The following is a 71,524-nucleotide window of genomic DNA, read 5'->3' on the forward strand; positions in this document are numbered from 1 at the left end:
TTTACTCTAAGGAGTTAGGTAAGTTGGTGTTGGAAGTTGGAAAACAGATAAAGGGAGCGTGGGGACGGTAACTGCTGGAGGCAGCCAGGACCCCCAGGAAGGGAGAGGGAGAGAGAGAAACATCCATGATGAGAGAGAATCATTGATCGGCTGCCCCCTACTGGGGATCAAGCCCTCAACCCAGGCATGTGCCCTTGACCGGAATCAAACTGGGGACCCTTCAGTCTGCAGGTCGATGCTCTATCCACTGAGCCACACCATCTAGGGCAGCAGTGAGCATCCTTTCCATACGGAGACCAGCGCATACCCTCTGGCCTGCTTCAAACACTGCGCTGCTCCTGCTTCTGTGCTTTTGGACAAAAGCCTCTGCCCAAATGCCCTTGCCCACTTGGAAAATTCTTTTTTGTTTTTTAATATATTTTATTGATATTTTACAGAGAGGAAGGGAGAGGGATAGAGAGCTAGAAACATCGATGAGAGAGAAACATCGATCAGCTGCCTCCTGCACACCTCCCAATGGGGATGTGCCCGCAGCCAAGGTACATGCCCTTGACCGGAATCGAACCTGGGACCCTTCAGTCCGCAGGCCGACGCTCTATCCACTGAGCCAAACCGGTTTTGGCTTGGCAAATTCTTACTCAGCTTTCAGGTCCATCGCCCATGCCACCTCCTCCAGGAAGTCTCCTTGGGAAAGTCCAGGCTAAACCTGGGCTCTGTGATCACGCTATTGTGAGAGTCTTTATCCCAGTCTATTACAATATTTGAGTCTTTTCTGGTATTTTCTCCACTGGACGGTGAACAACTTGAAGGCAGACATTTGGTTTCCTTTCTTTCTGTATTCCCAGCTCCCAGCTTAGGGCCTGGCATATAGTAACCACTAATCCATGCTCTTTAATCATGGTAGCCATAGATACATCACTGTTGTCTTTCATGCACATTGGATCTAGTTTTTAGTTGCTACTATCTGATTTGGGGGTTGGGAGGGTCACGACTTTAAAATGTGGTCACAGCCCAATCGGCATGGCTGAGTGGTTGAGCATTGACCTATGAACCAGGAGGTCACAGTTCGACTCCTGGTCAGGGCACATGCCCGGGTTGCGGGCTCAATCCCCAGTGTGGGGTGTGCAGGAGGCAGCTGATCCATGATTCCCTCTTATCATTGATGTTTCTCTCCCTCTCCCTCTTCCTTCCTCTCTGAAATCAATAAAATTATATTTTAAAAATAAAATAAAATGTGGTCACTATGGTTTACCACCGCTTGTGCTCTGGGCCAAGTTCCTAATTGGGCTTAAGCCCACCAGAGTTGCCACTGTCGGGCATTAAAGTGACTTAGTGAGCAAACCCAAATTTAGGATCTCATATTGGTTTTCAGCTGTCACATAGCCTGGCTCCAGTGCACCTAGAAATCGTTGTTGGCCAGCTCAGAATTCGTTCTGGCTCTCGCCTTGCCCTTGACCTACATTCCTCATCTGTAAGTAATTTACATTCACCTGGCGTTTTGTTTGGGGAAGGGAGCTGAGTCGTCAAGGCAGCAAGGCGGCGGCCCCAGCCCTCAGCTGGAGAGGTCTGTCTCAACAAATCTTCCCCGAGGGACCGGCCCTCACTGTCCTGAGTTCGGCTGGGGGTGAGTGCTGGCAGGCAGCCCCATCTCTGTGCTAGAAACAGGCTGGGAGAAAGCAAACACGTTTACTTGCAAAGGGGGAGCCTATAGCAAGAATGACAGGGATGGACAAGCTGGAGCACAGACACAGAGTTTGAGTGATGCAGATCCGTAGGGACCGCCTTAGGGACATAGGAAGTAGCTACAGATGGGCTCAGATGGGTGGCTTCCAGCATTGTGAAGGCAGCTTTGAATACATCTGCCTATGTTATAGGCTGAGGAATAAGCTGGCTCTAGGTGGATTGGTTTTCAGCCGTCATCTGTGCACCTTTTCTCTCTGGCCTGACAACCAAAAATTACATGAGAAATGGGTGTCATACAACCATCTGAGTTAGACCTCATCTCAGGGCTCCAGAGGGTAGATTCTCTGGAATAACAAAGCTGAGAGGTCCTAAGCACTGGGACTAAACAGAGGCACAGCCAGCCCTTGAGCAGAGGAGGGTGCAGATGTTCTGGAATAACACTCCTAGACCTTGGAATATACGAGGCAGTGTTTATGAGGTTGCCTGGGGCCTCATTTCATAGTATATTATAACGGATCGCACAAGGGTAGAGAAGAAAATAAGTCTAGCTTCAAAGCAGATATTCATAGAATGTCATTCTCTTCTTCTCAAAGGCAATGCATGTGCCATATAAAATATATATCACAGTAGTCGGGGAAAAGTCAGGAATAAAGAGAGGGAATAAAACCAATAAGTAGATGTAGGGAGCGGTTATAGGGTTAAGCCTCGGACTGACCTGCTGGCAAAGCCGCAAACAAGTCCCAGCTTAGAGGGCACAGTCCTCTTAGCATAATTAAGCTTGATCTTGTGACTGCTCCCTAGATCTTTCCTGGGTAGCTAATGGGCTGTGGGAGGTGCAGCAAGTGCTGCCAAAACAAGTGAAACTTATAAGAACATTGTAAATTACCTTGTTTATCTCTGACTATAAAATAAAGCATCAGCTTGCAGTCTGGATCTGTTCTATGGCCTCAGTCAGGCACAGAAGATCCGCCTACACGTAGCTTATTCTTTTTGTCTGTCTTTTCTTCATCCTTCACCACCCTCCCACAGGCTCGCTGAACCCTTGGCTGTGCTGGCGCGGCACAAGTAGAAACAAGGGTCGAGTCTTTATGGGCTCTTTATTCAGATGGCCGGCGATCTGAGAAGACGGTGCGTTATGTGCTCTAAAAAGGCGGTCTTACATTTGATCTCAGGCTGACTCTGTTTAGAAGGAGAAGAAAAGTGTAGGCAAAGGGTTTGGAATTCAGGAGACAGTAGGTAAGGGGTTTGGAATGTGGGGAAAAAGGTTAATCAGATAAAAGCTACAGTCCGTGATTTTCCGAGCATCTCTTCATCTGCTGACCTGTGATTGTGTGTGTCTGTGTGTGTGGGCACGCGCGCGTGTCCCATGATTCTTTATCTGCGTCCTGGGTGGTGGATGTTCTCTCCCTGAAGCACGATGGCTCAGATACCATCGTGGTCATTTGCAGTCCTCCTGGGGCACAGAGGTCGAAATGCTAGTGCATCTCCTGAAGTCAGGGCAGATCCAGTCGTACATCCCAGTCCTTGGGGCAATAGCGTTCTATGTGCATCAGTGATCAACCCTAGTAACTACAGATATAAAGCTAGAAATTTTAACTTCCTGAATTCCCCATCACATGCAAGGCTAGGAAGAACCAGTGTGAGGAAGTGGGGTGACCGGGAGGGGCACCAGGGGGCAGTCTCTCAGTGTATCCAAGGGAGACATTGTCTGCTGGCTCAGACTGAGCGTTGGCCAGAGTTCCAGGATCTGTGGGGAGGAGAGGAGCTTAACCAAATATTGGTTATCAAGCATTTTCTTCCGATTGATCAGTGGGCACAAAACAGCTCAATGAATAATTTTTAAGGCAAAGAATGGGAATTTGGAGAGTCGGGTCTGGCCTTACACTAGGTAAACAAGGGGATTATCTGTAAATCTTATCAGAGTCATTTGGGGAAAGGTGGTTCTATACCATTTCCAGGAACACAAAAAGCATGGGGCCCGGCCAGTGTGGCTCAGTGGTTGCTCAGTGGTTGAGCATTGACCTGTGAACCATGAGATCACAGTTCGATTCCTGGTCAGGGCACATGCTAGGGTTGCAGGCTCGATCCCCAGTAGGACGCGTGCAGGAGGCAGCCAGTCCATAATTCTCTCTCATCATTGATGTTTCTACCTCTCTCCCTTCCTCTCTGAAATCAATAAAATGTATTTAAAAAATAAAATAATTGGGATTAACTTTTTATAAAGCATGGGGAGATTTCTTTGTTTTTTACTTGAGGTGTAATTGACATGTAACATTCTATTAGTTCCAGGTGGAGGACATGATTCAATATTTCTATATATTGTGAAACGATCACTACAATATCAGGTTAATTTCTCTCATCTTATAGTTACAAAATTTTTTTTTCTCGTGGTGAGAACTTCTAAGACTTCCTGTCTCAGCAACTTTCACATACAGAATATACACTGAGTGGCCAGATTATTATGATCTCTGAATGCATAATAATCTGGCCACTCTGTGTATATCCTATATAATAAAAGGCTAATATGCAAATTGTCCCCTCGACCAGGAGTTCGACCAGCAGGCAGGCCGGCCAACCGCCCATGTCCCCTTCCCCTGGCCAGGCTGGCTGGACCCCACCCATGCATGAATTCATGCACCGGGCCTCTAATATATAACACACACTGAGTGGCCAGATTATTATGCCTTCAGAGATCATAATCTGGCCGCTCAGTGTAGTCATCTGTAGTGAGCACACCGTGGGGTTTCTGCCCTTCCTGCAGTTTCCCAGGCGCACGGCTCTGGTGGAGTTCAGTGTTGTCATTGCTGAGACAAGGAACAGGGCGTGTGTTTTCATGGCATATTCTTTTGAATTCTATCCAAAACTAAACTAAAGATTTAAACAGATCCTAACTTTTCAAATAAATGTTAAATGAAGAAATAGGAAAGCACCAATACCAGGAACTCTTGGCCACAGTTTCGGGTTCTTCCCAAATGACTGGCTGTAGAAAGAAGTCGTGGGCAGTGCTCAGGGCAACTCGGCTGAAAGCGCAGAGAGATTAGAAAGGTTTCCCGTGTTTTGATAACGAGGTTCCGAGTTTCGCTTCTAAGATACGAGGGGCGCTGTGTGGTCAAGCCGGCACCCCCATGCTGCAGAAACCTCCCCCCTCTCTGCGTGGCTTTAGTTTCACAGGCAGGCATTGTGTTGCATCGCAGGGAATGCGCTGTTTTCTAATCTCCACTTCTCACACAAACCTGAACAAATCCTGAAACAGGAGACAAACCCCAGCCCAAACATATGCAAATGGAGCCTTGCTATTCCATTGCTCTGCCCAAAGGGATCTTACTTCTGTCATAGGGAACCCTTGGTTGGTAGGGGCCGCTGGGGCCAGTGTGGCAGGGTTGGGGACTTGCTCTCACCCCTGGATCTGCTCTTTTTCTGCTCCACATTTTCAGCTTCAGCCAGGATCTGCTTCCTTCATCCGCCCGTCACTGCCCAGTCATATTCTGGCCCTGGCCTTTTGCCCTCCAGGGCCGTAGGCAAGGCTCACATGCCAAGAGATGTGGGCCTTCTGAGGACCCTGGCTGCACAGAGCATTTGCTAACTTGACCTGCCCCTTCTGAGCCCCAGAAGCTTGATTTCAATCGCAGAAGTTCCCCAGTCCATTTCTAATAATAACAATGGAAAGGGTTGTTTTACTAAAGATATCATAATGACAGCAGGAAAGTTAGTCGAAATTTTCTTTTTTGTAAATATATTTTTATTGATTTCAGAGGGGAAGGGAGAGGGAGAGAGAGAGAGATAGAAACATCAATGGTGGGAGAGAATCATGGATCAGCTGCCTCCTGCACGCCCCACACTGGGAATCAAGCCCACAACCCGGGCATGTGCCCTGAACAGGAATCGAACAGTGACCTCCTGGTTCATAGGTCGACGCTCAACCACTGAGCCACACCAGCGGGGCTAGAAGTTTTTTTAACAACAAGAAAAAATAAATTAACTCATAATAAGCAACCAAACACTGAAAATGTGATTCTCCTTGGATTGTTTAGCCATTTAGCTTTACCCCATTGATTGAATCCTATGCTTGGTCCGTTGCCATAGAAGCTGGATGGTGACATTCCTGATTGTCACCTCTAACTTGACTAACTACCATTCCTCTCTTCCAATGTCTTTCTTTTTGCAATAATGTAGAATCTCAAAGAGAAAGTAACCATCTATAGCATTACAATGCTCTTCCCACTTAAAAAAACATAAATATCCCTAATGGCTTTAAAAGATGATGGCTTTTTAAGGGGGAAAAGGCTGATATCAGAGAGGTACAACATTTCTTATACCAACATATGGAAAGTATTACACGCCAAGAAGGGAAAGAATCCTGAATTACATCCAGGAGAGCTCCCTGGTTATAATTATAAACACTTATGAAATCACTGATATATAAGTGCAGCAATACGAAGGCATCGACTCTTGGCCAGAGGTGAGCAAAGATATTTTTTTTCATTCCAAAGCTAATGATTTCTATTTGTAACACTCACAAACTGAAACCAGCATTCTCATTGCATTTCTTTTTTTAAAAAATATATTTTATTGATTTTTTACAGAGAAGAAGAGAAAGGGATAGAGAGTTAGAAACATCGATGAGAGAGAAACATCGATCAGCTGCCTCCTGCACACCTCCCACTGGGGATGTGCCCACAACCAAGGTACATGCCCTTGACCGGAATCGAACCTGGGACCTTTCAGTCTGCAGGCCAACGCTCTATCCACTGAGCCAAACTGGTTAGGGCTTATTGCATTTAGTAATGAAAATAATAAATGGGCCATTTGTTGATGAATGAGCAGATTTCGTAGTATTCATTGGCAAGTAAAGTACAAAATAGGGAAAATGTCCCTCAGCAAAGCATCTCTGCACCTTTACTCTCTGGCCTGACAACCAAAAATTACATGAGAAATGGGTGTCATACAACCATCTGAGTTAGACCTCATCTCAGGGCTCCGGAGGGTAGATTCTTCGGAATAACAATGCTGAGAGGTCCTAACCACTGTGACTAAACCAGCCGTGGGCAAACTACGGCCCGCGGGCCGGTTCGGCTGTTCTATCTGGCCCGCGGAGCCGAAAGAGCGGAGGGTTCTCTTGCTCTCCCCTCCGCTCCTTTACTTTGAATTTATATTAGTTCACACAAACACTCCATCCATGCTTTTGTTCCGGCCCTCCGGTCCAGTTTAAGAACCCATTGTGGCCCTCCAGTCAAAAAGTTTGCCCACCCCTGGACTAAACGGAGGCACAGCAAGCCCTGTGAGCAGAGGAGGGTGCAGATGTTCTGGAATAACACTCCTAGACCTTGGAATATACGAGGCAGTGTTTATAAGGTTGCCAGTCCATGGTATGTAATAGGTACTGCTGCTGTTGGAGGGTTTAGTAGAGTTAAAATCAGCAGCTCGCCCTAGCTGGTTTGGCTCAGTGGGTAGAGTGTTGGCCTGCGGACTGAAGGGTCCTGGGTTCGATTTCAGTCAAGGGCACATGCCCGAGTTGCAGGCCCGATCCCCAAAAGAGGGCATGTAGAAGGCAGCTGATCAATGATTCTCTCTCATCATTCTCCTCCCTTCCTCTCTGAAATCAATAAAAATATATATTAAAAAAATAATTTTAAAAAATCAGCAGCTCTCTGCGTTGCACACTGAATTTACTATTGGTCCTGGCAAAATGAATCACCTTTCCAAACCTACAGTCATTTTATCAGTGTTGCTTGTGTATTCTTCCCAGCTTCCACACTCTGTCTCTCTCAGAATTCTTCATTCTTTCCTACAATTTTCTGTTATCTTCCATAATTTGAATCCTTTCCCACATTTCTCAGTCTCTCCTAAATTCTCTCGTCCCCCTTACAATTCTCCCTTCTCTCCCACAACCCTCCATTCTCTTCCACAATTCCCTGTATCTTCCAAAGTTCCCAATCCATCCCACAATACCACGTCTCTCTCACAATGCTGTGCTCTCCCACAATTCCTGGTCTCTTCTACAGTTCTCCATGTTTTTCTACAATTTCTTGTTTTCCTTTATTTTTCTCCGTTCTTCCACACAATTCTATGATTTGATTTCATTTTCTTTCACAATAATTCTATATTCTCTCACAATTCTCCATTCTCTCCCAGATTTCTTTCCACAATTCCCATCCCCGCCCCCCCCCCCCGCCCCCCAATTCCGGTTACTCTCAAAATGTTGTCTCTCCTACAATTCTGTTTTTCAGGAGAAGCTTCCCACAATTCTCCCTTCTCTTGGATAATTCTCCATCCTCTCCCACAATTCTCTGCTTCTCCCACAATTTTCCATTCTCTCCCACAGCTCCCAGTTTCATCGTTGCCTGCCTCTCCCACAATGCTTGTGTGTGTTTTTCTCCTTTGATACTTTCCCCTTAATTCCTACTGCCAGAACCCTAAAGACTTCATTTTTCATTTTTCTTTTTTAAAATATATTTGTATTGATTTCAGAGAGGAAGGGAGAGGGAGAGAGAGATAGAAACATCAATGATGAGAGAGAATCATTGATTGGCTGCCTCCTCCATGCCCCCCACTGCGGAAGGAGCCCGAAACCCGGGCCTGTGCCCTGACCGGTAATCGAGCCATGACCTCCTGGTTCATAGGTCCACGCTCAACCACTGAGCCACACTGGCTGGCAAGACTTCATTTTTGAAACAAGGTCTAAGCTCTCCATACCTATGGATTATAGTCCCTGGACTCCAATTCTAGAAACACGACACCTTGATGTGGTGTTCTTAGAACTATTACTGCCTGTTAGACTTCAGGGTGAAATAATCTGTTCTGTGTTTCTCTAGAAGTAAAATGCAGAAAAAAATCCTTAACTCTACAGCTCTAAACTCAAAACAGCATTTTTACAATATATAACGTATAGGCCACTGTCAAAACCCATATTTTACTTAAAATACCAGTCCTGTCTGCCTTGGCCAACTCTAAGCTCCATTAAAAAAACTTTTAAAAGTCCCCAAAGTCTAGGACTATAACCTTTCTGCCACTATGATTCTCTCCAAATGTATATTTCTGGCGATTTAAACTCCAGAGGCTCCCCTGAGCTGCTTTTGGCTGCTTAAATAATTGATTTTATTTTTTTTTTTATTTTTTTTTTTAATATATTTTATTGATATTTCACAGAAAGGAAGGGAGAGGGATAGAAAGCTAGAAACATCGATGAGAGAGAAACATCGATCAGCTGCCTCCTGCACACCTCCCACTGAGGATGTGCCCGCAGCCAAGGTACATGCCCTTGACCGGAATCGAACCTGGGACCCTTCAGTCCGCAGGCCGACGCTCTATCCATTGAGCCAAACCGGTTTCGGCTAAATAATTGATTTTAAATGTCAACATTTATAATGCCCAGGGGCCAACATTTGCAAAACCTTTACCTGTATTTTTTGTATCATATACAACCCACACTAACACTTAAAAGTCATTTTATTTTATTTTTCTTTTAATTTTTTTAATTGTTTGAAGTATTACAAATAGTAGTACATATGTCTCTTTTTTTTCCCCCCATTGACCTCCCCTCAGCCTCCCCTTCCCCCTGGTACATGCCTTTACCTGCCCCCCCCCCCAGTGTCTTTTATCCATTGGTTATGCTTATATGCATGCGTACAAGTCCTTCAGTTGATCTCTTACAGCCCGCCCCCCCAAAACCTCCTCTGCCTTCCCGCTGTAGTTTGACAGTCTATTCAATGCTTCTTTGCTTCTGTATCTATTTTTTCCCCTTTTCTTTCCTTTAAAAAATCTTGCCTCTGCAGACTAGAAATAAACATATAATAACAAAAAATTTTAATATGACTTTCCTTTGTCTTATGCCTCAGTCAAAAGTAGCAGAGCTGTGGGTCAGAACATTGTGGTTTGGGGCGAGTTGTTATCTGCTCATATACAATTTGCAAGATTTTCTACTTTCTAAAGATTGTTTTATAAAACGATTCATAAAAGGAGGGATAAAACAGGGACAAACACTTATCTGTATAGAACACAAAGAATTTATCTTCCTCCTTCCTTGTTTCCACAGCACCCTGAGTACTTCCGTTACCACTTATGCCACTAATTCTAATAATATATTTACATTTCTGTCGCCCAGGGCAAGGGATTATACCTTATTCATCTTTATATCCCAATCAAACACAGTGTTTAGCACATGATTGGCGTGGGTACAGCGAATGTTTGTTAAAGGAATAAGTGTAAACCATGTATAAGAACTTTTTGAAAATAAGTGTATATGTAAAAAAGAAAGAAAAGAAAAAAGTTTTGTTTTAGAAAGTTTTTCTATCTTTATTCTTTAAAAAGAGGGCTCAAAATTGTAGTTCCAATTTTATAGTCCACAGAACATCCCTCAACCAAACTTTCCTAAATTAAGTTGGAGTGACTTCGAGTAAGAGTCTTTATGTTTAAGGCCCGTCTAAACTGAGTTGCCTGGGTTTAGTTCTCACAAGTCATTGTGTAGGCTTTATGTAGGAAAAAAGAAATAGACAAGCCTTGCAGGGTATGCTAAGTAATTATTACATTCAATTGTGAACAGGAAAACAGCAAAGGATATTTACACATGGAGCAGGAAGGAAGTGTACAGGATGGACTCAAGCCATACCTACTCCCAACAGAGACAAAAAGAAAAGCCCCTGATGATTGAGTGCCTTAGGTTGGAAACTTAAGAATTTGGTAAAAGTCAAGGGAGCTAACATTCAGACAATGAGAGTTCATTCACGGCCACGGGACTTTTCTATATAATATTGACATTTAAAGGGTCATAGCCTCCCTTAAAAATCAGATGAAAGCCATATTATTTCTCACCAGAACATATTTCCTTTCATATAAAACGTTATTTGCTCTTTCTGAACTGACTCCAGCCCACCACCACCAGGCTATGAATCTGCTATGAAGAATGAAATCTGGACCTAGCTGGTTTTGCTCAGTGGATAGAGCATCAGCCCGCAGACTGAAGGGCCCCAGGTTCGATTCTGGTCAAGGGCACGTACCTTGGTTGCAGGTTTCCCAGCCCTCGTCAGGGTGCATGCAGGAGGCAACCAGTCGATGTGTCTCTCTCACATCGATGTTTTTCTCTGTCTCTCCCTCTCCCTTCCACTCTCTAAAAATCAATGGAAAAATATCCTCGGGTGAGGATTGTCCCACCCCCCCCCCCCAAAAAAAGAAATCTGGTGGCAAAATTAATCTCTGACTTAAAAATCCATGTTCTTTCTATTAGATTGATAGATGATCTTAGATTAGATAGTTAACTGCGCTATACCTCACATTCCTCATCTGTAAAATGGTGTGATAATACCTATCCTACAGGTGTTGTCGAGTAAATCACTACTGTCTATAAAAAGTGTCTAGCCCTTAGTAATCATCCACAAATATCAATTTATTTTTCTTCCTCAAGGAGAAAGTAGAGAGTTCTAAGAGCTGGCAAAGTCCAAGGGGGAAATGAATCAAGGTGTCATTTTTTTCTCTTTTAATTTCACCTTAGTGATTCTCCCCAAGAGGTCAGACTCATTATGTTAAAGAAAACAAGACATCCTAAAAACTACATGCTAGTTGTCCAGCCCAAGTCACCAGGGAGGAAAAAAACAGCAAAGGAACTGACTGGTAGACACATTTCCACCAAGTGGTCTCCACTGCCTGGCACAGGGCCTGCCACTTCGTAGGTTCTAATTCAACGTTTCAGCAAGAATGGAGGGAGAGGACAAAGAGAGAGGGAAGGAGGGAGCGGGGTGAGGAGGGGAAGGAAGACTGACCATGGTTGGGATTTGGCTTCTACTATAGAGCTTCAAGAACAGGGTCTTTGACAGGCACAGAATAAAGAAAAACAGTTTATATCTCAAGCTACACCTTCCCATACAGAACGCAGCAGTGTCTGCATTGAGAGTCTTACACTTCATTGACCCCTTTCTTGGAATGCGAAGGAACAGAAAGAAACAGACTGGGGGAGACACAGCAATTTCTAGAACATGTCACTGGGCTACAATAAACGTAGAAGATTAAAGAGGTGCCATTGTTTTCCTCCATAGGAATGATGGAGAAAAGGGCATGGAGTTTGAGGGAGAGGACTATGTAATAGAAACACAGAGAGACAAACTCATCCCGTGTGTGACCTTGGGCAAGGCACATAACATGCTGGTTCTGAGTTTTTCCATCTGTAAGATGCTGGAGTTAGTCCAGATCAATGGTTCTCAATCTTGGCTATCCATGGAAATCACCCGAGGAGTTTCAGAATGTCCCCACACCCAAGCCATAGTCCAGCCATTAGACTCTCTTGAGGTGGGACCCAGGCATGAGTAGTTTTCCAGCTTCCCAGATATCCCACTGTGCAGCTGAACTTGAGAACTGCTAGTCCAGGCGATCTCTAGACCCTCACTACCCTAAGAGGGTCTCAGACCAGCAGCATTATCACTTGGGAGTTTTTAAAATAGACTTTTATTGCTTTCAGAGAAGAAGAGAGAGGGAGAGAGAAATAGAAACATCAGTGATGAGAAAGAATCATGGATCGGCTGCCTCCTGCACGCCCCACACTGGGGATCGAGCCTGAAACCCGGGCTTGTGCCCTGACCGGGAATCGAACCATGACTTCCTAGTTCGTAGGTCGACGCTCAACCACTGAGCCACGCTGGCTGGGCACACTTGGGTTTTTGTTTTTGCGTTTTTTTAGCAATCAAGACTCAGGCCTCATTCCAGAGCTACACAATCAGAACCTCCATTTTAACAAGACCCCCCCCCCCGCCACACACACACACACACTGGTAATTTGTATTGAAATTCAAAACTCTGGCCTACATACTTTTCCATGCAGCTCTTTCATCAGACAGGGCTTTGCTTCTGGTGCTGATATTTCAATATATGTTTTGGATCTCCATGCCAGGCACATCATAAGCGTTAAAAGTTTTATATGTGTGTTATGTGTATATTTTCAGAAAGCACACAAATATCCCATCACACCTGTTCTACGCAGGGGGCTAAATGGAAATAGATTAGGACAGTGGTCGGCAAACTCATTAGTCCACAGAGCCAAATATCAACAGTACAACGATTGAAATTTCTTTTGAGAGCCAAATTTGTTTAACTTAAACTTCTTCTCACGCCACTTCTTCAAAATAGACTCGCCCAGGCCATGGTATTTTGTGGAAGAGCCACATTCAAGGGGCCAAAGAGCCGCATGTGGCTCTCGAGCCGCGGTTTGCCGACCACTGGATTAGGAGAGCAAAATGTAGCCCCATAAAAGGTGTGGATGATTTTATGAGATTCCTATCAAAGACTGTTTTCCCTTTGTAGAATAGAGTAGAGTCCCCTAAAGAGAAGTTCTCTGCAAAGTCAGCAACACCAGGGTGATTATTAAAAACCCCTGCCTCTGCATGGCAATTTGTATCCAATCTGGCAACACGTCATTTCCAGGTTCCTTCTCTGTTCCTCCAACTACCGGATGGCACTTTTGTGTAGGGAGTGGTTATAGGGTTAAGCCTCGGACTGACCTGCTGGCAAAGCCGCAAACAAGTCCCAGCTTAGAGGGCACAGTCCTCTTAGCATAATTAAGCTTGATCTTGTGACTGCTCCCTAGATCTTTCCTGGGTAGCTAATGGGCTGTGGGAGGGGCAGCAAGTGCTGCCAAAACAAGTGAAATTTACAAGAGCATTGTAAATTACCTTGTTTACCTCTGGCTATAAAATAAAGGCTCAGCTTGCAGTCTGGATCTGTTCTGTGGTCTCAGTCACACACAGAAGATCCACCTAGACCCAGCTTATTCTCTTTGTCTGTCTTTTCTTCATCCTTCGCCAGCCCTCCTTCAGGCTCGCCGAACCCTTGGCTGTGCTGGCGCCCAGGAAATAATATGTGGGTTGGCCAAGGGGCATTTGACCTCCTCTGGAAGTTTCCTGTTGTAATGTTCATCACTTCCTTTAAGATTACAGAAGGGAAGCCAGCTCTGGAAAAAAAGACAGAGTAGAAACAGCATCAAAATGCTGAAAACAAAACTAGGACGTGACAGATCAAGGTTATGCAAGATGCTACTCTAACCCTTTATAACTCTTTATAACTCGGGGCTAAGAAAGCAGGATGGCCCCATGTTTTAAGCTGATTGTGTTTTATTAGAACTTTAAAAAAATAATGGTGTATTTGGAAGAGGGAGTGATTTGGATCCGAATATTTAGGGAGAAGTGGCATGAGCACAACCATCATTTTCAATTCAATTGCTGGGCATTAGGTGGCAGCAATATGATGCCCCGCCCATCTCCTCCCAGGCTGGACAGCACCAGTAGCATGTCCACAGTCAGCATCTATGGGATCTGAGAGAGAGAGAGAGAGAGAGAGAGAGAGAGAGAGAGACATCAATGATGAGAGTCATTTATCGGCTGCTTCCTGCACCCACAAACTGGGCATGTGCCCTTGACCAGAAATGAACCAGTAACCTCTTGGTTCCTGGGTCGAAGCTCAACTGCTGAGCCACACCTGGCCGGGCTCTGCTCTCAGCGCAGCAGGCAGAAGTCCTGGACCTGCACTCTGGTGGAAGCCTTCAGGCAATGACTGAACAGAGATGGTGTCTAAATACCCCAGCCCCCTGGCCTTTCAGGTGAGACCCAGGTTCTGGGCTGGCTTAGGGAGGTGCCTGGCAGCATGAAGCTGCAGTCGCCCCAATGATACCCTGATACACACCTACTATTGCTTAACTTCCCTCTCTGGACTCACCCCCTTCCCCCCTGCCAGGGCTCTGCTCCTCCAGAACAAAGTACCACCAATCCAGTCCTTGTCTCAGGGTCTGCTTGTGGGCAAACCCACACCAAGAGGAATTTTATATCCCAGCTGCTTTAGGATGGTGGCAGGTATACAGTCCATAACTTACATTCTTTCCTTTCACTGTTAGTGTTTTCAGGAATTAAAACCAGTTATGGTTTGAAGAGTTCAAAGGGTTTTCGTAATGGTCTTGATGGGATCCTCTTGTTGCCTTATTCATGAAACTCATTTGACATCTGAAGCTGCAAAGAAGTAAGAAGATGAGAAAGGGGGCAGGTGTTCATGAAGATGATGACTGTAAAGTGTCTAGGACAATGCCTGTCACTGTTGGCTATGAACAGCTCAATGGCCTAACTGGTGACTAACCAGGGATACTGAATCCATTAGGAAGCCTTCAAAGGTAAAACAGAAGACCCAACTGAACATGGCTTCCATCAGTAAAGAGAGCTATGGTGTGAATCAGGAAGCTGCAGCAAGAATCTTCCTCGCCCAGCCTGTGTGGCTCAGTGGTTGAGTGTTGACCTATGAACCAGGAGGTCATGGTTCGATTCCCCGTCAGGACACATGCCCAGATTTCAGGCTCGATCCCCAGTAGGGGGCATGCAGGAGGCAGCCAATCCAGGATTCCCTCTCATCATTGATGTTTCTATCTCTCTCTCCCTCTCTCTTAACTCTCTGAAATCAATTTAAAAAGGAAAAAAAAAGACAAAGGGTGTGGATGCAGGGAGGGGGTGAAGGAGGACCAATGATTCGTTCTACTATAACAAGTTGTCAGAACAAAGAACATGCTAAGTACCCAAGTGAATTCTCTGAGCTCATATAGCACTCGTGTTTCTGCCATTAATTTCTGCTGGTTGCTACATTACTGTATCATCTGGTGGTCCCATGTGAGTAAGCTGTCGCAGCTGAGTTTGGCAGGTCACTTGTCAAAGGAAGGGGTTGCACTTTGCAGCTGTAGCAGCCCATGCTTTGCAGTTTTTGAAGAAAACTCTGCAGTGTGAAAGTCTAAACAGATACAGCATAGAAGCATCATTCAGAACTGGCATTCTTCGTTCCTGCTTGGACCTTTCAAGCAAATTCTTAAATCCCCCAGCGCAGGTATCACTGAAAGCTGCCCCATGTCTGAAATGGATGGCGATCCAACTAGAGTGAAGTAAATTGAGTCGGGGTAAGTTTCTTGGTGAACATAGCGCGAGGATGCGGGAGGGGGCAGGGGGGGCGCTGGAGGCGGGTCCCAGCCAGATGTGCATGGCCCTCCCCGCCCTCCCTTGCGCACCGACCCCTCATCACCCTCAGAGGAGCCTCAGCAGTTGGCCAGGGCGCCCCCACCTCTCCAGAGCCCGCTAGCGCCCCCAACCGCAGGGCCGGCCTTCCTGTCTGCCCCGCAGGACCAGGAGCGTGCGGGAGGAGCGGAGACCCAGAGCTACGGAGGAGAGAGGGGGAGGCTACCGAGGAGAGAGGAGGCTGCGCCGTCCGCGCCCTCCCAGGGGGCAGGAGGAGGAGCGGCGACCACAGCTGCAGGCCTGGCGCGAAGATGCGGTTGCCCTGGGCCCTTGCACTCCCGCTGCTGCTCCCCTGGGTGGCAGGTGGATTAGAGAACGCGGCCAGGTGAGTGGCTGGCGAACGCCCTGGCTTGAGCTCCCCACGGGGCCCCTACTCTTTGTCCCCCGTCCCTCCTGGCACCCCCCGCGGGTGTGTGCGTGCTGAGACGGAATTTAACAAGGATGCCAGTTCCTGAGCGGCCAGGGCTTCGCTCCAGCTCCCTTTGCATCCGAGGCGCCCCACCTGACCGCGTCCAGTGGGTTCCTGGAGGAGGGAGGCTCTGCGCGCACCCCGAGGGTGCGTACTGGCTTCGTGATCTGCAGGCAGCTGTCGGGGGCCGCGTGTGTGAGGGTCTGCCCATGGGTGGGTAGCTTCTGTGCCTGTGTAGTTTTGTTTTCCACTCTCTAACCGGTACCAACGGATTGTCAGTCCCTAGTTTTGCTGGGGGAGGAGGGAAAGAAACTGGGGGGACTGGTACTAAGCGCTTACCCTTCGTGGGCTGAGCCCGCCGAGAAGGGGGTTCTCACGCAGTGGCTTTCTCATTAGGGTTGATGAACTGGAAAGAAGGAACATGGGTGTGAATGAAACTGACTCATTCCTCTTGCTGTGGCAGTTCAGAGTCTGAAGCTGTTTCTTTATTGCCCATAAGCTTTTCCAAGCCCTAAAACTTACTTTTGCAGAGATCAGCAGGGCCATTTAGCAAAGACACACTTATATAGTGCTCCCTGCAGGCCTGGCACTGTTCAAAACACCCATTTAAAGCCCCATAACGGCCCTAGCTGGTTTGGCTCAGTGGATAGAGCGTTGGCCTAGGGACTGAAGGGTCCTGGGTTCGATTCTGGTCAAGGGCACATGCTCTGGTTGTGGGCTCGATCCCCAGTGGGGGGCATGTAGGAGGCAGACGATCAATGATTCTCTCTCTCTCTCATCATTGATGTTTCCATCTCTCCCTCTCCCTTCCTCTCTGAAATCAATAAAACTATATTTTTAAAAATGAAATAAAGCCCCGTAACTACTCTGTGTGAGTTGTCATCCCCCAGTTGTAGGGAGAAACATGAGGCACAGACAGGGGGGTAAAGGCACAAGGAGACAGCCAGTAAGTGGTGGCCCGGGGCATTCAGACCCAGGCGGTCTGGCCCAGAGTCCCTGCTCCCCAGGGCAGCCTTTTGGGAATCACTCCCTGGAAACGGGTTCCGGGTTCCCTGGCTGTGATGTCTTGCTTTCCGAAGTGTCCCCTAAGCAGGGATTCTCCACTGTGGGACTAGTGCCCTTTGGGGCTGGGGTGGACAGTGTTTGTGGGGTAGAGAGGCTGTTATATGCGTTGTAGGATTTTTAGCAGAAGCATCTGTGGCACTTCTAACCACCAGATGCCCACAGCAACCTTCCCAAGTTGTGACATCCAAAAAAATGTCCCCGGACGTGTCCAAGGTCCCCTGCTGAATCGCCTCCAGCTGAGTGAGAACCACTTCGCTGTTGAGATTTTTTTAATATGTTTTTATTGATTTCAGAGAGAGGAAGGGAGAAGGGAAGAGAGATAGAAACATCAATGATGAGAGAGGACCATTGATTGGCTGCCTCCTGCACACCCCACACTGGAGATCAAGCCGGCAACCTGGGCATGTGCCCTGACCGGGAATCGAACTGTGACCTCCTGGGTCATGGATCGATGCTCAACCACTGAGCCACACCGGCCGGGCTTGAGATTTTTTCGTGGACATTTCCTGGGCAGAGCAGGCTGGGAGCCTTGCTTTGGTGCAAGCTGCTTTAAGGTGAGCCTGTCTGTTTGACTTGCAGGGAAAAGAACTTTCATCAGAGTCTACCACAGTATGAAGGGATTTTGAAGTTCAAAGAGAACAGACCTCAAATCAGGTTCTTAGAATGTATGGTCACAAGTTTCAATTTCCTTTTCGTGATAAAAATGTGGGCAGATGTAATTTGCTCATAGGCACATTGTCCTGGAACTGTGCGGGTCTTGTATTGCTAGAAAGCCCGCTTCAGGAAGACCAAGTTCTCTTTGGAGATGAGAGTACTGGTTCCCTAGCAACCAGCAAACCGACCTCTAGGAGTGTCATTCTCAAAGTGCCACCAAATTAAATGAAAAGCTGAAAAGCCCCCAAATAAGCCAAAGAATATTAAAATGGAGAATCTGTGGAGGATTCTGCAGTTCTCAAGATGTGAAACATGGTTTCCTTACACCGTATCAGGTTCACCAGCGGGTGTGTTTATTATCTCCTCAACATGCTTGGAAATGTCAAGTGGTCGGCTATTCAGGAACTGCTGGGAGCCGTGGTTAATCAACTCCAGACTCTGAGTTACAGGGACACACTAAAAGAAAAAGCTAGGCATTCACTGCAGAAAAGTATGTCTGCTGATTCTTTTCTTTCTTTTTTAAAAATATTTTTATTGATTTCAGAGAGGAAGGGAGAGGAAGAGAGAGATAGAAACATCAATGATGAGAGAGAACCATTGATCAGCTACCTCCTGCACACCCCCCACTGGGGATCGAGCCCGCAACCTGGGAATGTGCCCTTGACCGGAATCAAACCCAAGACCCTTCAGTCCGCAGTGGGATGCTCTACCCACTGAGCCAAACCAGCCAGGGCATTTTCTGAGGTTTCACACTTATAGCAAAAATTACCCCTGCTATAGAGAAATTTCTAATATAATCACCAGTTTTTATTTAATTGAAAATCTGCACCATAACTTTAGTGACCTAGCAAATTATACGCCTCTTTAATGGTGCTTAGCACATAGTAGACAATTAACACTTAACAAGTAAATAAATCATTAGCAGCATATGTTTCCAGAGTTTTAAGCGTCAATATTTGGCTTGAATCCCAGACTTTTCTATGCCCTTTGGGCACTGGGACAATTTAGATGCTCTAGACGTGCTTTGTCCATTCCTAGATCTCCCATAATCCCCTGCTTCTACTATAATTCTCCATTCTCTCTCATAGTACTCTGCTATCCCATAATCCCGTTTTCTCCCATAATCTCATTCTTTCCCATAGTTGCCTTCTTCCCCCATAATCTCAAATCACTCCCATAATGTTCTCTCCCATGGTACTGTGTTGCTCCCATAATTTCATTCTCTCCCACAATCCCATTTCCTCCCATAGTTGTCTGCTTCTCCCATAATTCCATTCTCTCCCATTGTCCTCTGCTGCTCCCATAATCCATTCTTTTCCATAGTACTCTGCTGCTCCCATAAGCCCATCCCCTCCCACAGTTCCCTGCTTCTTCCATAATCCCATTCTTTCCCATAGTTACCTGCATCTTTCATAATCCCATTTTATCCCATAGTTCCCTGCTTCTCCCAGAATCACACGCTCTCCTGCAGGAAACCAATCATTGTTTCACTAATAGAAAGATGTGGACAGGAAACCTGGAAGGCTGGTCAACAACTTTAATTGCTCTAATCACTCACTGTTTAGTTGAGACATTGTTAGCTGAAGCAGCCTCCACCTCTGTTTGTCTCATGTAAATTTCTGTTATTGGAATTTCCTGCCTAAAGGTTATGGGCGTATCCCATAGTCTCAATAAAAGGGATAGCAAGGCCAGAGCAGGTGGTAGTCCTTCCCCTAGAGGTGGGCCTGGCCCCCAATATTCCCAAATTAATACTTTTCTAGTCTCTTCATTTGTGTGCGGCCTTCTCCAGAACCCGAACCCTGAACCGGAACCCTGAACCACGCAGGACGTGAAAGGGGTTCCTACACTCTCCCATAATTCCCTGCTTCTCCCATAATTCTCTTTTTACTTTGATGTAGTCCCATTTATTTATTTTCTCCTTTGTTGTCCTAGGACCGTGGTCGGCAAACTGCAGCTCTCAAGCCACATGCGGCTCTTTGGCCCCTTGAGTGTGGCTCTTCCACAAAGTACCACAGCCTGGGCGAGTCTATTTTGAAGAAGTTGCATTAGAAGAAGTTTAAGTTTAAAAAATTTGGTTCTCAAAAGAAATTTCAATTGTACTGTTGATATTTGGCTCTGTTGACTAATGAGTTTGCCGACCACTACCCTAGTGGTATTGTATTGGCAAACATATTGCTACTAGAGATGTCTGAGATTTTGCTGCTTATTGTTTCTTCTGGGATTTTTATGGTTTCACAACTTACATTTAAGTCTTTTACCCATTTTGAGTTTATTTTGGTTGTTTTATTTTTTTGCATGTATCTGTCCAATTTTCCCAACACCATTTATTGAAGAGACTGTCTTGACTCCATTATATGCTCTTGCCTCCTTTGTCAAATAATAATTAAGTGTAATGGCTTGAGTTGATTTCTGGGTTCTCTGTTCCATTGATCTATGTGCCTGTTCTTGTGTCAGTACCAGGCTGTTTTGATTACAGTGGCTTTATAGTATAACTTGATATCTGCTGTTGTGATCCCTCCAACTTTGTTCTTTCTCAAGATTGCTGTGGCTATTCAGGGTCTTTTTTTCGGTTCCATATCAATTTTTGGAGTATTTGTTTTCGATCTGGGAAATATGCCATTTAATAGAGATTGCATTGAATCTATAGATTGCTTTGGATAGTATGGACATTTTAATGATGTTAATTCTACCAATCCATGAACACTGTATAGTCTTCCACTTGTATACATCTTCCTCTATCTCTTTTTACAACATCCTGTAGTTTTTCAAGTATAAGTCTTTTACCTCCTTGGTTAAGTTTATCCCTATGTATCTTAATTTTTTTTTGTTGCATTAGTAAATGGGATTATTTTTTTAGTTTCTCTTTCTGAGAATTCATTATTGGTGTATAAAAATGCCATCAATTTCTGGGTGTTAATTTTTTATCCTGCTACATTGCTGAATTCATTTATGAAATCTAGTAGTTTTTTGGTGGGTCATTAGGGTTTTCTATGTACAGTATCATGTCATCTGTAAATAATGACAGTTTTACTTCCTCCTTTCCAATTTGGAAGCCTTTTACTTTTTCTTATTGTCTGATTGCTCTGGCTAAGACTTCCAGGACTATGTTGAATAAGAGTGTTGAAAGTAGAAGAAAAAATACTCAAAGTCACTAATCATCAGAGAGATGCAAATTAAAACGACAATGAGATACCACCTGTCAACAAATGACAAGTGCCGGTGAGGATGTAGAGAAAAAAGAACCCTAGTGCACTGCTGGTGGGAATGCAGACTGGTGCAGCCACTGTGGAGAACAGTATGGAGTTTCCTAAAAAATTTTTAAATGCAACTGCCATTTGACCCAGTGTCCCACTTCTAAGAATATATCCTAAGAAACCCAAGACACCAATCAGAAAGAATGTATGCACTCCTATGTTCATTGCAGTGCAATTTATAATAGCTAAGATCTGGAAACAGCCCAAGTGCCCATCAGCAGATGAGTGGATAAAAAAGCTGTGATACATTTACACCATGGAATACTATGCAGCAGTAAAAAAGAAGGTTCTCTTACCCTTTGAGACAGCATGGAGGGACCTGGAGAGTATCATGCTAAGTGAAATAAGCCAGTCAGAGAAAGACAAGTATCACATGGTCTCACTCATATGTGGACTCTAATGCACAAAATAAACTGATGAACAAAATAAATCCAGAGACAGAAGCATGGAACACACTGTTGAATCTCAGAGGGAAGGTAGGGTTGGGAGGGTGGGTGGGAAGAAATCAACCGAAGAACTGGTATGCATATATGCATAACCCATGGACACAGACAATAGGGTGGTGAAGGCCTGGGGTGGGGGTTGGGGTGGGCTAGAGGAAGTCATTGGGGAAAAAAGAGGACATACATAATACTTTCAACAATAAAGATTTTTTAAAAAAGAATAAAGTCCGTTCTATATAAAATGGCATGGAAGGAAGGGACTGCTTGATCTATCCTTTGCCTATTTCTTAACTTCATTTTATGTCGTTTCGCTCCATGTTCACTATGAATGAATGAATGTGATGGAAAATAAATATGGCTGTCTTGATAACACTGACTTTTTTTTTTTTACTACCTTTCCTTCCTTGTCTCACTTTCCCTCTCCCCTATTGATCTTCCCTTGACCTCATCAATAAACCACTTCTTGCATTCAAATCTTATCTTGTGGTCTGCTTCCAGGGGGAGGCCAAACTAACACACTCCTCTTCCCCAATTTTAGCCAGACTCCTGAGCTTGTAAGATAAATGAGAAAAGTAGAGGAAGCGCCGAAACCGGTTTGGCTCAGTGGATAGAGCGTCGGCCTGCGGACTGAAGGGTCCCGGGTTCGATTCCGGTCAAGGGCATGTACCTTGGTTGCGGGCACATCCCCAGTAGGGGGTGTGCAGGAGGCAGCTGATCGATGGTTCTCTCTCATTGATGTTTCTAACTCTCTATCCCTCTCCCTTCCTCTCTGTAAAAAATAAAAATATATTTAAAAAAAAAAGAAAAGAAAAGTAGAGGAAGCAATGGAAAGTTCCAATTTTTGCCCTACCACTCATGGCATGGGGAATTTGAAAATGCATCAATTCACGCCGGGCCTGGAGAGCTTGGTAGCCTATATATTCAGGAAGGTGAGATGTTTTGGGGTATCCCTGGGCCTGTTGCACTTGGACCCTGTATCTTGAAGATGGATGGGAACCCAGAATTGATCTTAACTCATTAGGTACAATGGGCTTCCCATGCTGGGAGCTATAGAAAAAAATAAAAAACAAATAAACAACAACAACAACAACAAAAAAAAAACCAGCATGGTTGAGCCTTGTTATCCCTATTTAGGGAAAAAAAAAGATTTAATTTGTTTGGCAATATTTAAACGGATTTAAACATCAGCAAAAGAAGTTTTAACTTCTCAATTTGTCTTGGAGAATATCATGAAGTTTCCTGGAACCATAAACAAGCGTACAGAGAATTCTGGCACAGTGTATTTTTTGCAGAAAATAAGGAATCCTATGAAGAAATACTATACTACTTACACAACCCCTGGAATGTTTTTAAATTAACTTCAGCTGTGGAGACGGCAATTTTCTGATTAATTTGATCAATGTAGACAGCAAGCTGTATAATGCATTAAAGGAACTCTGGCAATTCAGCATTTAGCTCAGACTCCTACAGCTCAGGGCCTTCTTTCCACGGAGACATACTCCCCTACGTTAATACATCCCTGCCTGAGGACCAGGTTCCCTGGGCCTTCTATGTGCCAAACATTGTTTAAGAAGAGAGATGAGAAATGAGAGAGAAGCTGGCCAGCCCAGCCAGACCTCCCAAGGTAGTAGAGGGCAGTGGATGTTGGTGGAATCATTTCAATCCAAGATCAGTAATTCTTTTTCATAAACTCCTTTTTATTGATGACCCCAGCTGTATCAGGTTCCATGGGGTTGGGTCAATCCAGCCAAATGCATAAAAGCTCTCTATACTCAGACATCTGTTAAATTCTGATGATTGATACTATGCTTTAACCATGTATCTTTGATAATGCCAGAATGCACTGGTCCAATTTTATACATTTAAAAAATACATGCTTCAGTAAATATGGAACTAAATGCAGTTCATATTGATAACTTCGTAAGGTTTTTTTTTTTTGTATGAATGGATTCACATATAAAGAACATAATCATGTGTACCAGACATTAGGAAAAGAAATGATTCTTGAAATACTACTGTGTTGATCATGGTAGGCTAACTTCTGCATCAGACCATCTCAAAATCTCAGTGGTTGAACACTGCAAAAGTTTCTTTCTTTGTCTGCCTTGAAGTCCAAGGCATGTTTAAAAGATGGCTGCATGCCTTCACATGGAGCCAGGCTCCATCCATCTTGAGAGTCACCATCTTCCTCCAGGTCCACAGAATCCTCTTTCATCAATGGGTTGATGGAAAATAAGCAGATCCAGGGTCTCTTGGGAGGCGTTGTGAGCAGGCTTGGAGGTGATCTACCCACATTCCACTGGCCAAATCCAGTCCCGTGGCCCCAACTAGCTGGCAGGCTGTCTGGGAAGTCTAGTGTAGCTCTGTGCAACACATGGAGTTAAAACTATTTGGCCATTTTTAACTTTAAAAAACGGTAGTTTCATGTAGTTTAACCTAATAGTTTATGGCCCTTCCCCAGAATACTCACCACCAGATATTACAGTAAGATAATTGAATTAGTGATGGGAAAGATCATGAGTGGGCATGATATTCGAGCAAAGGTAGAAGGAGAGGCTGCTGGGAAAGTAATTTGAATCATTTGCTAACATTAACATGGAATGGCATGTGAGAACTATGTAGAAACTAAATGTTCAAGCTTTTTAGCAGATATTTATACTTATTTTTTAAAATGTTTATGTTTTCCATCACCATTTATCTCCTCTATGCCCTCTTCCACCTCTACCCACCCCCCTAATCCCGGCAATCACCACACTGTTGTCCATGTCCAAGACTTCTCTCTCTCTCTCTTTCTCCCCCTTCCCCCCTCTCTCTCTAGAAGTTTTTAAAAGATTTTATAAGTTAGTGTGCCCTGCTATTATTGTCAATATCATGCTTGCCTATTTCTTCCCCTCAATAATATTGTTTCAATTTAAACAGAAACAATTAGTAATTAATTTTCTTTTTATTTGTAGTTTTAAATAGCTGCATATGTGCATTAAAAAAACTGGCAAGCATAAAATGCAGAGCTGGATTCTTGGGGTAATAAATCAATTTCCTCTGGCATCTTTTTAAACCCGCAAGTAATTAGTGACATTTCTGTCCAGAAGTGATTTCCCCCCTTTAAACTAATTTTCCATTCTCATGACCAGATGTAGAATTTAATGATCAAACCAGTAAAATCCCATTTGTAGATGTTCGTTTGAAGCCATCTCTCAAAGCTGAGTGAATTCATGGATGGCACACCCATTCATTAAAAGGCATGTGGCTCATTTATGGACTCGCATGGTTCTCTAATGGTTTTTCTTTCACTGTTGTTTGAAGTTGTTCGGTTGTCTTTAGAAAATATGCACAGAGCGTGTCGTTGCATCCATAGTGTAGCTGGAGGCTGATTTGTATAGTTGCCCGAACACCAGAATCCATTTTCTAGTTCCTAATCATCAGTAGATTCTTAGCTATTTTCATTTTTTAAACAAACGAGACTAAGGCTAGATTTAATGTCCAGGTTCTGATTTCTTCTAAGAGAGGTTGAATTCTAAGATGCACTTGTCACTGAGAAAGGGATTTCTTCCAGTGCCTAAGAAATCTTACTTTATTAACACATTTTTGATGGCCCAAGGGTTACTCATTAACATTTTGGAGAGTTTTACAAGTGATACTTTGTACAATGTCAAAAACGACTTGAAAAAAACAAACAAACGATGACTTGGGAGAAATGACTACAACTCAGATTTCTGTGTCACATTTTCACCTACTGGCAAGCATGTGAAAGCAATAAAACTTGAGAAAGACGATGTCTCTGGAGAGTTGTGGTAAAGTGCAAGCAGTATATGAATTGCATCTTCTGCTAATTTTCTCCTCTTAGTTAACCCAAGCAGAATTCTGCATAAATCAAAAGTGATTTATTTTTACCCAACACATAGGAAATGGGTTTGACCACCTCTGCAGGGGACCATGGGCTCTTTAACAAAAGTTTCTACTTAGACTTTTGGAAAAATACCATATTTCAACAAATTTCAATTTGTTTTTGTGATATTTCACATCTGACAGGTTTAGTAATCTTGTTAGAGCTTATCAAGTTCACCGTGGTTCTAAGGCGGCTGGCTTGTGTTTGTCAAATCTTTGATATTTCTTTCTGCTTGAAATCCTTCCATAACTCTCTGGAGCTTTCAAGATGGACAGACTGTTTCACGTGGACACAGGTCTTTTCTTTCTGGTCCCTGCTAATCTCCCTGCCCCTTCTCCATCCTATTTATTATCTCTGCTTCCTCTCCCACTTCCCTAGTGCAAACACACACTACTTTCTATTCTCAAGTCTATAGGCCACCAACTTGTGTTCTTGGTGGCTCCATCCTTGACACAGGCTATTTTCTCTGCCTGAAACACCTTCCCCAGTAAACAGATTCCTCCCTTGTACCTGGGTAAGTTCCACTAGTCACCAGAATTCATATCAGGCCCTATTTCCTCTAGAAAACCCCTTGATGCAGGCATTCATGGGGTCCGGGGACCCAAGGGTCTGCCAACCACTGTGGGTTCTTGGCTTCATGCAAGAAAGAATTCAAATACAAGCCAGAATGGAATTTAAAGTGAAAGAGAGTTTATTAGTAAAGCAGTGAGAGTGGCTACTCCATATACAGAGAAGCCCCTCTCTAGTGGAATTCTTTCATTGAAGTTCATTTAATCGGGTGGGAAAGGGGTGGAGACTTCTGGTAAGAGCCCCAGCAACCACGTTGTGTCCTTATATAGGCTTCAGGCGGCTGCAGGGTGTGTCGGTTAGCATGCAAATGTATTACAATGGGATATAAGGAGGTTAGGGGTCACCATATGAGACAAAAAAAAAAAGACACCGAATAGCTGCAGCAATCTTGAGAAGGAAGAACAAAATAGGAGAGATCACAATCCCAGATATCAAGCTATACCACAAAGCCACTGTAATCAAAACAGCCTGGTACTGGCACAAGAACTGGCATATAGATCAATGGAACAGAACAGAGAACCCAGAAATTGACCCAAGCCATTATGCTCAGTTAATATTTGGCAAAGGAGGCAAGAGCATACAATGGAATCAAGGCAATCTCATCAATAAATGGTGCTGGGAGAGTTGGACAGGTACATGCAAAAAAATTGAATCTAGATCACCAACTTACATCATACACAAGAATGAATTCAAAATGGATAAAAAAAACTTAAATGTAAGTCATGAAACCATAAAAATCCTAGAAGAAACCACAGGCAGCAAAATCTCAGACATCTCTCATTGCAATATGTTTGCCAATACATCTCCTAGGGCAAGGGAAACAAAGGAGAAAATAAACAAATGGGACTACATCAAAACAAAAAGCTTCTGCACAGCAAAAGAAACCATCAACAAAACAAGAAAGCCCACTGCATGGGAGAACATATTTGGCAATGATACATCTGATAAAGTGTTAATATCCAGAATATATAAGGAACTCATACAACTTAACAAAAGGAAGACAAACAATCCAATGTAAAAATGGGCAAAGGACCTAAATAGACACTTCTCCAGAGTGGACATACAGAAGGCCAAGAGACATGAAAACATGCTGAAAGTCACTAATCATCAGAGAGATGCAAATTAAAACAACAATGAGGTACCATCTCACACCTGTCAGAATGGCTACCCTCAACAAACGACAAGTGCTGGTGAGGATGTGGAGAAAAGGGAACCCTAGTACACTGCTGGTGGGAATGCAGACTGGTGCAGCCATTATGGAAAACAGTATGGAGTTTCCTCAAAAAATTAAAAATGAGCCCACCCGGCATGGCTTGGTGATTGAGCATTGACCTATGAACCAGGAGGTCAGGGTTCAATTCCCAGTTAGGGCACATGCCCGGTTTGTGGGCTCAATCCCCAGTAGGGGGCATGCAGGAGGCAGCCAATCAATGATTCTCATCATTGATGTTTCTACCTCTCTCTCCCTTCCTCTCTGAAATCAATAAAAAATATACTTAAAAAATTAAAAATGGAACCTCCATTTGACCCAGTGATCCCACTTCTGAGAATATATCCTAAGAATCTCAAAACACCAATCAGAAAGAATGTATGTACCCCTATTTAGACAGCAGCACAATTTACAATAGCTAAGATCTGGAAACAGCCCAAGTGCCCATCAGTATATGAGTGGATAAAAACGCTGTGGTACATTTACACAATGGAATACTATGCAGCTGTAAAAAAGAAGGATCTCTTGCCCTTTGAAGTGTACACTTTTAAATGGTAAGTTTTACCTTATGTGAATTATATATCAATTTTTAAAATGCTAAGAAATGATTCTTAAATGCATCACTGTGTTTGGACTAGTACTTATTTGCTCAACACACCTCATGTTCAGTAGTCTGTGGTTTCTTGTTTGGGCATTGTTAGATCCATGCAGACTGGGTCAAGTAGAATTATTAGTAACTAGAGGTCTGGTGCATGAAATTGTGCATGGTAGGATCCTTAGGCCTGGCCTCCCCGCCTCTCCACCTCCTCCTTTCCCTCAGCACCCTGCCACCGCCACTGGTCTCCTGGCATGTTCCGAGCCACCCCCAGTGGTCAGCGCATGTCATAGCAAGCGATCAAATTCCCACTCTCCCGGTCGAATTCCCGAGTGGACAATTTGCATATTAGCCTTATATATATATCCAGATTAAATTATGTCAGATGGCTGTATTATTTCTCAGCCACAATACTTTCTGAGAGCATTGTAATGCTACTTACCAGGCTGTCCTTTACTGTAATGCAGTGGTCTGCAAACCGCAGCTCGCGAGCCACATGCGGCTCTTTGGCCCCTTGAGTGTGGCTCTTCCACAAAATACCACGTGCGGGCGCGCACATACAGTGCGATTGAAACTTCGTGGCCCATGCGCAGAAGTCGGTTTCGGCCTGGGCGAGTCTATTTTGAAGAAGTGGTTCTAACACCGAGCCACACTCAAGGGACCAAAGAGCCGCATGTGGCTCGCAAGCCATGGTTTGCCGACCACTGCTGTAATGTATCTGTTTACAGTAGACTATGACCTTAAGAGAGCAAAGATTGGGTCATTTTCATCACTCTGTGTGCCTAATATAGTGTTTGGAATATAACAAGTGCTCAGTAAATGTTTCGCTTTAATGCGGTGGTACTTAACATGGGATGGTTTTGTCCTCCAGGGCAGTGGTTGCCAACCAGTGGTCCGCGGACCACTGGTGGTCCGAAAGGTTGGCGACTGCTGCTCCAGGGGACATTTGGTAATGTCTAGACATTTTCAGCTGACACTACTGGAGGGGTCAGTGCTGCTGGTGTCTGTAGGTAGAGGCCAGAGATGCTGCTAAGCATCCTACAATGCACAGGACAGCCTCCAACAACAAAGATTTATTTGGCTCAAAATATTGGTCATGTAGAGGTTAGAAAACCCCATTCAGAGGTTGAGCGAATGACTTACAAATCCCCGAAATTAATTCCATTAGAGGATGAAAATAATGTCCCTTCAAGAAAAAGTAGCCTGGCTGGCGTAGCTCAGTGGTTGAGCATCAACCTATGAACCCAGAGGTCACTCTTTGATTCCCGATCAGGGCACATTGCTGGTTTGTGGGCTCGATCCCCAGTGTGGGGCAGGCAGGAGGCAGCCATTCAATGATTCTCTCTCATCATTGATGTTTCTCTCTCTCTCCCTCTCCCTCTCCCTCTCCCTCTCCCTCTCTGAAATCAATAAAAATTTAAGTTTATTTAAAAAGAAAAAGTAAAGAATAAATTTATCCTTGATTTGGTGTTCTCAGCTAATGAAATGTCAGACACCATCTCTTTGTAGCTCTTAACTAAACAACCAAGTTGGTGGGAGGCAGACCACGAGGGAAAACGGCAAGGTTATTTAACATCCCAACCTTGACTCAGATGTTATTGACTTGCATAAAATCCAGCCCTGCAGCAGAAAGCACGTGGTAAAATGTACATTCCTTGTCTGTTAAACAGCCCAGGAAACATATTACAGTGAATTTAATATGCGTGTGGAAACAACCCCAGCCCTCCATAAAATGTACAACTCAAGTCTTCTTCCAGGATCTGCTAGCAACCCTGTCCCATCCTAGGCCAGTGAGTAGGTAAACTTGCAGCGAGCTTTATCCGTGGCCCAGAATACTTAGGGGCACTTGGTGACAGGGCTCACTTGTTCAGGTATCGGCAAACTACAGCCTGCAAGCCAAGGCTGGGTGGGCATCTGTTTTTATGTGGCTTGTGGCTAAAGCTAAATCAGAAGAAAAGTACTATTGCCCAGCTGGCATGGCTCAGTGGTTGAGCGTCGACCTATGAACCAGGAGATCACGGTTTAATTCCAGGTCAGGGCACATGCCCGGGTTGGGGGCTCGATCTCCAGTGTGGGGCGTGCAGGAGGCAGCCAACCAATGATTCTTTCTCATCATTGATGTTTCCCTCTCTCTTTCCCTCTCTCTTCTTCTCTAAAATATATGTGTGTGTGTGTGTGTGTATGTATATATACTGTATATATACATATATATATAATAAAAGCATAATATGCTAATTAGACAAGGCGCCCTTCCAGATGACCTTCTGGATGAAGCCAGGGCTGTGAGGGAAGCCCAGGTCCCGGGTACCAGAGGGAAGCCGAAGGGAAGCCCGGGTCCCTGGTGCCAGAGGGAAGCCGGTGCCAGCAGCCGGGGGAAGGAAGGCCTACTCTTGCATGAATTTTGTACATTGGGCCTCTAGTATATAATAAAAGGGTAATATGTTAATTAGACTAGACGTCATTCCAGACATCCTTCCTGATGAAGCCAGGACCAAAGCACAAGCCAGCCTGGGTCCTGGGTGCCTGCTGGCAGCCGGAGGAGGGAAGCCCGGGGCACAGGTGCCAGAGGGAAGCCGGTGCCAGCAGCCGGGAGAAGGAAGGCCTACTCTTGCATGAATTTTCGTGCATCTGGCCTCTAGTATAGATATAGATATAGATAGATAGATAGATAGATAGATAGATAGATAGATAGATAGATTTTTTTTAAGTGTTTAGCAAATTGTGTTTCCAGGAGGCGAAGAGGAAGGAGAAGGCAGCTGGGCTGTCATCCCTGACACTGCTCTGCTGGGGCGGGGCCTCTTCTCCACTGGGCTGGAGTTTCCTCATCTATGATATGGGAGGGCGTGGCTGAGGGTTCTCTAGAGCCTTCCAGCACTTACTGGCCTATAGTGTATGCACCTTCCAGTTTCTTCAAGGGGTCCCAGGTGGCCAGTGGGGTAAAAGTGCAGTGCTCTTGTCTGGGACAGAGCCAAAGGGCCAGGGAGTCACATTGCCACCCTCGGCTCTGAAACAGACACACACCCGGGTAGCCTCTGTGTCTGTGCCAAGCAGACTTCAAAACTGGTGCCCTGTGAAGTTCAGGAACATAAACTTTTGGCCACTTTCGTGTGCCCTAGTTTTCTAGATTATGTAACCCGATTCTTTTAACTCTGGGGAAGAAGGAAATGGATGACACTAATTATTGGGGAAGGCTGGCAAGGGATGGTAGCACAGACTGGCCACCCAAAATTCAGGTTTTCAAAGTCGAATGGGCAGGTTTGTTGAAATTAACCAGGTAACTGACATCTCTGCTGCTCATTTAGTAGCAGGGAAGGGTTTCTGTTGCTCTTTCTGTTTTCTCAATACTAACATGTGGCTCTTTGTCTGCAGTCCAAGGGGTCACGGGTTGTCGGCGCTCCAGCCCGGGCTCTGTCGCTATGGAACCAAACTGGCCTGCTGCTACGGCTGGAGAAGGGGCAGCAAGGGAGTCTGTGAAGGTAACTTTGTGAAAACTCAGGCCACCATGTACTCAAGCAGTAGCTCAGGGTCTTTAGGTTTTTATTATTATTTATTTTTATTTTTTAATTGATTTCAGAGAGGAAGGGAGAAGGAGAGGGAGATAGAAACATCAATGATGAGAGAGAATCATTGATCGGCTGCCTCCTGCATGTCCCACACTGGGGATTGAACCCGCAACATGGGCATGTGCCCTGACCAAGAATCAAACCGTGACCTCCTGGTTCATAGGTTGACTCTCAACCACTGAGCTACGCCAGCCAGGCTTTAGGTTTTTACCTGTGACACCATGAGCTGTGCGGTCCCCAGCAAAGGGACATGGATAGCTACCAACACCCAAGCTCTTAGGTTCCTGTGAGACCTCTTCCCACCCAAAATGTGGCTGACACCATCACCCTAGACATGGTTTGTTAGGAGACCTGCCTTGTCACATTTCTATTGCTACCTTAGTGAGCATGACCGAGTGGCTTGTTATTGTTTTAATCAGGAGAAACTGAGTTGGACAAAAATAGGTCAATAAGGACCTCCTTCCAATTATAACTTTTTACAATTGATTTCTAATGATAAACACTTTTTAATTATGAATCACACAACCGGTAGACTTCAGTCATAAACGTGAAAGTAAGCCATTTACTTTATAATTTTGTTACATTTTGAAGGTCCATTATGCCAATTTCTAGATGGTTTCAAGGTATACATGTGTATATGCAAAGATGTTAAGGATTTTTGGATTCTCTGTACAACTTTCACAGTAATGAGCCATAACTGGCCTTGGACATTGTTTCTCAGGCTATGCGTTAGGAAAAGGCCTCTGATCATTTCAAGAGGGTTGGGGAGGACAGGGATTTATGTAGAGTTTTGTGGTGTTTGTTTTTAATATGACTTCCTTTTTTTTTACTAATCCTCACCAGAGGATACTTTTTTTCCATTGATTCTAGAGAGAGTGAAAGGGAGGGAGGGGGGAGAGAGACACACAGAGAGAAACATCAATGTGAGACACATCGATTGGTGGCCTCCTGCACATGCCCTGACACAGGCCGGGATCAGGCCTGCAACCCAGGTACATGCCTTTGACCGGGAATTGAACCCGGACCCTTCAGTCCGCGGGCTAATGCTGTAACCACCAAGCCAAACCGGCCAGGGCTAGATGACTTCTATCATAACGAACACTCTCAGTGTGAGGAATCAAATCTGCACTCCTTTGTGGCAGGAGTCTGGTCTCACTGGTCCTGTGTCCCTAGGTGGCATATGCCTGAACCTCAGTGTTTTATCTGTTAAATGGACAAATACACTACTGCATGCCCCATACACTTTAGGTGTTGGTGTGGATTCAATTAGATTATAAACTGCAAAGCACAAGAATTTAGCTATTTTTAAGAATGACAACGCTGCCCTAACCGGTTTGGCTCAGTGGATAGAGCGTCGGCCTGCGGACTAAAAGGTCCCAGGTTCGATTCCGGTCAAGGGCATGTACCTTGGTTGTGGGCACATCCCTAGTAGGGGGTGTGCAGGAGGCAGCTGATCGATGGTTTGAACTCTTTATCCCTCTCCCTTCCTCTCTGTAAAAAATCAATTATATGTATATATAAAAGAATGACAACGCTGCCTTATTTTTGCTGGTCTGTCCCTACCCCAGCCTGCTCCTCTCTGGTTGAAAAATATCTGGGAGGAATATATCCCAAGAAATCAGAAACACCAATCAGAAATGATATATGCACCCCTATGTTCATAGCAGCACAATTCACCATAGCTAAGATTTGGAAACAGCCTAAGTGCCCATCAGCAGATGAGTGGATTAGAAAACTGTGATACATCTACACAATGGAATACTATGCTGCAGTAAAAAAGAAGGAATTCTTACCATTTGAAACACCATGGATGGAACTGGAAAGCATTATGCTAAGCTAAATAAGCCAGGCAGAGAAAGATAAATATCACATGATCCCACTCATATGTTGAATATAATGATCAACATAATTTGATGAACAAGAATAGATCTAGCCCTGGCCGGTTTGGCTCAGCGGATAGAGCATTGGCCTGCGGACTGAAGGGTCCCGGGTTTGATTCTGATCAAGGGCATGTACCTTGGTTACGGGCACATACCCAGTGGGGAGTGTGCAGAAGGCGGCTGGTCAATGTTTCTCTCTCATCGATGTTTCTAACTCTCTGTCCCTCTTCCTTCCTCTCTGTAAAAAATCAATAAAATATATTTTTAAAAAATAATAGATCCAGAGACAAATGGCAGGGGAGGTAGGGGGGTTAGAGAGCAACCAAAGGACTTGTATGCATGCATATTAGCATAACCAAACGGAGCCATCAGAGCACATGCCTGGGCTGGGGGCTCGATCCCCAGTGTGGGGCTGATCAATGATTTTTCTCTCATCATTGATGTTTCTATCTCCCTCTCCCTTCATCTCTGAAATCAGTAAAAACTTATTTAAATAAAATAAAATAAAATAAAAACTGTACTGTATTTTACCCAATTTGCATCATCCTTCTTGATAGTAAAGTCATATGCTCCTTGAAGCACCAAAACAATAGGGTGGTTACACTCTGATCGCCAGGTCTCCGATTTCTGAGCCAGAGTGTGGGCTTTGTGGTAACGGGACAAGAACGCAGAGTTAGACCCCTGCCTGTGAGGTCCCAGTCTACCTTGGCCTTCACCTCCATCCGTCTCTTCACCCTTCATTCCTTGCAAGGCCCTGCCTCAGTGCCCGAGCTTTCTAGATCTTGGCTGCCGCCCTGCCTAAATCTGCTCCCTGGGCAGGGTCTGCTCAACTCCATATTATTAACCTTCAGATGTATGTCACTTAGCCAGAGGTTGTCCATGAACAAGTCATTAATGAAAAGCTGCAGATGGCGGAGTTTCGGGAACAATTGAACAAGCGAGCTTTACTTTCTCTAAAGCCCACTAGAATCTCAGACCAATTTAGACATAAACTGAATTTTGCTGTGGATTGGCTATTCAAATCACAGATCCAAAGTTACTGTAAATTGAAATATCTTTCGGGAGCTTTAACCTTATGGCAGCAAGAGTCTTATTCACCATTGCTAGTTCCCAAGCAAAACACTTCCCAGTGTGGCCTAACCGATTTGGCTCAGTGGATAGAGCATCGGCCTGCGGACTGGGGGGTCGCGGGTTCGATTCTGGTCAAGGGCATGTACCTTGGTTGTGGGCACATCCCCAGTAGGGAGTGTACAGGAGGCAGCTGATCGATGTTTCTCTCTCATTGATGTTTCTTACTCTCTATCCCTCTCCCTTCCTTTCTGTAAAAAATCAATAAAATATATTTTAAAAAAAACAAAACTTTCCAGTGTGTTAAAGAGGAAAATGGACCACAGAAAAAGCAGATCATCCTCTAAATATCCCCACGGATTTCTCTGCCATAGACAAGGTGGCTGAGTTTGACATGCGTACATTTCACTGTGCTAACTACTCCTGTTCTTTTATCCTTAAAACACTTTTCTTTCCACAGCTACATGTGAACCTGGCTGCAAGTTCGGTGAGTGTGTGGGACCAAACAAATGTAGATGCTTCCTAGGATACACCGGGAAAACCTGCAGTCAAGGTCAGTGGAACAGACCAGGTCCTAGTCCAAACCTACCCCAGCTCTTTCACAAGCATTCTCATCATTGCAGTGGGATTTATGACATGATATAGTGCTCAGGATTTAACTCCAATCTTCAAATGAAAGTGGTCTCAGGCCCTAGCCAGTTTGGCTCAGTGGATAGAGCGTTGGCCTGTGGACTGAAGGGTCCCAGGTTGAATTCCGGTCAAGGGCACATGCCTGGGTTGTGGGCTCGATCCCCAGTAGGGGGCGTGCAGGAGGCAGCTGATAATGAATCTCTCTCATCATTGATGTTTCTATCTCTTTCTCCTTTCCTCTCCTAAATCAATTTTAATAAAAAAAAGAATCACACTCTCTCCCTAGCTGATTTGGCTCAGTGGATAGAGCGTCAGCCTGTGGACCGAAGGGTCCTGGGTTTGATTCCGGTCAAGGACATGTACCTCGGTTGCAGACTTCTCCCCAGCCTGGGTCCTGGTCAGGGCTCATATAGGAGGCAACCAGTTGATGTGTTCCTTTCACATCAATGTTTCTCTCTGTCTTTCCCTCTCTCTTCTACTCTCTCTAAAAATCAATGGGAAAATATCCTCGGGCAAGGATTAACAAAAAAAAAGAGAGAGAGAGAATCACACTGTCCCAGGCTGCTGTGGCTCAGTGGTTGAGCATCGACCTATGAGCCAGGAGGTCATGGTTTGATTCCTGGTCAGGGCACATGCCCATGTAGCGGGCTAAATCCCCAGTGGGGGCCGTGCAGGAGGCAGCCGATCCATGATGTCTCTCTCGTCGATGTTTCTACCTATCCCTCTCCCTTCTTCTCTCTCTCAAAATCAACAAAAACATTCTTTTAAAAAAAGAATCACTCTCTCATAAGTAAGAATTCATCTGTATCCCTTACTAGGTTCTTCACACTGGGAAGCTGCACTTCCCAGATGTCCTGGATTCTGTACCAAGATGCCTTCCTTCTAAGAGATTTGGAACAAAGAAGATATTTTTCATGCTGGTTTTCAAGTCCTAATAAATATTAAGATTGAAGGAGCTGTCCACCTGTCTCAGGTTCAAGGCGGTCTGTCTTCCCCCACAGCCTCCCTGTCCCGGAGGGGACAGCTTGACCAAAGTCTATATGTGAATATCCATTAATGGCAACACACCCCAGCCATCCACTGATGTGTTTCCCAAAAATGCTGCTTCCAAGAGACTCTGGTGCACCACCTCTGGGTTAGAGCCAAGTGATGGGTGTTCCTGGATTTGCCATTAAGTCCAATCAGCGTTCTCCAACTCCCCCTTTTGAAGCAGTTAGGGTTCGTGCAGGAGATGGTAGGGTGCAGGGGACAGGCAATGGGCAAGGGCCTTTATAATGTCCAACTAGGTCATCAGAAAATCCCAATGTGCCCTAGCTGGTTTGGCTCAGTAGCTAGAGCGTCCGTCTGTGGACTGAAGGGTCCCAGGTTCGATTCCAGTCAAGGACACATGCCCGGGTTGCAGGCTCCATCCTCAGTAGGGGGCATGCAGGAGGCAACCGATCAATGATTCTCTCTCATCATTGATGTTTCTCTCTCTCTCTCCCTCCCTCTCTGAAATAAAATAAAGCAAATCCCCATGTAAGGTTCTTTTCAGAGGCAAAAGCATCTACTTATTTTCCGCAATGCAGTTTGCCTGCTGCCACACAGAATGTTTGTCCTACAAGGAGTGTGGTCATTCTCGTCTTCCTTGGAGGGGTTAAGCCACGAGGCACCCACGTGACAGCATTTCTAAACACAATCTCCTCTACCCAGGATCACTTTCAAGTTTTGTTTTCCTTCTGTATCACTTTTATTGTAGTAAAGTTATTCATTCTTTTTTAAAATATATTTTTACTGATTTCAGAGAGGAAGGGAGAGGGAGAGAGAGATAGAAACAGCAATGATGAGAGAGAATCATTGATCGGCTGCCTCCTGCACGCCCCACACCGGGGATCGAGCTCACAATCTGGGATGTACCCTTGACCGGGAATCAAACCGTGACTTTCTGGTTCATTGGTCGACACTCAACCACTGAGCCACACCAGCTGGGCAGGTTATTCATTCTTAATGTTCAGAATTCTTTTTTATTTTTTTTAAATATATTTTATTGATATTTTACAGAGAGGAAGGGAGAGGGATAGAGAGCTAGAAACATCGATGAGAGAGAAACATCGATCAGCTGCCTCCTGCACACCTCCCACTGGGGATGTGCCCGCAACCAAGGTACATGCCCTTGACTGGAATCGAACCCGGGACCCTTCAGTCCGGAGGCCGACGTTCTATCCACTGAGCCAAACCGGTTTCGGCCAGAATTCTTTTAGTAAACACTGAACAGCACAGAAAAGAAAGTCACCCTCAGTCTCACCATCTAGAGATAACCATCATTAGCATTTGAGCGCAGCCTCCCAGGCCTTTTTTTCTGTGCATTTTTATTTTATATATATATGTTTGTTAACCCTCACCTGAGGATATTTTTCCATTGATTTTTAGAGAGAGTGGAAGGGAGAGGGAGAGACAGAGAAACATTGATGTGAGAGAGACACATCGATTGGTTGCCTCCCGCATGCCCCAACCATGGCTTGGGATCGCGCCTGCAACCGAGGTACATGCCCTTGACTGGAATTGAACCCAGGTCCCTTCAATCCACGGGCTGATGTTCTATCCACTGAGCCAAACTGGCTAGGGTTTATATTATATTTCTTACAAGTTTGGCATTGATCTTTATAGGTGGTTTTGCCATCTTCTGTTCTCATTTAACAACATTCACTGAACATCTTTGCGTTACCCAGTTCCACATCTGGATGTTTCCAGATTCAGGGAACCTTTCTCGTGTTCTAACCACCCCCTGCAGATGTGAATGAGTGTGGAGAGAAACCCAGGCCATGCCAACACAGATGTGTGAACACACATGGAAGCTACAAGTGCTTTTGCCTCAGTGGCCACATGCTCCTGCCGGATGCCACATGTGCCAGTAAGTGTCAACAGCCAGGCTGCTGTCAGTCAACCTTTGAAGCTTAACTTTTGCCATTTGATGCTTGGAGGGAAGTTGACTTGAGTGATTTAAAAGCAAACAAACAAACAAAAAACACATCCACACAGAAAAATCTCTAACATCACCCCAGGCTAAAACATCTTTGAGTACTTTTTTAAAAATTGTGGTAAAATATATATAACATAGAATGCAACATTTAACCATTTTTTTAATATATTTTATTGATTTTTTTTTTTTTACAGAGAGGAAGGGAGAGGGATATTTTACAGAGAAACATCGATCAGCTGCCTCCTGCACACTCCCCACTGGGGATGTGCCCGCAACCAAGGTACATGCCCTTGACCGGAATCGAACCTGGGACCTTTCAGTCCGCAGGCCGACGCTCTATCCACTGAGCCAAACCGGTTAGGGCCATTTAACCATTTTTAAGTGTACAGTTTAGTGGCATTTTATATATTCACAATATTGTATAACTATCACCACTAATTCCAGAACATATTCACCCCAAAATGGAAACCATCCTTAATAGCAGTCACCCCCATTCCTCAGACAATGACACATCTGCTTTCTGTCTCTGTGGATGTGGATGTTAAATAAAAAGAGTAGCTGAGGAACAAAATAAATTCTGTATCTTTATATATGCAGGGGTGTATTGGGTTTCTTCACGAAAATAAACATGTTGGATAGAATAAGCATATTGTTTCAGGAAGGTGATAAATTTAAACTCCATCTTGGGATATCAATCCCACCAAGTACCTTTCTCACGCCCTTTGCCCCAGGCTCAAAGATTAGTGACTCTTGTTGCAAATACACTCTGGTTCACATTCCTGGGAAGAAAAGCCCTTCTGTGATCAAGAGAAACCCATGTCCTGTGGGAGGGTGAGAGTCTGTATCCATTCATTTACTGAGAAGGAAAGCTTTTCAGGTTTGATGTTGCAGCTAAAAGGTAAACCCATCCTCCTTGCCTGCCTCCCGTCCTCCCTCCCCTCTTCCCATTTCTCTTTCTACTGCCCTGCAGCCCCCAACAAGCCTGGAGCCTGTGCCTTCTGCCAGCTTCCTGTGGTGGCAGAGTCTGGGGACTCCCCAGCCCGTCCTGGGCTTTTCTGCTGTTGTAAAATTTTGGCTAATGCACGGCTCACTGCTCCCCTGGCTTACCCTTGGACTATCCCTCCTTGGCAAAGTGCCCCAACACCACCACTCATCTAGATCAGGGGTCCTCAAACTTTTTAAACAGGGGGCCAGTTCACTGTCCCTCAGACCGTTGGAGGGCCGGACTATAGTTTAAAAAAAAAAAAAAACTATGAACAAATTCCTATGCGCACTGCCGGCCCGGGATGAGTCAGCTGCTAAGCAGGACAGGCAGCGGCACCCGGCGGGCCGGATAAATGTCCTCGGCGGGCCGCATGTGGCCCGCGGGCTGTAGTTTGAGGACGCCTGATCTAGATTCTTCATTAGCCAGTAAGCTGAAGAGATAGAGCAGGCATTCAAGAGGCTTTAAAAAAATCCTTGCTATTATAAATTAAACAGAAACCCACCAGAGACAAATACATAGTTTAATGAATTCTTATATGGTGAGCACCCATGTAACTGCTTCCAAATAGAACTTCGCCAGAACCACCACCACCCCCACCCTCGTGGGAGCCACCAGTTGGGCTTTTATAGTAATCACTTAACATTTCTGAAAAGTTATATGCTAACAAATGTTTCTAAAACATTCCATGAAGGCTCAGTCAGTGCCAAAAAAGATAATCTTTCTCCAAACGGAAAGATAGAATTAGGTAATTTTGAAGATTAATTTTAAAAGACGACAACTAAAGAGAAGGAAGAGTAAACTAGAAATATAACCATCCATAGGTGTTGGTTACATTACCTCGGCCTGTGTATCTGGCCCTGCCCCCTCTTGGTCTGTTTCTATGTATGTAAAGGTTGCCTGGGCCTCTCTGTTTATAGCTCAGAGCAGGGGTCCTCAAACTTTTTAAACAGGGGGCCAGTTCACTGTCCCTCAGACCGTTGGAGGGCCGGACTATAGTTTAAAAAAAAAAACTATGAACAAATTCCTATGCACACTGCGAGCCCGGGACGAGTCGGCTGCTAAGCAGGACAGGCAGCGGCACCCGGCGGGCCAGATGAATGTCCTCGGCGGGCCGCATGTGGCCCGCGGGCCGCAGTTTGAGGGCCCCTGGCTCAGAGTGTCGGGGGGCCCCGGATGCTGACTTTATTGCACCTGGCACCTTGCAGTCTCTTGTGCAGCTGGGTGATTGGCATGCCATGATGGGGTGGATGAAGGGAGTATATTCGCCATGCTCTCCTGTTGTAGAAGCTTATGATTCACACATACTGGACTCGTGCTGAGGAAATGCATTTTTGTGAGATAAGTTATGTTTAGCAATGAGCGACAGAAAAATCCAGCTAAATCATCTTATTTGCAAAAATAGCCAAAGGCAGGCAGTTTCACAACTGCTCAACAAGGACTCAGTCTCTGCCATCCTCAGGGTATTGATTTCATTCTCATACTTGTTGCCTCAGAGTCGCAATATGGCTGCCGCAGCTCCAGACATCACACATGCATTTAAGGGAGGCAAGACAAAGGTGAAAGGAGTGATGCCAGTGAATGACACCTCTGTCATGACTGTCCCTTTTATCGTGCAGCAGCATCTTTTCCAGAAACCCCACTCACTCCCTCCAGCAGACTCATCTGTATATCTCTTTGGCCACAACTGGGTGACACGGCCACTCCTCTTTTGCTGCAAGGGAAACTGGGAAAAAGACAAGTATCTGGCTTTTCAGCCTCGATGATCCTATCTAATAAAAGAGTAATATGCAGATTGACCATCACTCCAACACACAAGATGGCTGCCCCCATGTGGTCAAAGATCCTGCCCCCATGTGGACACAAGATGGCCACCACAAGATGGCCAGCAGGGGAGGGCAGTTGGGAGGGACCAGGCCTGCAAGGGAGGGCAGTTGGGGGCGATCAAGCCTGCAGGGGAGGGCAGTTAGGGGTGACCCGGCTGGCAGCGGAGGGAAGTTGGGGGTGACTGGGTCTGCAGGGAAGGGCAGTTGGGGGTGACCTGGCTGGCAGCGGAGGGAAGTTGGGGGTGACTGGGTCTGCAGGGAAGGGCAGTTGGGGGGGACCCAGACCTGCAGGGGAGAGCAGTTGGGGGGTACCAGGCCTGCAGAGGAGGGCAGTTAGGGGTGACCAGGACTGCAGGGAAAGGCAGTTAGGGGCAAACAGGCTGGCAGGGGAGCAGTTAGGCATCAATCAGGCTGGCAGGGGAGTGGTTAGGGGGTGATCAGGCTGGCAGGCAGAAGCGGTTAGGGGCAATCAGGAAGCAGGCAAGCAGTTTGGAGCCAGCAGTCCTGGATTGTGAGAGGGATGTCCCAGATTGGAGAGGGTGCAGGCTGGGCTGAGGGACACCCCCCCTGCACGAATTTTGTGCACCGGGCCTCTAGTGTTAATATAAGGAGAAAAGGAGGTCCAGAATGGTTAGCAGCCAATCAGTATTATCTGCCACATGTTTTAAAACTGGTACCTAAAAGACCAAGTCTCATATCTCAAGTGACTCTCTAATTGAGATTAGACATGCATGGAGAGCTGTCTAGAATGGATTCTTTTACCCTAATTACTCAGATTGATCACCTGCGTCAGAGGTTGCATTTCAACCCTGTAGAGAGCAGCCAGGTGACATAAAGAAGTGATTAGAGCTCAGGCAGGAGGAGAGGCAGATGCAGCCTGATAACTGAGGGGTGCAAGTCCTACCCAAAGACAGTCAAATTCAACACACTGGCCATCGAAACAGACCACGTGGCCACCAAGGCACTGCCCTGCCCAGATTCCATTTGGGTCTCAAACAATGAAGCTTATCCTATAACTGTGATCGGCAAACTGCAGCCCACGAGCCACATGCGGCTCTTTGGCCCCTTGAGTGTGGCTCTTCCACAAAATACCATGGCCTGGGCGAGTCTATTTTGAAGAAGTGGCGTTAGAAAAGTTTAAGTTTAAAAAATTTGGCTCTCAAAAGAAATTTCAATCGTTGTACTGTTGATATTTGGCTCTGTTGACTAATGAGTTTGCTGACCACTGTCCTATAACTAGAGGCCCAGTGCACAAAGTTCGTGCAAGGGTAGGGTCCCTATTGGCTGCCGGCTGCTGGCCAGGGCCTCCCTTCCCCAGCTGCTGGCTGCTGGCTGGGGCCTTCCTTCATTCCATGCCGCCCCCTGATGGTCAGCACACGTCATAGCGAGCAATTGAACTCCTGGTTGGTTGAACGCCCAAGGGGACACTTTGCATATTAGGCTTTTATATATATAGATTCCATTCCACGTGTTACATGTAACATCCCAGAACTTGGAGGTGGTTTCTCAGTAAGTACTATTTAGTATCTCAGGAGGAGGCTCATCCTTGCCTACTTTTCCAGACTCTAGGACGTGTGCCATGACATACTGCCAGTACAGCTGTGAAGACACGGAGGAAGGGCCACAGTGTCTGTGTCCATCCTCAGGACTCCACCTGGCCCCAAATGGAAGAGTTTGCATTGGTAAGGCAGCAGGCATTGCCTCCACACCCTGTCCCTTGTCCTTGACCAATCCCTTTACTCAATTCCTCCTTTTACTTTTTTTTTTAACTTTAAATATATACATACACTGAGTGGCCAGATTATTATGATCTCTGAACGCATAATAATCTGGCCATTGAGTGTGTATGTATGTGTGTGTGTATATATGTGTGTGTGTGTGTGTGTGTGTGTGTGTGTGTGTATATATATATATATATATATATATATATATATATATATATATGTATATTAGAGGCCCAGTGCATGAATTCGCACATGGGTGGGGTCTGGCCAGCCTGGCCAGGGGGAGGGGACATGGGCAGTTGGCCGGCCTGCCTGCTGGTTGAACTCCTGGTCGAGGGGACAATTTGCATATGAGCCTTTTATTATATAGGATATACACTGAGTGGCCAGATTATTATGCGTTCAGAGATCATAACAATCTGGCCATTCAGTGTATATCTTTATTGATTTCAGAGAGAAGGGAGAGAAAGAGAGAGAGAGAAACATCAATGATGAGAGAAAAATCATTGATCAGCTGCCTCCTGCACATCCCCTACTGGGGATCAAGCCCGCAAACCCGGCATGTGCCCTTGACCGGAATCAAACCCAGGACCCTTCAGTCTGCAGGGCAATGCTCTATCCACTGAGAAACACCAGCTAGAGCTCAATTCCTCCTTTTTCACTGATACAATCTGCTTGGTGACTAGACATCGCAAGCTCCTAAAAGTACAGACTTATGTCCGGCTCTGAGACAACATTGTTACCCACATATGCTCTAGACTTTGGAATGCTAGAAAGAACACTTCTCTATTATTTGGGGGTTGCCTAATGCCATAGTGTAACAAAAAACTGAAATAATTTTCTTTTAGTATATTTACCCTGCACATGTTACTTCGGCCACCAAATTGCATATCCTCATAGTATTGTACTGAATTATATTGCACCAAATATACATAATATTTAGAGCAAGGAGCACAGAGCATTAATAAGCCATGTCAAACCAAGTCAGAACATTGAGTTATTAATCTTATTTATTTAAATAAGGAAATATCAGTATGATTTAATATTCTTAATTCCTTACTATAATAGAAATATTTTTCACTCAAGGTGCTGGATGTTTATTTATCATAAATGTATATAACTTGATAAACTGCATTTAGAAAGCTCAGCCAAATAGGTCCTACATCAGTTAAACCCTTTTTTAAAATCATGTAAATTAAAAATTTGGATCTGTTCTTTGAGAGTAATCAGACAGCTTTAATTAGAATGACAAGTTTAGTATTCTGTAGTAAAAGAAGATTTCTATGACAAGGCTAATTCTTGATAAAACTGAATCCACACACCGCCCCCCCACCACCACCTCTTTGATTGTTCAGGTGCTGTTTTTATTGGAAGGAGAAGAGGATGTGCAGGAAAGTAATCACTGAAAAATAATTGTTGTCAGTCCATCACTTATTTATTGATTATTTTAAGAATGCAAAAGAAGCCCTAACCAGTTTGGCTCAGTGGATAGAGCATCTGCCTGCGGACTGAAGGGTCCCAGGTTCAATTCCGGTCAAGGGCATGTACCTTGGTTGCAGGCACATCCTCAGTAGGGGGTGTGCAGGAGGCAGCTGATCTATGTTTCTCTCTCATCGATGTTTCTAACTCTCTATCCCTCTCCCTTCCTCTCTGTAAAAAATCAATAAAATATATTTAAAAAAAAAAGAATGCAAAAGAAACAATAAGCCAGCACCGTTCTAAAATAACAACACAATATCTATTTGATTTGATATCTGAAAGTGAAATCAAAATCTGAGTCTTTTTTAAAATGTGTTTTTTAATTGATTTCAGAGAGAGGAAGGGAGAGGGAGAGGGATAGAAACATCAATGATGAGAGAGAATCGTGGATCGGCTGCCTCCTGCACACCCCCTATTGGGGATCATGCCCACAACCCAGGCATGTGCCCTGACCAGGAATCAAATCGTGATCTCCCGGTACCTAGGTCGACACTCAACTACTGAGCCACACCGGTCGGGCTTGACCCACAATTTGTGTATAAGTCTATTAGGAAACCACATTTCTGTGATTTGGGTCAATATTTCAGGACTCGGGAGAGCTTGCTAATGAAATAATTATTTTGAAAAATGCACAATTTAAATGTTTGTGTATTCAGTTTGCTTAAAGTGTAGCTATCTGACTGTTTTCAAAAATTGTGTATGCTATGCAGTTTACAGAGCGGGAAAAATATCAATCCACTCAGCAAACGTGTAATGTGCGTGTGCGTGCACATGCATGTGTATTTCAGAGGGAGCGTGTTTTTCTTGCTGTCACTGACACCTTCTGGTTCTCCATCCTAGATATCGATGAATGTGCCTCTGGCAAAGCTGTCTGCCCCTACAATCGGAGATGTGTGAACACATTTGGAAGCTACTACTGCAAATGTCATGTTGGTTTCGAACTGAAATATATCAGTGGCCGGTATGACTGTGTAGGTAAGATTCGGTGGCACCTTTTTCTTTTTCCCTGTCCCCACCAAACATGTAGGCTTTCTCTACAACTATTTCAATTCAGTCTGTTAGTTGAACAATCTAGGGTACCAATCAGCTGAACGACAGAAACAGTTACATTTTTTACAAGTCTGGCATTTAGGGAACTCTGACACCATGAATTATAGGAAGTCAGGTCAGTAAAGATTTAAACTAAGGAACTTCAGTCTGGATAGCACTGTTATGGGGGCAAATATCTTGAGATAAGTTTTGTGGCCTTTTTTAAAAAATATATAAAATATGTTTTTACTAGAGGCCTGGTGCATGAATTCGTGCAAGGGTAGGGTCCCTTGGCCTGGCCAGCAATTGGGGCCGATCGGGGCAGCCGGTCAGGGGGAGGGACCATGGGAGGTTGGCCAGCCGCAGAAGGTTGGCTGTGGGAGCGCAATGACCACCAACGAGCAGCTCCTGCATTGAGCGTCTGCCCCCTGGTGGTCAGTGCACATCATAGCTACTGTCCGGTCGCTTAGGCTTTTATATATATAGAAGATTGATTTCAGAGAGAGAAAAGGAGAGGAAGAGGGAGATAGAAACATCAATGATGAGAGAGAATCATTGATCAGCTGCCTCCTGCATGCCCCACACTGGAGATGGAGCCCACAACCCAGGCATGTGCCCTGACAGGGAATCGAACTGTGACTTCCTGGTTCATAGGTCGATGCTCAACCACTGAGCCACATCAGCCAGGCATTTTGTGGCCTTTTTAAAAAAATTTGTTTGGTTTTGCTTTTAATTTTTCATTCTTTGTCCAGGTACATACCTAAAAATGGGAACAATAAAGACGTTTTTATATTTGATAAAAGGAAGAGTAACAAGGTCTGTTTAATCTTGATCTCAGTGATCTGTTCATGGCAGTTTCCAGCAGGGGTGGCTTTGGAAAAACAGCTGAAGGAGATGAAGACACGTGCTCTTGCCTCTCCTCTTTCAGCCCTTTCGTGATTCAAGCTCCACATCCCTAAAATGTTCCCTTCCAGGGTCACTGAAACCGCTCTGCTAAGATTCTGGTATCAGGCAGCGGTGGGCCTGATCTGTGTGAAATAAAATACTTATCCTTTGTGAGGGGATTCCAAGTCTCAATGACCATGTAAAATGGGGCATCTGTGGAGCCCTTGGGTGCATGGCCCTGATATAACGGGGGGTCCTATAGTGAAGGGGAGTTCAGTCCCCTGTAGAATCCTAGTCACATGACATGTGTAGCAAATGTGCACATGACATGGATAGCTAGCTAATAGTTGGGGGGTAAGTCGGAATTCATTCAACCCTGCATCCCAGGACGAATCCCATGTGATCATGTTGGAGCAACACTCAATTCCTGGGTTTTGAACTGTCCTGTGAAACTTCCACAGCTTTTCTGTCAGATCTTCTCAAATGCAAAGACCACCCCAGACAGGCTGGTAAAGTCCCTGTTTCTCGTGGGCTTGGACCCCACACCCTGCTGCAGACCCGTCCAGCTCTGTAACGGGTGATGCCATGTCACAGAGCAGAAGCCTGTTCCCTGATACCCACAGGGAGGTTCCACAGGACAGGCATGGAGAGCTTCCAAAGGAAACAAATCTTTTTGTGATTTTAAAAGTGATTGAGATTAGCCCTAGCTGGTTTGGCTCAGTGGATAGAACATCAGCCTGCAGACTGAAGGGCCCTGGGTTCAATTCTGGTCAAGGGCACATACCTTGGTTGCGGCTCAATCCCTGGCCCTGGTCGGGATGCATGTGGAAAGCAACCAATTGATGTGTCTCTCTCACATCGATGTTTCTCTCTCTGTCTCTCCCTCTCCTTTGCACTCTCTAAAAATCAATGGAATAAAAAATAAATAAATAAAAACCAAAAAAGTCAATGGAAAAAAATCCTCAGGTGAGGATTAACAACAACAAAAGTGATTGAGATTAGCCTCTGAGCTCCCTTTGTGGCTAAATTTAAAACAGTAGACTATTTCGTGTGCATATGTCTACAAAAGCATAGCTAGAAAGCGGGCGGAGAAGCGGGCTAATGCACTTCTCACCTGGGTGGAATTTGGTCAACTTTCCTAGTCTAAATCCAGCAGACAAGCTCAGACCAGCCTGACCTTGCTCCTGGCAGTCTGCAGTCTTTGAACAAAATGCTTATATATGCAGATGATGTCGATGGTTCCTGGCCAGTCTTGTCCTTTGTTAGTTAGGAGTCCCAAACCCTTCCCTGTATATAATGCATTTCCTGATATTGTGATTTAGTTCTAAATTAGACAGATGGCACAGTTAAGAAAACAGCCTACACATCTTACAGATTTCAGCAGGATTGATAAGCAGATGAGATTGCTGGGGGTGGTGAGCTACAGACACACTCCCTACCTACCTGGTGTCAGGCAAGCTGGGGCTCCGGGCCAACGCACTGGGGGTTATGAACACCTCGCAGTCCTGTGGCCACACGTGGTTTGTTGGCAATGTTGATGGTTGGCCCAAGATGGTAGTCTTTCAGCATGCCCTGTTACTACAAGCTTGTTCACATTTTTAGATATAAATGAATGTGCTGTAAATACCCATACGTGCAGCCTCTACGCCAATTGCCTTAATACCCAAGGATCCTTCAAGTGCAAGTGCAAGCAGGGATATAAAGGCAGTGGACTTCAGTGTTCCGGTAAGTAGCATTTGGTCACAGTGTCTTAGCTCTTCCGATGAAGCATTCTCTCCATGTCTCCTTCCTCCCTTCATCCGTTAGCCTGCAGTGTTTGCAAATTTAACTCGGCCTCAGCCTTGTCTTCTCTGCTAACCGGACCACATCTCCAATACTCCAGTACTGAAGTTGCAGGCACTACATTTATTTATTTATCTATTCATTTATTTTTTTATTTTTTATTCTTTTAATATATATTTTTATTGATTTCAGAGAGGAAGGGAGAGGGAGAGAGATAGAAACATCAATGATGGGAGAGAATCATGGATCGGCTGCCTTCTGCACACCCCACACTGGAGATCCAGCCTGCAACCTGGGCATGTGCCCTGACCGGGAATCAAACCATGACCTTCTGGTTCATAGGTCGACGCTCAGCCACTGAGCCATGCCACCTGGGGGCAAAGTGGGTATATAAAGAAATCTCAAATCTCCCCCAGAGAAATTGCCAACTTCATCTACAGAAGACTGTCTTGTGAATCTGAAATCCCTGGAATTCCCTGTTTTTATGTCTGAGATCCCCCAATGTGTCAAAGGCCCTCCTACTGCAACTTTCTCCCACATTTTTATATTCTCAAGAAGATGATGCAATAATCAAGAATTGTAACATGAGGCCGAAACCGGTTTGGCTCAGTGGATAGAGCGTCGGCCTGCGGACTGAAGGGTCCCGGGTTCGATTCCGGTCAAGGGCATGTACCTTGGTTGCGGGCACATCCCCAGTGGGAGGTGTGCAGGAGGCAGCTGATCGATGTTTCTCTCTCATCGATGTTTCTAGCTCTCTATCCCTCTCCCTTCCTCTCTGTAAAATATCAATAAAATATATTTAAAAAAAAAAAAAGAATTGTAACATGAAAAAAATCAGTTATGTCACATTTGAAACAGCAATACTCAGGTAAAGCCATATCTATCTATTCATATGCATATGCATGGGTTCCTTATTCTTGCCCCAGCTTCCTCCTAACATACTAAGGCCATGGTCAGCAAACTGCGGCTCACGAGCCACATGCGGCTCTTCGGCCCCTTGAGTGTGGCTCTTCCATAAAATACCACGGCCTGGGCGAGTCTATTTTGAAGAAGTGGCATTAGAGGAAGTTTAAGTTTAAAAAATTTGGCTCTCAAAAGAAATTTCAATCGTTGTACTGTTGATATTTGGCTCTGTTGACTAATGAGTTTGCTGACCACTGTACTAAGGGAATGAAATTGTTGGCACCACAAAGTTCTTATGGCTTGATATTTTTTCCAAAAGGAAAAAATCAAAACTTCAAAGCAGAAACTGAAAGCAGATGTTTCAGTTTGCCTGGTGTAGATTGCAACCCTCTCCTCATTATTTATTAAAGGTCCTTAGTTTTACGTTACTGATTGCATAAAGGAAATTTCTAGGGAATGGGTGTTTCCTGTTAATCTTCGTGCTGGATCCTGGGAAAAGATTCGGGGAACCATGTGCAGAATTACACAGTGGGGCCTCCAGGGAAGGTCTATATCTGATCAGCATATTACAATCAAAACTTAGCATGTGCCGAAACCGGTTTGGCCCAGTGGATAGAGCGTCGGCCTGCGGACTGAAGGGTCCCGGGTTTGATTCCGGTCAAGGGCATGTACCTTGGTTGCGGGCACATCCCCAGTGGGAGGTGTGCAGGAGGCAGCTGATCGATGTTTCTAGCTCTCTATCCCTTTCCCTTCCTCTCTGTAAAATATCAATAAAATATATTTAAAAAAAAAAAAAAAACTTAGCATGCGACCTCCGGCAAAGAAGTCAAAACAGGCCCTCTGAAGGTCAGGAAAAGGAGTAATGATGCCTTACTTGTATTAGTAGTAGTTGATTTCGAACCTGTAACTATAGGCTGTCACATTGGTAAATAACTAGGACATTTCATTGAATAGGGAAATGTAGCTCTTGTTGTAACAGCCTTAGATTGATTTCAAAGTAAAAGCAATGTGTTAATTAAGAGCATGCATATTTTCAAAGCATTTTATTCTTTCTCCTTTTGATTGCCCAAAAATATTGTGGACTTCTTGTTTATTTTTCTACCACTTTGGTACAGAGTGAATCAACCAAGTAATGGAGTAGGAATTGAACAGAAGAGATTAAAACATTGCCAAGAAAAATGTTATTTCCAATTTCTTGGATAGTATTCTTTTCAGGGACTAAAGTTGATGTCTACTCCCTTATTTCATTTTCCTCTAAACTATATCCAAGTAGTAGAATTGAATAAATTGGCTCAGCTGTTATTAGTTTTAGACCAGCACATGCCTAGATATGTTATAAAAGGACAATATATTTTATTTTAAATATCGGTGTTTTTAATTATTTTTAGTGTCTTTAATTTTTAAAAAATATTTTTATTTATTTCACTTTAAAGGGAGCCTCCTGGACGCCCCACACTGGGGATCGAGCCAGAAACCCGGGCATGTGCCCTAACTGGGAATCGAACTGTGACCTCCTAGTTCATAGGTCGATGCTTAACCACTGAGCCATACTGGCTGGGCAGTGTTTTTCATTTTTAAAAATTACTTTTTCTTACATTAGTTGGATATCTTTAATTGTCATGAGTAGATCCCTGAAAAGGAGGCATGCATCTTTGGGTTCTAGATTTCAAGGCATTTGAACCAGTCTAGAGAAAAGTAACCCTTAACCCTAGAGTAGGAATAAATCTGTCATGGAAATAGGCTGGAAAAAAAGAATCATTCATCTGCTTCACCCTCAAATCCTAGCCCCTTGGTATCTGAGTGACTTTGGGCAAGTCACTTAACATGACCCAGTTGTCTCATCTATAAATCAAAGTTGTTGGGCTAAATCAGTGGTTGGCAAACTGCGGCTCGCGAGCCACATGCGGCTCTTTGGCCCTTGAGTGTGGCTCTTCCACAAAATACCACGGCCTGGGCGAGTCTATTTTGAAGAAGTGGCGTTAGAAGAAGTTTAAGTTTAAAAAATGTGGCTCTCCAAAGAAATTTCAATCGTTGTACTGTTGATATTTGGCTCTGTTGACTAATGAGTTTGCCGACCACTGCTGTAGCCCAACCTGGTAGGAGCAGTATTTCATCATCGTAGTCTCTGAAACAAAACAAAAGTATGTCCTCTAAGATAGTTAAGATACTACCATAACAGCCCTAACCAGTTTGGCTCAGTGGATAGAGCGTCAGACCTTGGATTGAAGGGTCCTAGGTTCAATTCTGGTCAAGGGCATGTACCTTGTTGCGGGCTCAATTCCCAGTGGGGGTTGTGCGGGAGGCAGCTGATCAATGTTTCTCTCTCATCAATGTTTCTGACTCTCTATCCCTCTCCCTTCCTCTCTGTAAAAACCAATAAAATATTTTTAAAAAGATACTACGATAACATAACTGCTTAAAACAGGTGCAGATATAGTTCTTCAGAAACTATCAAATGGTAGAGCCTCATGTGGGTTGATTCTGAAAGTATTAATTTCCGGCACTTTAACACTTTTCAAATGCTCTGTTGCAGGGGTCCTCAAACTACGGCCCGCGGGCCACATGCGGCCCGCCAAGGACATTTATCCGGCCCGCCGGGTGCCGCTGCCTGTCCTGCTTAGCAGCCGACTCGTCCCGGGCCCGCAGTGCGCATGGGAACTTGTTCGTAGTTTGTTTTTTAAACTATAGTCCGGCCCTCCAACAGTCTGAGTGACAGTGACCTGGCCCCCTGTTTAAAAAGTTTAAGGACCCCTGCTCTGTTGTTTTGTGAGTTATCTAATTATCGGCCAAGGTGGAACTTCTCACCTGTTATTGTTTGTTGTAGCTATCCCTGAAAAGTCTGTGAAGGAAGTCCTCAGAGCACCTGGTACCATCAAAGACAGAATCAAGAAGTTGCTTGCTCACAAAAACAGCATGAAAAAGAAGGTGAAAATAAAAAACATCATAGAACCTGCTGCGACTCCTGCCCCGAAGGGTAACTTGCAGCCCTTTGGCTCTGAAGAGAGTGTTTCCAGAGATGGGAACCCAGATGGAGGGAAAAGGGGGGATGAGGAGAGAAAGAAAGAGGGGCTGGAGGAAGAGAAAAGAGAGGAGACAGCCCTGAAGAACCATGTGGAGCAGGAACGAAGCCTTCGAAGAGATGTGTTTTGTGAGTATCACTTCTGTTATTTTACACATTTTGTGAAAAATGAGTTGTGGTCTCTCTGGGACATGAAAGAAGAAAAGACAGTTTCACTCATTAAGTGAAATGGGTTTGGCTCTAAGTCCTAAAAAGCAGGGTTCTCTATAAGTCTGGAAAGTAACATCTTCTTTTTTATTTTTATTTTTTTAAATATTTTATTGATTTTTACAGAGAGGAAGGGAGAGGGATAGAGAGTTAGAAACATCGATCAGCTGCCTCCTGCACACCCCCTACTGGGGATGCGCCTGCAACCAAGGTACATGCCCTTGACTGGAATCGAACCTGGGACCCTTCAGTCCCCAGGCCGATGCTCTATCCACTGAGCCAAACCGGTATGGGCTGGAAAGTAACATCTTCTGCAGATACACAATCAAATTTGCTCCTGTGGGCAACAAGAAGTCTGGGTCCTTTTCCCAGACTTGTGGCGGGGGGGGGGGGGGGGGGCGGGGGTCCTGTTTGACACAGACCCTCTCATTCCACTCCCAGCAAAGACAGCCTGCTTGTCCAGCAAGCACAGTTGTCTCTCTGGCTGCCCAGACCTCCATACAGAACCCACCCTAAGTCCCAGCCCATACAGGACAGTTTCCCTATTAACCCACCCTGAACCTCCACACTGAGACTTTCCATCTCATTCTCACTGGGCATCTGTTGCTCCCTCTATATTTTGCCTTGTCTGTTCTTGGCCGCATGACCGTTGGATTTAACCATGTGAGGTGTAGACCCAGGACCACCCATCCAAGAACTAGTGTGCCAATGACAACATTTCCCCTAATAGAGAGTGAGAATCTCACAAAAGTGTATTTCCAAAACCTGGTGAGAAGGGACATTACCTTTCTGCTTAAGGGACATTACCCCTTACCTTGCTGCTTCTCTGTAGATTATTAAAAAAGATCTTAGATTAAAGTGATTATAACTTATTCTGAAACATTTGTCAACACATGAAAACAATGACATGCCAGATAGTTTCTGAATATGTGAATCAATATGTTAAGGAAAATAACTGTACTACTACAAACTACCAAAATCTGAATATATCAAAACTACCAAAATCTGAATATCTCAACTATATAGTTTTCTATTAAATGTTCACAGGGAATATTAAATTTCTTCCAGCCAGTTTTTTTTAGAAAATAATTTTTATTAATTTCAGAGAAGAAGGGAGAGGGAGAAAGAGATAGAAACATCAATGATGAGAGAGAATCATCGATAGGCTGACTCCTGCATGCCCCCCACTGGGGATGGAACCCACAACCCAGGCATGTGCCCTGACTGGTAATCGAACCGTGACCTCCTGGTTCATATGTCAACACTCAACCACTGAGTCACGCTGGCTGGGCAAGCAGTTTTTTAAAGAAACTCATATTCTTTTATTTTTGCTTTTTATTTCTTTAAATGGGTATTCAAGAATTTCTTCTTAAACCTTGCCCTTCTCAGCTTCACAGGGGTCTTCAGGTTCATTTAGGCCAGTGGTCGGCAAACTCATTAGTCAACAGAGCCAAATATCAACAGTACAACGATTGAAATTTCTTTGGAGAGCCACATTTTTTAAACTTAAACTTCTTCTAACTCTACTTCTTCAAAATAGACTCGCCCAGGCCATGGTATTTTGTGGAAGAGCCACACTCAAGGGGCCAAAGAGCTACATGTGGCTCTCGAGCCACAGTTTGCCCACCACGGATTTAGGTGTTACAGTGACTGTTTCTTCTGAACATAGCTCACTCAGCGTGGATAACTGGCATGTGGAAAATAAAATCTGTTCCTCCTACTCAATGTCAAAGTCAGTTCCTGTTTAGTAGGGCCACATGAGTTAGTCCTCTTTAATAGCTGTTCAATGGTTTGATTATCTCATTGTTTTGAACATTTTGAAGTAATTTTTTATTCCCTTTCCATTATTAGATCACTTTTGAAGCAGAACATGACAAAGACAAAACCGGAGAAATTGCTGTATATGGTGTCATGCTGGTGTCAGGCTAATGTCCTGGTGGCCTTTTTAACAGTGGATGCTGGAATGTTACCGTTGTCTTTTATATCCTTGTATTTGACTTTTAATGTCAGTTCTCTGTTTTTTTGATATTATGTCATAGATGCCCCTCCATTTAAAAAATACGAACTGGAAAATTGTAATGTACCAATAGAAACATTATTGTAAGCTGCCTTTCTTGTATAGATGCATCATTATGTGCTTTAAATTCATTTCTGAATTGATAAAATGTGGAAATGTCAGTTCAGCTTTCCCCCCAATATATTTTATTTGTCTACATGAGTTGATGAACCTCTCTATACAACATTTCTAGAATTACCAGGGAAAAAAAAGCACAGAGAAATGTTTAATTGTGTGACTTTTAGGGCACTTCTTGGAAACCGTGACATCACAGATAGACTTTTATCTAAGTTGCTTAGCCTGATCTTTTATAGCCAGACTTGTATGTTTAAATTCTTTGTACTAATATCCAAATAATCACCTTGTGTCATGGTTTGTTTTTCTAAGTAAGAAAATGTGCTAATTTGATTTTATGTTTAGTTATGTGTATGATTATTTGCTTTGTGGAAATGCGGTTTTTATTCTTTTCTCTATGGAAATACTTTATTTTCTTAAAAGTACTTTCTATTATGGGAACACATAGCTGCTTTATTAGGCTTCATAATTGCAATGCAAATTAGCATAAGTTGTTGAATTCAAGGCCTCAGAGAACCTAAAACTAAGTTAAGCAAGTAGCAGGACTAAAAAAAGATGGATACCCTCTTTTCCAGGGGTCCTCAAACTTTTTAAACAGGGGGCCAGTTCACTGTCCCTCAGACTGTTGGAGGGCCGGACTATAGTTTAAAAAACAACTATGAACAAATTCCTATGCGCACTGCGGGCCCGGGACGAGTCGGCTGCTAAGCAGGACAGGCAGCGGCACCCAGCGGGCCGGATAAATGTCCTCGGCGGGCCGCAGTTTGAGGACCCCTGCTCTTTTCTATTTCTCTTTTCTTCCAAATCCAATAACAGTTTTGTATGGTAATGAACCCTGAGTGAATTCTCTGAGGATGAAAGGATACTCTGCTTTAAGATTCTCAGTCACAAATAGCTCCAAGGTAGCTCCCAATAGAAGGCTCTCCATATATTTTCTTGACCTCTCCTAAAAGCAATGAAGGCATTGGGCCATAAGAGTAAGGAAAGATAGAAGGTGGCCCACTTACTAATCTTTAAAATTTGTAGTCTCACTCTTCAAGTTTTTTATACTGAAACTCTTGTGGGGGTGGGTAGGGAAACAAATTGTTTTTCTTTAGTGTGCAGTAATTTCGGCACACAAGGTCTACACAGGACTGTAGCTGTATCTGTTTGAGAACTGGTAGTTACAGAAACCCTCAAAACAGTTTTTCTAGTGAGACCAGTTGAAAACCTGCCCCAGCTACATCAAATCAGCCCACAGAATTGTAAGAGAGAATAAAATGGTTATTTTAAGACATTAAAATTTGGATTGGTTTGTTACACAGCAAAAGCTAACTGATACATGTGGTTTCAAATACTGCAGTAGAATCTGAAGAAGACTTTCTATCCATTCAGTGATCAAGGAAATTTGAGACCATAGTTGTGCCTTAGAAGAAAAGAGGGGAGAGAATTTGTAATAAAAGACAGTGTCCCAGTGATCCAGATTAAAGGAAGAGATGTGCCCTAACCAGTTTGACTCAGTGGATAGAGCATTGGCCTGCGGACTGAAGGGTCCTGGGTTCAATTCTGGTTAAGGGCACATGCCCGGGTTGCAGGCTCAATCCCCAGTAGGGGGTGTGCAAGAGGCAGTCAATCAATGATTCTCATCATTGATGTTTCTATCTATCCCTCTCCCTTCCTCTCTGAAATCAATAAATATATATTTTTAAAAAATGAAGGAAGAGATGTTGAACCAAAAATGAAATAGGGAGGCCTGTGAATCATGTTATATACATGGATAAAAACAATGCATAAAGCTAATATTTCATGTTTCTCTAATATTTGTAGCAGAGATTTCTAGTTACATATCCAGTATCCATTCTCACCCTTTCCCTTACTAATGTAACCATCCTATATAATAAAAGCCGAATATGCAAATTGTCCCTTTGGGTGGTTGTTGGACCAGGAGTTCCACTGCTCTCTATGACGTGCGCTGACCACCAGGGGGAGGTGCAAAACATGGCAGGCGGTAGTGGAGGCGCTGCCAGCCGCAATGGGCCCTGACAAGAGTGGGACTGTGGTGGGATGGTGGAGCAGGTAAGCGGGCAGCGCTGGGTCAAGGTGAGTGCAAGTGGGGCCCGATCGCCCCACCAATCGCCCCATAGACGGTGACCAGCTGCAGGGGCGGGGGATGGTGGAGCAGGTGAGGGGTAGCGCCAAGCCAAGGCGGGGTGCCAGGCGGGGCTGCGGGGCTGCAAGGCTGGAGGTGCAAGCTGGGGCCCTATCTCCGCAGGCCACCCTGAGGGACCCCACCCATGCATGAATTCGTGCACTGGGCCTTTAGTATATAAATATATTGGGGGTTAGAGGGCAATGTACTCAACTAAAGGACTTCATTTCTCAAAATCTCTCAGTTGGAGGAGGCCACTGAAGCATTGGTAGGCTTCCAGAAGGGATCATTAAAGAGGGCTCTCAGCTGGCAGCACACTTTGCCAATTTCTCTTCTTCCTTCTTCCTTCCTTTAATGTGGTTGTGAAGGCAGCAACTCTGAGGTACTTGGTGATCATGAGGGCAAGACCACATCCTATAAAGGAGTGCATAGCTGGAGGAAGCCTGGGTCACTGACCACATTATGGCATCTCTACTGCTGCTCAGACTGGTCACTGCTCAATATTTTATTAAGTGAAAGCAAAAACATCCTTCGTTGACCTACCTAGGATTTCAAACAAAGCACAATCCAGACTCAGGTGACCACTCTCCCTGCTCCCTGGGGGCTATTTCTGCCATTTTCACCACAAGACCATAGTCTCGAGGATTAACGTTTTAGACCCTTAAATACCAACATATTGGCACTCTCCCTTCCAGGAGCATGCCCATGCCTTTCCCTTTCCTTTCCCTCTTGTCCCCCCACCCTTCCCTTCCTCACTCCCAAGCTCCAAGAGCCCTTCCTACCTCTGTAACTTGTTTCCTAAGCCCATTTCTTCTAGGAATTATTTCTTTTTTAAAAATATTTTTTTTATTGATTTCAGAGAGGAAGGGAAGGGAGAGAGAGATAGAGACATCAATGATGAGAGAGAATCATTGATCGGCTGCCTCCTGCACACCCCCTACTGGGGATCGAGCCTGTAACCTGGGCATGTGCCGACTGGGAATCAAACTGTGACCTCCTGGTTCATAGGTTGACGCTCAACCACTGAGCCACACCCACAGGGATAGGAATTATTTCTACTTCTGTGATTTACCAAATAAATATTCTCATACAGTTAAATAAATAAATAAATAAATAAATAAATAAATAAATAAATAAAATACCAACATATCGTTTTAAATTCCAGTCAACAGCCTGTAGTGTCATGGAGCTATAACCTGCCCAGCACCGAATCATACTTTGCTTCCTTTGGGAAAATCTAAGGTCAGCTAATTCAGCCACGACCCTGGCCATGATCCAATGTGCAAACCCCCCATGTTATCCATGCTCTCGCACTCTCTCATCCCCACACTGTTACGAGCTTTCCTTCTGGACACTAACTCCCACTGTTTCTGCCCCCTCCCCCATCACACATACTCCACAGTCTGGTGAACAAACTCTGCTACATTTATTTTATGCCAGTGATGCCTTCCTCCATCTCTCAGCCTTAGCTGAACTGAGTCTCCCATAGCCACTTCTACCCCTTAGCTTGATCAAATGGCTGCCACTCATCCTCCCACAGTGCACACATATCAGGGTCTGAAGTTGAAGGTGCCATTCTCCTCGCCCTACTCTTGTTTACGGTCTCTTATTTCTTGATTTCCATGTAAAAGCCACTGTTCATTGGAGGTGCCATTAAGTAGCTTTCCAGCCCTCTGTCCTTGCTAGCCTTTGTCATCAATCAATCTGTGCAAATGACTCATCCAATATCCTGGCCTCACAGGTCTTTGACCTCCTCTATTCCAGTTACCATCAACCTCCTTGCTGTCACTGTCCTTTTAAAAATCTTTTTCCTCATGAGTCCAAGCTGCAGTCACACAGCTCTCCTGCTCAAAGTGAGACTTTCCACTTGCACCATTCATTTTTGAGACCCTTTCTCAGAGTTCCAGCAGTGCCCCCTTGTGGCAGCCTATGTGCATATGTATGTGGCTGCCACCAGGGAAACAGAGCTAAAAGGACTGTCTTCAGCATCAGCCCTCCACCCTCCCACCCCCCATTGCTCCATTTCTCCCTTTTCCAGTGTCTGGTGGACTCATGCTTCTTTCTGGATACCCAAAACCTTACAATTCAGTCACCCCTGAGATCTTGAAGAATCCAATTTTGCCCTAGATGGTTTGGCTCGGTGAATAGAGCGTTTGCCTGTGGACTGAAGGGTCCCAGGTTCGATTCTGGTCAAGGGCACATGCCTGGGTTGCAAGCTCGATCCCCAGTGGGGGGTGTGCAGGAAGCAGCTGATCAATGAATCTCTCTCATCATTGATGTTTCTATCTCTCTCTTCCTCTTCCTTCCTCTCTCAAATCAATATATATATGAAAGAATCCAATCTTGCAGAACTTTCATTCTCTTCTATCAACGCTTACTGGTCCTATGTCCTGTTCTGCTGATCTCTGACAAATGGAGGGAGGCTACCCTTAAAAGATAACTCAAGTGTCAGGAATAAACAGCCGCAAGTGTAACTTTTACTAACTAATATTTTCTGATGGCCCTCAAATCTTCTGCTCAGAATTCACATTCTGGGGAGGGGTGTGCAGTTGGGCCAGCCTGGGTCATGTGGCTGCTCCCTGCTAGGGCAGATGGGGTAACTAGTTAGCTTTTCAGAAAGTGAGATAAAAGCTGCTGACCCAAACCCACCGAGGTTCCCACGTGGACTATATCACATAAAAGCTGGGATTAAGTACATGCCAACATACCCGTCTAAATGATGTACCCTTGTCATGACAAACGAGTTGATGCCTTTGTTTTCTTTAGCAACTAGAAACTTAGTTGATATTTGGGTCAGTTTTGAAACTAAGAACAACTAATAAAAACTAGTATATGAGCTCGGCCAGTGTTGCTCAGTGGTTGAGCATTGACCCATGAACCAGGAGGACACAGTTCAATTCCCAGTCAGGACACATGCCTGGGTTTCGGGCTCCATCCCCAGTGGGGGGCGTGCAGGAGGCAGCGGATCCATGATTCTCTCTCATAATTGATGTTTCTGACTCTTTCCTTTTCTCTCTCTGAAAGCAATAAAAACATATTTTTTTTAAAAACTAGTCCTTAGGTCTTTTACACCCCTGGTTAAATTTATTCCTAGGTATTTTGTTGTTGTTAATCCTCATCCAAGGATATTTTCCCATTGATTTTTAGAGAGAGTGGAAGCAAGGGGAAGAGACAGAGAGAGAAACATCAATGTGAGAGAGACATATTAATTGGTTGCCTCCCACACATGTCCTGATTGGGGCTGGGAATTGAGCCTGCAACCGAGGTACCTGCCCTTGACCAGAATCGAACCCTCAAGCCTTCAGTCCATGGGCCAACACTCTAACCACTGAACAAACGGGCTAGGGCAATTCCAAGGTATTTTTTGTTGATGCAATTATAAATGGGAATGTTTTCTCAGTTTCCCTTTCTGATAGTTCATTACTGGTGTATAAAAATGCAAGTGATTTCTGGATATTTCTTTTGTATTCTGCTACTTGATTGGCTTCATTTATCAGTTCCAGTCGTTTTTTGGTGGAGTCTTTAGGGTTCTCTGTGTACAGTATCATGTCATCTGCTATCTTGTCATTTTTGATTAATGGTCCCCTATGGCAGCACTCCCAGATTATACCATGAAAGGGGGCTGTGGATGGTGAGTACAGTTAGTCCATGAGAATGAGCTTTGAAGCTACACGGTGCAAGAACAAAAGACAAGGAAGCAGCTCGGACCAGTGATTTTTAGTTCAGTTTTTATGTCTTCCTACTCTGATGAACTGCTGAGAACCAAAATGAAGAGGCGTTTCATGGAACACTCCGTCCAGGATCACTGGCAGACTGTACTCCTCCTGGTAATAAGCCACTCTGACCAAATGAAATCCCAGTGGTAGGCTTCAGCTCAGATTTCCTAACCACAGTGCAAAAGGCAATTGAGTAGGCAGGTCTTTGAATAGAGTTGGCATCCTTTCATCCCATTTCTCTTTTTTTTTTTTTTTGGTACTTTTCCTATATTTTTCTGATTAAATGGAATTTTGAAGCATCCCCAGTAACCAAGTAGTATAAATATTGTTTCATTGCCTCTAAATTTCCATCCTATGAGCTACACCAAGAAGTTATTAAAGCCAGACTTGCTAGCCCTTCATATGTGTTTCTCTTTGCTGTTCCAGAGTTACAAACCACACCTGAGCTGAGGGTGTTGGAGAAAACCGGAATAATCAACGCAGGAGAGTTTGGAGTCACACTTTATTCACCGCGGTGGGCTTAGAGAAAATGAATTCAAATTCTAAGCAAAGCTACAAGCAGGACTTCCCTTTTTATTAAGGAGCCAGTCCTCTGTGCAATTAGTGGTTATCTCGCTGCTGTCTTTGAAAACAAACACAGTTCTAAAAATTATGGGCACATCTAGTCTCTGGCCTTCAAGGTCAGACAGCTAAAATTATGGGCATACCTGGTCTCTGGCCTACCAGGTCAGACAGCTAAGTTTATGGTCCTCATTAGGCTAAAGCAGGCTAGAAAGCAAAGTTACCTTTTTAGAATAAGAGGCCGTCTAAGAAAAACAGCAGAGAATTCCAAACAGCAGTTTTTACAAAATAGGGGTTTTCCTTCTCAAGGGAAGGTCGGAGCTTTGAATGGGATGAGTAATTGAATTTTTTACATTAGGTTAGAATGGATTTTAGTAACCTAAAAACTAAGATGATTTCTTTATACCTGAAAGTAATTGGAAAAGCCTCAATCAGATCCAGCTGTAGAGGAGCCGTGGGAAAGGGAAGAGAGCTCACAGAGCTTGTTTCAAGGCAGTGGTGAGAGAAAAATGTTTCTTCTTCCATTCACTGTACAGAGCCCAGCCTGTTCAATAAAATCGATTTACAGATGTCTCACCTTGTTCTTGTGATAGAAACAATCTTATAGCAATCAACTTTTGAAACTAAAGTCCAGAATGGACCTGCAGTATTTCAACGGTTTTTAAAACTGAGTTACTGCTGCTCTTCTTTATATTTTAATTTTTTTCTAATTACAGCTTTAGTCTTGGTCTTGTCTTCCCTTCTTCTAGGTAAGGTTTATTACATTGCTCCATCTTAGAATTGCCCTGCTTCCTGACAGCATCCAATCCAGAGCAAACCCTTGCTTCCTTGAACCCTCCCCCAAGTTGTCTTATAGGAGGGGGTCAGCAAAGAAGGGAGCCACATTCTCTAGTTGTACCATCACTTTGGTTTTATTGGACCTTTGCAGGGGAAGATGTGCACAGGTGATTAGTGCGGGTTTCACATGGCTACTTAATGAATGTCTACTACTTTCGCATTAGCTGGTGCATGCTAGGGGTGCATTAAATACTCGTGGAATTAATATCTGCGTTAAATAGATAATTAACATTTTGTCAATATTTAGCTGAGCACTGTCTTGACTGGAAGCAGAAATGGAACGTTGCAGAAGTAGTTCCACAAACTGCTGCTGAAAAAAAATACCCGCACCAGTTTTTTCAATCCGTGCCCGGATGCTACATTGTTGGCCCTGTGCCAAGCCTCCAGCGAGCGGCCCAAAGCGGCCCCGGCCGCTGATCGCTGTGCGCATGCGCTATTTCCCTAGCACGCAAGCGCTGAATCCGGGCTGTGTTTTCCAGTCTGCGGGCTTTGATTGGCTGAATCGTGGTGGTCCCGCCCTGGGAACCGGAAGTTCACTTTAGACTCGGAGGCCGCGGAGAGCTCCGCGCTCAGCCGGCTCTTCTTGGTGAGCCGTGCCCCGGGTTCGCCCAGAGGAGTCCTGGTGCGCGGGCGGGGCAGGCCCGAACGTTCCTCTGTCCCCTCCGCCCGAGGACCCCGGGGTGGGCAGATCCCTCAGGGCCGCCCCTGCTTGTGTTGGGTGCCAGGCTGTCACCCCAGAACGGTTTGCCGCAGGCTTTGCTTGTCGTTCCACCCCACCCACTGGAACCCGAACCCGGGCCAGAGCAGGCCCTTGGGTTGTCCCTTCTATTCACTGGCCCTGCACCTTTGCTAGGGATCATCTTAATGTGAGAGGTCCCTAGCGCAGTATTGACAGTTAAGAAACCGAGACGCCCTTACGGACATTTGACATTCCTCTCCCTAGAGGAAAGGGCTCCCTGTGTAGCTGGATTAGATCTTAGATCTAAAGCTCTAAACAGATCTAAGTTACTGCTAATTTGTAAACTTTTGGAAAATTTCCTTTGGTCTTCCACTCTTTGGGGTTTAGGCCAAATGTGTGCACCTTGCACATACTGTAGTACTAGTTAATAATGACAAGCTTTTATATGCATGCTCTTGCTGGCGCTGTATACACTCTATTTTTGGTATGTATTCAGAAGCTAGAGGTATAGGTGTGTATCTGAGCATTGTCTGTATTAGCATATGTTCTAGAACTGTTATCCAATATGGTAGCCACTAGCTACATAGGCAATTGAGTACTTGAAATGTGCCTGGTCTGAAGTGAGTTGTGCAGAAAGTATAAAACAGCGAAATTTTTGAGAATTAGTATGAAAAATATAAAGTATCTCAATAGTTTTTTAATATCACATGTTGAAGTAGTATTTTGGATAAACTGGGTTAAGTAAAATGTATTATTAATTTCACCTGTCTTTTTTTTATTATTGATTTTAGAGAAGAGAGAGAGAGAGAAACATCAATGATGAGAGATAATAATTGATCAGCCGCCTCCCGCAAGCTCCACACTTGGGGATCCAGCCTGTAACTAGGCATGTGCCATGACCTCCAGGTTCATAGGTCGATGCTGAACCACTGAGCCACACCAGCTGGGCTCACCTGTCTGTTTTTTAACATGGCTGCTAGACAATTTTAAATTCTATCTGTGGCTTGCATTATGTTTCTATTGGACAGCAATGTTCTAGAAAGGGATCAGCAAACTGGGACCTGCCGCTGAATCCAGCCTGCCTGCTTTATTTTTTTTTATAAAATATATTTTATTGATTTTTTACAGAGAGGAAGGGAGAGGGAGAGAGAAAGATCAATCAGCTGCCTCCTGCACACCCCCCACTGGGGATGTGCCCGCAACCAAGGTACATGCCCTTGACCGGAATTGAACCTGGGACCCTTGAGTCTGCAGGCCGACGCTCTATCCACTGAGCCAAACCGGTCAGGGCCAGCCTGCCTGCTTTAGAAAAAAAAGATTGATTGCAGCAAAGCCATGCTCATTCATTTATGCATTGGCAATGTTGCTGTTTCTGCTGCCAGAGCAGCAGAGTTGAGTAGTGCATACTGAGATCGGATGGCCTGTGAGGCCTAAAATATTTGTTGTTTGGCCTTTTAAAGAAAAAGTTTGCCCACCCCCTATTCTAGAACAATGCCTGGTATTATAGTAGATATATGTAAACCTTTTCACTGTACTTCTGTGTAATTGTCACTCAGGCTTACTGTGAGACAGGTGTAGTTCTAAGGACTTTATAAGGACTATGTCGTTTAATTCTCATATTAATCCTAGGATGTTGGATTTCCCCCCTTTTGTAGATGAGGAAAATGAGGCACAGAATGGTCATGAAGCTTACCCAGCATGCGCAACACACCTCACTTCTGGGAACTGTACCTTCTTGAACCTCCTTATCCCCACATGGATTGACTCCTGGACCCCACTTGATTAGCCCACAGTAGACACCATGTTTCTTTTTGTTTTTAACTAGAATTTCTGTTACTTATTTATTTATTTATTTTAAATCCGTGTTGTTGTTAATCCTCACCGATGGATATTTTCCTATTGATTTTTTAGAGGGAGTGAGAAGAGACAGAGAGAGGGGCTCGAGCCTGCAACCGAGGTATGTGCCCTTGACCAGAATCGAACCCAGGATCCATCAGTCCTCAGGCCAACATACTTCCCACTGAGCCAAAACAGCTGGGGCTGTTAATGATTTTTTTTTTATACTAAAATTGAGATGAGATTAGCCTCTTGCGGAAGAAGCTGAGGGGGCGCTGAGCTCAGGTGCAGTGGGTACAAGCAAGGTGATCTGTATGAGAAGAATGAAGCACACAGGCAGAGAGGAGGGAGCCTCCTGAATGTAACAAGAAGTATTTGTTGAGTAATTCTGAGCGTTGGCCGGGGGTTTGCCCGGTGTGTGTCAGGGAATGAAATATGTCATTCTTAGGTCTTGTCGGGGAGACAGACAATAAAGAAAATGTAATGTGATATGCACCGTGAAAAAAAAAACTGTGCGGATACTTGATGTTTTTAACAGGTTTCCTCATCTGTAAGACGGAGAGAAGCCTGTCTCGGTTATTGTGAGGATCGAGATGACATGAGTGTACGGCAGGTGGAGTTGCTCAATAACTATGCATTGCCTTCTGCTGCTACGAGGTAAGAGAGGAAATGAATATGGGGAATTGGGTGCATCCTGGCACCTAAAACAGCGCAGTCACCACGTGTAATTTATAGAGAAGGTTCTCAGCTTTGTTGTGCCCAGCAGGTGTTTGTTTTTTTTTTTTTAATATATTTTATTGATATTTCACAGAGAGGAAGGGAGAGGGATAGAGAGTTAGAAACATGGATGAGAGAGAAACATCGATCAGCTGCCTCCTGCACGCCTCCTACTGGGGATGTGCCCGCAACCAAGGTACGTGCCCTTGACCGGAATCGAACCTGGGACCCTTCAGTCCACAGGCCGACGCTCTATCCACTGAGCCAAACTGGTTTCGGCTAGCAGGTGTTTTTAATATTTCCTGATTTAATGGGGCTCATCTAGCAAAAGCGCAGTCAGGTTCTGTGCGTTCAGTCTAGCTAGGAGCAGGACGGGAGGCTGATAGCAGCGACCCTGGGACGTTCCTGCTGCGGGCAGGGAGTTATGCCTGTGCAGTGGTGGCAGCTCTGGTTTAAATCAGAATCGCCTGGAGAGCTGACAGAATACCCAGGCCTACCTTCGGAGATTCTAATTCACTATGATATCATTCTATCCCACAAGGGCCTGGCGTTGTTGTTTTTGCTGCTTCCTTTCTCCAGATGGTTCGGATTTGCAGTGAGGATTGAGAACCACTCATGGTGAGTGATACAGGCCAGGCTCAGGGAGCTACTGGAGCAAAGGCCCAGAGCTGTGAAGTTGGCCCTGCCTTTGGTGGTTCAGCCAGACACGGGGGTGGGGGGGCTGGAAGGGGGGTTTTCATTACCTGGCCAAGGACCTTGGTTCCATCCTGAGAGCAGAAGGGAAACCCTGAAGGGCTCTAAGTGGAGAATGAGGGGATATCTTGGTAAGATATGTTCAACCTTTCTAATGCCGCGACCCTTTAATACAGTTCCTCATGTTGTGGTGACTCCCAACCATAAAATTATTTTCGTTGCTACTTCACAACTGTAATTTTGCTACTGTTATGAATCGTCATGTAAATAGCTGTGTTTTCCGATGGCCTTAGGCGACCCTGCTAGCGGTTCTCAATCTGGGGGTCATGACCCACAGGTTGAGAACCGCTGCCGTAGAGCCTAAGACCACTGTTCTAGAGGATGACCCCTCTAACCAAGTGCCGGGAAGGCAGTGAGGATGCAATTGGAGCTGGTCAGGTGATGGCAAGCCCAGATTCGGTGTCCTCCTATGTGAGTCTCCTAGTGGAGCATGTCTGTCTTTGTGGATCATAATTGGCTGAGTTTTTCTGTCTGTATTCCACTGAGCTGGCAGCTCCTTCAAGGCAGAGAATATTGAGGCTCAGCATCTATCATGTACTAGACACATACTAAATTTTTTATTAAATGAACTATGTAGAACTCGAAACTGGACACACAGCTCACTTTGTCTTTTTAGGACAGTTCTCAAAATTTTGTATCCCAGTTGCTTCCACACTAGACCCTCCCTAGGGTAATAAGTGCTTTATATTCACCTGATTGTCCCATGGGGGGAGTAGAAAGTTTGACAGGATTTAAATGCTGTTAAAAAGATGGAGAGCCCTGGCCGATTTGGCTCAGTGGATAGAGCGTCAGCCTGCGGACTGAAGGGTCCCAGGGTCGATTCCGGTCAAGGGCACATGCCCAGGCTGCAGGCTCAAACCCCAGTAGGGGGCCTGCAGGAGGCAGCGGATCAATGATTCTCTCTCATCATTGATGTGTCTATCTCTCTTTCCCTCTCCCTTCCTCTCTGAAATCAATAAAAAATATATTTTTTAAAAAGATGGAGAATGGAAAACAGTATGGCAGATCCTTGAAAAATTAAAAATAGAATTACCATATGATCCAGCAATCCCACTTCTGGGTATACACCCAAAGAATTGAAAGCAGGGTCTCAAAGAGGTATTTGTACCCCCCTGTGTTCATAGCATCTTTATTCACAAGAGCCAAAAGGTGGAGGCAACCCAAGTATCCATCAATGGATGAATGGATTAGCAAAATGTGGCCTCTGTACTCAATGGAATATTTTTCAGCCTTAAAAAGGAAGGAAATCCTGGCACATGCTGCAACATGGATCAACCTTGATGATATTATGCTAAGTGAAATAAGGCAGTCATAAAAAGACAAATACTGTATGATTCGCCTTATATGAGGTATATAAAGTAGTGACATTTGTAGATATAGGAAGTAGAATGATGATTTCCCAGGGCTGCAGGGAAGGGGGAGAGAAAGGAATGGGGAGTTAGTGTTTAAGGGCACAAAGTTTGTTTTTGCAAGATGAAAAAAAGGTTCCGGAGGTTGGTTGCACAATACTGAATGCACTTAACACTTCTGAACTGTAGACTCGAAAAGGGTTAAGATGGTAAATGTTGTGGTCTGTAATTTACCACAATTAAAAATGGAAAATGAATAAATATGGAGGAGAGCTAAATAGAGGGACATATGGAATGAAGAGCAAAGTGCTTACACATGAATGCATTCACTTCTGTAGATTGATGTGAGTAAGGGACAAGTTTTGCTGGGATGCCAGACTGCTGCTCTCATGGCACTGATGCCCTGAAGCTGCAGTTAAATTCCCCTTCAGAGTCTCCTTGAGACTCTGACCCTTCGTTGAGAAATTCTGACCTGAGTTAAATATTGCCTAATCGCCATGTGGGCACTGTAGACCTGTCTCTTATTAACCACCTTGCTAACCTCCAGCTAATTTCAATCCTGATTTCTTCGGTATTCATGCATATAGAGTGAATATAGAAGGCAGGCAGGATGAATATTTCTTCTTGGTTAGGAAACTTTCCAGCAAGTGGGGGAGGGCTTGAGACCTCATCAACATGACATGGCTGCTTGACTTCCTCCAGATCCCAAGATATCAGGCGGACAATTTTGAGACAAATATCCAGCAATAGAGGGTGTGTATTTTTTATTTTTCTGTGCTATATTGCCTGTTCTTTGATTACTGAGCCTTTGCTTTTGGGGGAAGTGGAATCTTAAAAAAGGAAAAGTAATGGCCATGAAGTACTGAATGGGTAATTAGAAAAATAGGCACTTAAGATCCTGAATTGATGGCCCATTGTGTGACTATTAAATGACTGAAAAAAAACAAAAAACACGCCAAGGTTGTCTACATTCTGGTGGTAAAAAATGCAAGACTCAGGAATCTTGAATAAGGAAACGCCAGAAGGAACCTCATAGTTGTGGGCAAGAGTACTTAATGTTTTAAAGGGTACTTAATTCTTACATTTGGTGGTAAAGTTTGAGGGGAGAGTAAACTGTTTTAGAGTCAGGGTAGACTCCTGATGAAACTATGAATGTTAATCTGAATGCAAAGCCATGGTGATAGAGCACCTTCGTGGTATTCCAATTCCAGAGGGAAGGTTGGTTGGCCCACTTACATGGCCATTTTTCAGTAGGCACATATATATTTTTAAAATCTTTTTCAAAATATATATATTTATTGACTTCAGAGAGAAAGGGAGAGGGAGAGAGAGATAGACACATCAATGATGAGAATCATTGATTGGCTGCCTCCTACACACCCCTATTGGGGAATAGAGCCTGCAACCCAGGCATGTGCCCTGACCAGGAATCTAACCGTAACCTCCTGGGTCATAGGTCGACACTCAACCACTGAGCCACACCAACAGGGCTAGACACATATCTTAAATGTATATAGAGTTTTTCATGAAATTATATTTGACTAATAATTTTGTGATTGTGAAAATAATACATAGTCATCATAGAAAATCCGAAAAGAGTAAGAGAACAAACAAAATCACCTAAATCTTGCCGTTCAGAAAATCCCAGTCTAAAATTTTGTGTATATATTTTCAGCCTTTCCACATGTGATTTTTAAGTAAAATTTGGTTCAGACTCTATATGTGGTTTTTAAATAATAGTTTTATTCAGATATAATTTATATACCATACAATTCCCCTATTTAACATGTACACTTTAGTGTACAAGATGAAAAGCGTTCTGGAGGTTGGTTGCACAACACAGAATGTACTCAACATTACTGAACTGACCACTTGTTAAGATGGTTAATTTTAATGATATGTGTGGTTTTTAGTATATTGACAGTTGCACAACTTGTCACCACAATCACCTGTAGAGAAGATTTTCCACCTACCCCAAGAAAAACTGCACCCATTAACAGCCACTCCCCTTCTCATTCCACCCACTGTTTCCCCCACCCCCCAGCCCTAGCCAACCACCAATTTCCTTTGTGTCTCTATGAATTTGCCTATTCTGGACATTTCGTATAAATGGAATCATACAATATGTGGTCCTCTGTGCCTTTAACTTAGCATAGTGTTTTCAAGGGTCATCCATATTGTAATGTGTATCAGAATCTCATTTCTTTTCTTTTTAAAATATTTTTATTGATTTCACAGAGAAAGGGAGAGGGAGGGAGAGAGAGATAGAAACAGCAATGGTAACAGAAAATCATTGATTGGCTGCCTCCTGCATGCCCCCTACTGGGGATCGAGCCTGCAACTAAGGTACATGCCCTTGACCTGAATTGAACCTGAGGCCCTTTAGTCTGTGGGCTGACACTCTATCCACTGAGCCACACCAGTCAGGGAGGAGTCCATGAATTTTTTAAAAGACAGGGTCCCTGCCTTCAAGACACTTATGTTCACATTTAGCCAGATGGGCAGATCTATGTAGATCCACAAGTGTCATGTAGGCAAGATGGTGTACATTATGTGGAGACGAACATAGACTGGTGAGGTAGAGTAAACATTTGCCTGCCCGGGATGAGATTCACTCAGATATAATCATCAAGCAACTTTTTACACATAAAAGTAAAAAAAAAAAAGAAAAATGTTAACAGAGCCAAATTCCAGCCTAGGGACCAGTTAGTCCAATGTCATAAATCCTCTGGATCACTTAGTCTAAACCTTTACCCTGTTCAGAAGACTCGGATGTCAGCACAGTGGGGCCCATCAGACCTGGCTCCGGCTGCCTCCCAACCTGTGCTAGCTCATGACTTCTTTAGATTCTTTGGGACATCTAAAGAGCATCCCCTTTTGCCCTGTTTCTCATTCTTTTATATTCAGAAAAGTACCATGTAAAGATTATAAAATTAGCCTGGCCGCCATGGCTCAGTGGTTGAGCGTCGACCTATGAACCAGGAGGTCATGGTTCGATTCCCGGTCAGGGCACAAGCCCGGGTTGTGGGCTCGACCTGCAGTGTGGGGCATGCAGGAGGCAGCCAGTCAGTGATTCTCATTATTGATGTTTCTCTCTCTCCCCCTCTCCCTTCCTCTCTAAAATCAATAAAAATATTTTTAAATTTCTAAAAAAAAAAAAAAAGATTATAAAATGAGCAAGTAGTTCCCTTATATAGCTGAATATGGGAAGAAGTTTCCAGACTTGCTCAGTCGTACCCTGTTGATGTTGACACTGGCATGATTTCATCCCCAACATGACCACCAGATTCCATGCACAGGAAGTGACAAATCTTGATTCGGGAAGCTCACTGATTTGTAAAATTTGAGGTGGCAAAAGTTACAGCAGATCTTTAAGCAGCCATTCATGCAGAAGCTGTTTACAGTGCTGCTTTAAAAAAAAAACAAAAAAAAAAAACTGAGAATCAAACTTTTTAAACTAAACCATGCCACACTGCAGATCCCATTTTCTAACATGCCACACCCATTTTTATTACCCAACTCCTTTAGCAAACACCATGTAGGTCACTGGCAGAAAGTGCCACGCTACTATCAGGAAGCTGTGATTGGCAAACACAAGCCTAAGAAAATGGAAAACTCTTTTTTCTTTGCAGCTGTGAAAATGTCTGCCAAGACCCAGCTAGCTGCCAGAGCTTCCCTTATTGAGCAACTGATGTCTGAAGGGAACTTTGAGGATCTTGGCAACCACTTGACGGAGCTAGAGACCCTGCACGTGACCAAGGAGCATCTCCAGCAGACAGATGTGGTCAGGGCTGTGTACCGTGTCCTCAAAAACTGCCCCACAGTGGCTTTGAAGAAGAAAGCCAAGTGTCTACTGTCAAAATGGAAAGCTGTTTATAAGGATCCTTGTTTCAAACCAAGGGACAGCCCCACATGCTTCCCTGTGGGTGGAAAGGACAAAAATTCAGGACTTTCTTATGACTCACGTCCAGATGAGACAGTGGGAGGCTCCAGTTCTGATTCTCTGCTATCTTCCCAAGATGTTATAGCAAAAGCCACTGAAATGATTGTGCCTGAAAATAGCCCTAGTGGAATGGAACATAAGGAAGAGCATGTCAAGGGTGGCAGCCCTAAAGCCACTGACCAGAGATCCAGTGAGTTGCTACATCCTGCAGTGCCCGTGAGAATGAAATGCACAGAGCTTCTTTATGAAGCTTTAACTAGTTCTTCCACAGATCAGCCCCAAGCCGAGTTGTGGCAAAACTTTGCAAGAGAAATTGAAGAGCACGTTTTTACCCTGTATTCCAAGAACCTCAAAAAATATAAAACTTGTATCAGAAGCAAAGTGGCCAATCTGAAGAACCCCAAAAATTCTCACTTACAACAAAACTTGCTCTCTGGGACCATGTCGCCAAGAGAATTTGCCGAAATGACGGTCATGGACATGGCAAGCAAGGAGTTGAAACAGTTGAGAGCTTTCTACACGGAATCTGGCATTCAGGAGCATTGCCTTCCCCAAGTGATGGAGGGCACCCAGACAGAGAAAATAAAATGCAGACGCTGTGAGAAGTTCAATTGCAAGGTCACTGTAATTGACAGAGGAACACTTTTCCTTCCAAGTTGGGTGCGGAATTCAAACCCAGATGAACAAATGATGACCTATGTAATCTGTAATGAATGTGGGGAACAGTGGTACCATAGCAATTGGGTGTGCTTGTAATTGTAAATAAATGCTCTGGGCTTGGCACATATCTTAAATGTATATAGATTTTGCTAGGAAATTATATTAGACTAATAACTTTATGAAAATCAGAAAAGGGTAAGAGAACAAACAAAAACCACCTAAATCTTGCCGTTCAGGAAATCCCAGTCTAAAATGTTGTGTATCTATTTTTGGCCTTTTCACGTGTGATTTTTAAGTAAAGTATATGACTTTTTAAATAACAGCTTTATTCAGTTGGTTGGGCATCCTCTTGGTTTCCCTGTCAGGGCACTTGCCCGGGTTACAGGCTCTGTCCCTGGTAGGGGGCATGCATGCAGGAAGCATCCAATTGATGTTTCACTCTCACATCGATGTTTCTCTTTCCCTCTCCCTCCCTTCCTCTCTCTAAAAAT

General features: G+C 44.4%; 2 protein-coding genes across 9 annotated transcripts in view; both read left to right on the plus strand.

Annotated features, from left to right (window-relative positions):
* Positions 1-15,805: 15,805 nt before the first annotated feature.
* Positions 15,806-53,832, plus strand: EGFL6 (EGF like domain multiple 6). 2 transcript variants are annotated; one of them, XM_080652161.1, is made up of 9 exons: positions 15,831-16,026; positions 31,157-31,263; positions 34,759-34,851; positions 37,699-37,818; positions 42,258-42,377; positions 44,739-44,873; positions 47,415-47,537; positions 51,322-51,645; positions 53,575-53,832. In XM_080652161.1, exons 1-9 carry the CDS (start codon positions 15,953-15,955, stop codon positions 53,583-53,585), a joined length of 1,107 nt encoding a protein of 368 aa, XP_080508287.1. In that variant the 5' UTR covers positions 15,831-15,952; the 3' UTR covers positions 53,586-53,832. The 2 variants fall into 2 exon arrangements, with proteins under 2 accessions (XP_080508288.1, XP_080508287.1); XM_080652162.1 differs by lacking the exon at positions 47,415-47,537 and having other exon boundaries at positions 15,806-16,026.
* A 7,773-nt stretch (positions 53,833-61,605) lies between these two features.
* Positions 61,606-71,524, plus strand: part of TCEANC (transcription elongation factor A N-terminal and central domain containing) — a 9,964-nt gene continuing 45 nt past the window's right edge. Inside the window, exons 1-6 of one of the 7 annotated variants that reach the window (XM_080652672.1) lie at positions 61,614-61,682; positions 63,431-63,567; positions 63,687-63,732; positions 64,150-64,268; positions 64,870-64,946; positions 70,063-71,524. The exon at positions 70,063-71,524 is cut by the window's right edge and continues 45 nt beyond it. In XM_080652672.1, coding sequence (XP_080508798.1) covers positions 70,071-71,129 — 1,059 coding nt within the window. In that variant the 5' untranslated portion in view covers positions 61,614-61,682; positions 63,431-63,567; positions 63,687-63,732; ... (1 more) ...; positions 64,870-64,946; positions 70,063-70,070 and the 3' untranslated portion in view covers positions 71,130-71,524. Of the gene's footprint in view, positions 61,683-63,430; positions 63,733-64,149; positions 64,269-64,869; positions 64,947-70,062 lie in introns of those variants that run through there. The other 6 variants (XM_080652674.1, XM_080652671.1, XM_080652673.1 and 3 more) reach the window with 6 other exon arrangements.

This window comes from Plecotus auritus (assembly GCF_963455305.1).
Source record: "Plecotus auritus genome assembly, chromosome: X".
NCBI lineage: Eukaryota > Metazoa > Chordata > Mammalia > Chiroptera > Vespertilionidae > Plecotus > Plecotus auritus.

What these genes read in the sequence shown, in the direction of transcription:
- EGFL6 (XM_080652161.1), top strand. Translation starts at nt 15,953, where the DNA reads ATGCGGTTGCCCTGGGCCCTTGCACTCCCGCTGCTGCTCCCCTGGGTG. An exon ending in CGGGAAAACCTGCAGTCAAG is followed by an intron (nt 34,852 to 37,698) that starts GTCAGTGGAACA and finishes CACCCCCTGCAG; the next exon opens with ATGTGAATGAGTGTGGAGAG. An exon ending in GCCGGATGCCACATGTGCCA is followed by an intron (nt 37,819 to 42,257) that starts GTAAGTGTCAAC and finishes CTACTTTTCCAG; the next exon opens with ACTCTAGGACGTGTGCCATG.